This window comes from Ursus americanus, chromosome 14 (assembly GCF_024610735.1).
Source record: "Ursus americanus isolate L20-20 chromosome 14, mUrsAme1.1.p, whole genome shotgun sequence".
In the NCBI taxonomy this organism is placed as follows: Eukaryota; Metazoa; Chordata; class Mammalia; order Carnivora; family Ursidae; genus Ursus; species Ursus americanus.
In genome coordinates, this window is record NC_142140.1 from 44,402,784 (window position 1) to 44,455,514 (window position 52,731).

Consider the following 52,731-nt stretch of genomic DNA (forward strand, 5'->3'; position numbering starts at 1 on the left):
AGCTGAATGGGAATGGTGCAGGATTCTCAACCAGAGCCCCGTGGACTTTTAGGGCCAAATCAGTCTTTGTCATGGGGCTGCTCTGTGCCCTAGAGGACATGTAGCAGCATCCCTGCTGCCCCTACCGCCCCCCCGCCCCCGTGTTTACACCAGCCCCGGTCACCACAACCAGAAATGTCTCCAGACATCACTCAATGTTCCCGAGGAACAAAAACACCCCAGCGGAGATCCACTGGGTTAAAATAAGATTTAGAAACATCCCACGTAACTGGAACACATAAGAAATGACTCCGATGTTCTCTGAGAGGTTAGTAAACTTTTATCATCCACTTCCGTAAACACACGGTGAATAGTCAGGATTGAGCAAGAAGAGTAAATACGGTAGCTGCATGAAATGAGCCATGCACACACGTGAATCCAGCAATTTCACCTGCATCGACTCACCCAACTGAAATAAGAACTCCAGCAGGAAGGATGTGTCGTGTAACACGGCTCGCAGTCAGGCGGTGACGGTCGGGTCAGAACGGCCGCGTGAATGGTGGTCCATCACCATCGCTGAACATTGTATGTAACAACCCATAAAGAACTCATAGGCGTCTTCCCTGATTAGAATGTCAATATGTTGTTAAATTTAAAAAGAAGATTGCTGAAAAACCGGGTGCAATTTGATCCCATGCTTATGGAATAAAAATGTGTGGAGTAGGGCGGGGAGGGGGAGGTCGAATCCATTTATGGAACATGGTCTTTTTGAAAACGTGTATATATTTGCACCATGCACATGCGTGAGACTAGAAGGTTTTTTCACCAAAATGTTAATTGTTGTCGTCTCTGAGGATATAGGATTTAACTTTGCTTTTTCAGTTTGCTTAACTGTACTAATTCCTCCACAAGGATCACACACCATCTGTGTTATTTGGTAAAAGGCTTGGGTATGTACCTACACACTCCAAGGGCTTAAGAATCTTGAGAACCTTCCAGTATTTGACGAAGAGCTGGGTGCGGCTAAATGCCCCGCCTCCATCGCCGCTGGGGTGGGACCACTCTGAGGCGCATGCTCTCTGCCATCTCCTGAGGTTCCCCAGAGGCCCAGACTCTAGTGCTCGTTGGCGCCTTCTGCAGGGCTCCTTCTCTCCTCGTCTCACGTCCCCACCCCCATCAGGGCTTCCTGGGGTCACCTCTGGGACAACGCAAATCCTCATCTTGGAGTCTGTTTTCTGGAGACCCCAAAACCTGACAGCGTCTCTCCTCATTCTGTAGTCAGAAAGGAGCCTGCAGTTGACCCCCCGGGATACACTGTGGTCGGCCAGCTGGAAGTTTTATGGGGCAGGCCAGGAAATGGGCTCTCACTACACCCTCCCCCCCACACTCCCCCACCAGTGGGCTTCCCTCCAGCGCGCCTGGCCTGTGCTCATCCTCTCCCACATCTTGGCCGGCAGCGGGGGGTGGGAAGTGTGAGTGTGTGTTGGTGGTGAGCAGAACAGTGGACCAAGAAAAGAACACAGATTGATGTGAAAACCAACCAGGAACGTTTAATAAAAAAATAAGCAAGTTATCCAGGACCCAACCCAGTGAGCAGGTAACCCTAAGAGAGCAAACCACCGCCGGCTGGCTCTGACATTCATTCCAGGCTGAAGGTACAGCAAGCCCTCCAGGCCACGCCAGGGAGCCCGCCCAGGCCATGGGCAGTACCCCGGTGCAGCTGAGCCCACACGGGACCCCAAACACACAGGCCCACCAAAGGCTGGAACTTGGGAGCCCCACGGAGCAGGCAGAGGCCCTGCCGGAGATGCAGGCCAGAGGGGGTCGAGCAAAGAGGGTGACAGGTCAACAGGGGAGCAGGGGTGAGCACAGGAGACCCAGCCCCTGTCTTCATCCCTTGCCCCCGCCAGGGGGGCTGGGTCCAGGGGAGCCTGCATGTGGCCGTGTGGTCGCTGGGACCTGCAGCTGCCCCTGGTGAGAGGAGAGCCACCCTCCCTCCTGGGTGGTGGGGGGATTTTGTCTGCACACAGCTCGGGTGACCCCGGGGGGGGGGGCAGGCAGGGATCAAACTCTCAGCCAACCATTCTCCAGTGCCACTGGGAGTCCACGAGGTCTGGTATGCAGCAGGCGCTCAGTGAACGCCGCATGGAGAAACAGAAGACTCATCTTGTTCATCTGGGTGGCCCAACCCCTGGCACGTGGCCCCGCACACGGTGGGTGAGCCGCTGCTGACCCAGCACCAGCCACACTGTTCGGTATCACCGCTGCCGGGCCCGCAGCGCGCGCTCTCTAGGCATGTGGGCAAGAAGCCAATCGAAGAGTGAAAAGCACCTTGTTTATCTTCACCCCCAGCACCAAGCTCAGTTCCCAGCACACAGCAGGCACTCAGTAAATGCTCTGAGTTAACAAGGACTTGTCTCTGGGTCACAAGTACCAGGCACACGGGGGTGCTCGACAGCTGTTCGAGGAAACGAACCCAAGTGTCTCGTTTATCCCCATATTCCCAGAGCCCAGAATGGTTGGTGCCCAACATACAGTAGGCATTCAATAAATACTTCGATGAGTTAAAACCATGACTGTGTATCACTAGTGCTGATTCTTTGGGCGGGGGCGTGCGGGGGTCAACACGAGCTCGCTTGCCCCATCAGTCACGGGCTGAGGGAATAATTATGCCTCGCCCGCTGCCGCACACGGGAGCCTGGTGCCCGGTGAGCGCTTCGAGTGTTCCACACCTGAAGACATGAACGAGGTCTGGCTCCCACCGGCTCCCCTGGCGCCAGGCCCCGTTCCCGGCATACAGTAGGCACTCCACGAAAGCTGCCTGCGTGCACGTGATTGCTGAGCCAGAGCCGGCTGCACACCGCCTTGCAGGGAGAGCCCTCCGCATGGCCTGGCCTGCCGGGGGTCCGCGGGTGGGGGTGGGGGGAGCTTTGGGGGGGCCCCAGCCAGCGCGGGAGGGGGTAGGCTGGGCCGGCGAGGCGGCCTCCCGGTGTCGGCCGCCGGCGCTCAGAGCTCGTCGCGGGCCGCGCTGTCCAGCGGGGACTGCAGCACGTCCGAGTTCTTGGCCTCGCGGCTCAGCGCCTGCTGCTCCCGCATCTTCTGGGACTTGGCGCGGTCCCAGTCGGTCTTCACGTGCTCGTTGTTCCACACGACGGAGGTCTCCGTGTCGCTCACGTACCCGTCGTCCCCCGTGTAGTGCGTGGGGTACACGAGCAGCGGCTCCACCGAGAAGGCGCGCAGGTTGCGGGGCGAGAAGTGGGCCTTGTACTCGGACCTGGGAGGGGAGGGGGGCCGCCGTGGTTGGGAGTAAGGGACAGATGGAGGGAGCAGGGGGAGGGGTCAGACCGACACAGAAGTGGGCAGGGCGGGGGCGGGGGGGCGTGCGTGGAGAAAGGAGCAGGCAGAGGAAAGACCCGTCCCCGGGGGTCCGCCGGCCCCATGCCCACCGACCCGGACAGACCCGCGGCAAGCCCCTCTCACACTGGGTGCTTGTCGAACATGACGGGCAGGAACTCGTCGACAGGCAGCATCTTGGAGAGCGGCTGGGCGGCCAGCAGCTTGTGCGCGCCCTGCAGGGAGATCACGTAGGCCAGCGTCCAGTAGGAGTAATCGGCCTCCACCAGGTTCCTCACGCGCGGCACGGCCTTCTCCGGGTGCTCCACCTGCATCCGCTTGCGGCCCACGTAGCTGCGCGTACATAGTCACGGTCCTGTCACCCTCCTCCCACCCACCGGAGAATGCTAACTGAGCCAGTCTGAGACCCAGTGAGCCTCTGTCAGGCCCTGGGGTGGGAGCGGGCTGGGCAGGTTTGGGGGAGCAACCAGGAGCCTGGTGTGGCTGCCGGACCAGGGAGGACCACAGGGGTCTGGGACGTGCAAGGAGGAGACGGAGTTTTTTCCAAGGGTACTAGGGAGCCATGGGAGGCTCTGGAGCTGGGAAGGGCAGGACATCTTGGACACCCTCTGAGGCTGAAGCACAGGAAGGAGTGGGGCTAGGAGGGAAGCTGCTCTGATCTGAGAAGGCTGCGCAGCAGCTGGGTAAAGGCAGGAATGTGGTGAGTGGCTGGGGGTGAAGGGGGTACAGCTCCTGTTCCTGTTCCTAGCACCATCCAGAGTCTAGGGCCTAGCACCTGCATCAGGGCCCGGCGCGGAGGAGGAGTGGGAGGGAGGACGAACCAACTCACCTAGAGGAGATTCCAAAGGACCGTTCCAGAAATATGCCAGCCACATCCTACCTAGTGCTGGTCTAAGACCCAGGCTCCCTGACTCCCCACGATCAGCCATGCCCCCAGCTTCTGGGCACACCCCCAAGCCCTGACCACGCCCACCCCAGGCCACACCCCAAGATCCTCAGCCAAGAGAGCACAGGCTTCCACGGGAATCTTAGGCACACCCCATCTCCTATAGGGCTCATCAAGCCTCCAAGCCCTGACAAAGCCCCCTCCCCACAGGCCAGGTCCCTAGATTTCCAGGTCATCCTCACAGGCCTTAGGCCACAGGTCCTACCCCCCCCCCCCAGGCCTTAGGCCAAGCCCTGACTGCTCTCAGATCCAGGGACCACAGGCCCCTCACACAGGCTATAGCCGAGTCCCCTTCTGCCACACCCCCAAGAGTTGGCCCAGCCTATGACCCTGCAAGGGCCCTCAGACCTCCAGGCTCTAGGCCACACTTCTGAGCTCCAGACCGCAGCTCCAGCCCACGCCACACTGAGCCCCCGAGCCCCGGCCCCACCCCAGCACCTCCCACCCAGGGACCCAGACCACGCAGCCAGCCCTGCCCCCGCTCACATGAGGTCCCAGTCCAGATCCTCCCGCTCCACGTCCCGCATGAGGTTCAGCAGGCGTCTCTTGAAGAAGATCTCAAAGCGCAGGTCGTCCTCGAAGACAAGCGACTTCTGCAGGCCACGGTCCACAACCTGAGGGAGGACGCCCTGCCCACGTCAGACAGAGACCAAGGCCAGCCCTGACCCTGCAGTCAGCTCTGCTTCAAGGCCCTCGGGCAGCAGGAGAGAACCAAACACAAGCCTTCCTCACCATCGGCTGACTGACCTGTGACCATCGGCTCCTCGCACATTTGGCAACAGGCGCCCTGGCCTTGGCCTTGGCCTGGCTGCTCCTTCCCACCCCCGGGCCCGTGCCTGTGCTGGCGCAGAGCACCCCTCGGTGCAGCGGCAGCAGGCCCCCAGCCTCAGGCCTCGGCTCCAATGTCACCTAGGAGGCCCTCCCCGACCCCCAGCCAAAGCTGTCAGCTGAGGACAATTCATGGCCCTTCTGTGGCTGCATCACACTTAGTTCACTGTGGTTTGCCCCGTCAGTCTCCCCCTGCCCTGGGCTGTGAGCCCCCTGCAGGGCCCGCATCTGTCTCGGCGGCTGTCCCGTTCCCAGCACCGGCATCAGGCCAGGTGCACAGCGGGTGCACGGGTGCTCGCCAAACACGCTGGAGAGCCCTCAAGACTGAGGATAGTGACTGTCACCTGCAAGAACAGGGCGCCCCCCTTGCTCACAGAGCTCACCCCTCTCAGAGGCAAGGCTGGGCTTGAACCCATGTCCGGGCTGCCTGCATACGGCAGCCTCTGCCCCACGCCCTCCATGATGAATCTCACCCAGGGGAAGAGCGCCCGTCACCTCAAACGCCTGGACGTGCCCCCTGGCCCCACACCCTGGGGCTCTGAGTTTGAATCCCAGCTTCTGGGGGAGACTGAGGAGCCCCTGGCATGGAGTTAGCGCTGCTTACTGTCCCTGTGGCCGTCACTTCTCCTTATAAATGTCGAGCACAGAGTCCAGGCTCCAAAGACACGTGGCAGCAGTGGGGTGGGAAGATGCCTCACTTGGGGGTCCTGGGCCTGGGCCCCCACCTTCTATGGGAGCCGGGCTCATCCCTCCCTCCCTAGTCGGCTTCCCCATCCACACAAGGGAAGGACAGCAGCTGCCCCATCCACGGTGCAGGGGACATCCAGGTGAAGCGCTCTCTGAACAGCCCCTGTGTCCTGCAGGGGGCGCCAGCGAGTCCCTCCCTGACCGGCCAGAAGCCTGAGCGTGGCCCTGCCCTCCCCCGCCAGACCCACCTCCTTCCAGATGTTATAGTGGCTGAGGAAGCAGCCCAGCTCGCCCTTGGTGAGCGGCCGCCCGTGGTAGGGGTCCCGGTAGCCGGGCAGCATCTGGATGCCCAGCGCCTCCACCTGGCTGGTGTTCATGGCTCTGGAGAGGGGGGGAGAGGGGGTCAGAGGCCTGCCAGGGAGTGGTCTACACCCCGTTGCGAGCCGCTCCCCCCACCCCCACCCGGGGCGCCAGACGCACTTGCCGTCCACGGCCTCCACCAGCCGGCACGCGATCTCCTGCGCCTGCAGGGCCCGCAGCATGCGCTCGCGCCGGTCCTGCCGCCGCTTCAGGTTGATCATGAAGACCTGTGGCCCAGAGCTCCGGTCGGACCCTCCGGGCGGCCCCCGACCCCGACCCCGCCCCCACCCGCCAGGGGAGGCCTGGCTCACCTCGTCAAAGCCCATCTTGTCAGGCGTCTTGGGGGGCACTGAGATGAACCTGGAGGGCTCCGCCGGTGGGTGCTTCACTGTGGGGCAGACAGAAGCGGGTGGTCACCGCGGGAGGAGCTCTAGCCACCTCCCTGGCTTTCTGTCTGTCTGCCACAAGCCCCGCAGGACAGACACCAGGTCCGTCCACTCACGCTGAGTCCCCAACGCGCAACACTTGGTACGCAGCAGGCGCTCAGTAAGGACTCACAGAAGGAACAAAGAAATGAGGGCAAGCTGTGTGACCTTGACCTATCGGGGCCTTGGTTTTCCTCATCTATAAAATGGGGCTCCAATTTTATTTTATTTTTTTAAAGATTTATTTATTTTCGAGAGAGAGAGAGAGAAAACGCGTGCATGGGGTGGGGGGAGGCACTGAGGGAGAGAGAGAATCTCAAGCTGACTCCCTGCTGAGCATCGACCCTGACATGGGGCTCAGTCTCAGGACCCGGAGATCATGACCTGAACCCAAGCCAAGAGTCAGATGCTCAACTGACTGACCGAGCCACCCAGGTACCCCGAGGACTCCAATTTTAAGAACCTCTTCCTCCCAGAGGTTTCAGGAAAAGATGCCACGAATGACACACATTATGGGTTGAATTGTGTCCTCCCCAGCATGTTGGCATCTTAACCCCCAGTACCTCAGAAAGTGACCTTATTGGAAAATAAGGTCTTTACAGAGAAAACCAAGTTAAAATAGTGACTGGGGTCCTTATAAAATGGGCTATTTGGATCCAGCCGCATACACCGCGGTGAGACCGCAGAGACACACTGGGGGAAGGTGACCGTGTGACTACAGCAGCCTGTCTGCCAGCCAAGGGAGGGCGAGAATTTCAGAGTGGCCATGATCAACCCCCTTCCCGCTGCCGCAAACAGTGCTCAGACCGCGTCCCGGGCCTGTCTCAGCACAACCCTGGCGGCTTCCTTCAGAAGGATCAGATCCAGCTGGATCGGAGGCGGGGGAGGCAGGGGAGGCGGACCTAGAGGAGCCCAGCCTGCCGGTGAGGGCACCGTCTGCCCCGTTACGAATAAAGGCCCTGTGTGAGCCAGACACGGGCCCCATGTCTGGGACAGGCCTGGGCGTGGCCCAAAGCCAACCTGGGTCCCCCTAAGGTTTCCTCCCGCCCAGGGCTCTTCACAGCTCTGGCCTCCCCCCCAGGCCCAGGTTCCCACATATGGATGGAGAGAATGCAGTCTTCACTCAGCTCAGAAGGAAGGATGTACACACGGATCTGAAACCTCCAGACCCTCCTTCCCTTTGTTCTGTATGCTTTGCTCCGGCCCTCAAGACACGGGAAAATATTCACCCCTCTGGTGACTTCAGGTTCTAAAAGTTTCTAACTGAGCCTGGGTGGCTCAGTCGGCTGCGCATCTGACTCTAGATTTCGGCTAGGTCATGTTCTCACGAGAGCCCCCACGTCAGGCTCCGCTGGGTGTAGAGCCTGCCTAAGATTCTCTCCCTCCCTCGGCCTCTGCACCGCCCCGGCTCTCGGGCGCGCTTTCTCTCTCTCAAAAAATAAAAAATTATAAAAATAAAATTAAAAAAATAATAAAATCAAGTAGGAAAACTAAGGCAGTCTCGGAGGCATTTCTCAGGGGCCGGTCACCCGTTGGAGCTGGTGACAAGCCGAGACCCACTTGTGTGACTGCGGCCTGATGGGGCTGCCAGACCAGGCCTGGGCATCCGTGAGTGACAACCACTCAGGCACCGCGGGGGTCTTCCCCTGGCAACCATGCAGCTTCCAGGTATCGCCTGAAAATACCCAAAGTCCCCCAAACCAGAGAGGGCAGGGTGCCGTTCCATCTTCAGCCACTGGGGGGTGCCATAGAACTTTCTGGAGAGAGGTTTAAGAGGGGGAAAGGAGCCCCAAAGCAGGGCTCCTCCCTGTCTGTGCAGTGGGAGGACAGGCCATGCTGCCTCAGAGGCCCTCTGGGGGATGTGTGTGGCCAGCACAGGCGAGGCCCTCATGAAGGTAGACACTGTCACCGTGTGGTGGCTCTGGAGCTCCCCAGCGGGGGCAGGAGCCCCCTCCTCAAACCACCTTGATGGCAGCTCAGGCCTGGGTGCTTGTCCCATCTCAGGGGCCCATTACAGGGATGGCCAGCTTAACAGTTTATGGATTTATCTGTATATATATTAGAAAGACATGAGCTTGCAACGGTGGTAAAAATACCTAGTTTCCTTTTCTAAATAAATGTATTCGAGATAAATGTATGAAGATAGATATTAAATAATGGCGGGTCTGGGGTTTGGCAGGGGCACGGATGAGGACACAGCCCGAGATGGCGGTGTCCTAGGCACTGCCATGCACGTAAAGCTCCATCAGCAAAAACCCACTGTCCCTCTGTTCCCACACCCTTTATGGCTCCCAAGAGCCCTTGGGGGGAAAGACCTGTTCCTCCGCTTGGTGTCCAAGGCCCCCCGCACCGGCCCTGCCTGTCAGCTCTGCCCAGCTCGCCACCTTTATTTCCGCCCCGTCAACTTGGCTGTTCTCTGAGCCCACCTTCCCTCCAGCCTCCTGGCCTTTGCACGTGCTGCTCCCTCCAGCTGTGATCCTCTTCCTGCAACTCCTACCCGCCCAGCATCTTCATGCCACCTCCTCCCAGAAGCCCATCCTGACTGCTCTCAGGATGCCGTGCACGGCTGCTTGCAAGAGCGGGGACAACCAACCACCTTGCTCATGCTGGGTCTCCCGCTCCCAGCAAAGGGACCGGCACGCAGCAGACGCTCCATCGGTGTTCAGGGGATGGATGCAAGCTGGGAGAGAAAGGGAGGTGACTCGGCCCTCCCCGGGAGTCTGGGGACTCACCCATGACCTCCAGCTGCACGTGCATGAAGCTCTCGGCCTCATCCTGGAGGGTGCTGTGTGCCCGCAGCGGCACAGGCAGAAAGCCGTACATCTCCTTGTTGCAGACGTACATCTGGACCTCTGCGGCCGAGGAAACGAGAACCCAAAGTGAAAACGGTACGAGGCGGCAGCGGTCCCCCCTCCCCGAAACGGGGCCGCACCACTGACGGCGAGGTTGGAAGCCCAGGTTCCCGGCAGAGACTCCTCAGCTCTCCAGCTGGGACCGGGAGCCAGAATAGGGGTTCGCAGTGCCAGACAAGCCCGGGGAAAACTCCAGAGCTGTTAACGAGCGCGCCTCGCACAGCCACTGCCTCGATCCCCTGCAGAGTTCCGTGCCCCAGCCAACCGCAAAACAGCGGGAGGGCAGCACAAAGGCCAGGGAGGCAGGACAGGAGATGCAGCTGAACCAGAAAGGAGTACCGGCCCCTCCATCTGCCCTTTTCGGGGTGGTTTAAAGTTTTGTGCATATCTTTTTTTTTTTTTTTAAGTAAAAACCCCAATGAAAAACGATTTTCACTTGGACTGGTTAACTTGCTCTGTAAAGGGCCAGACAGCTCTGTCTCAACGACTCCGTTGCAGCTGGAACGCACAAGCACCCAGAAACGAGACTTACAGGAATGCGTGTGGCTGCGCGCCGATGAAACTTTATTTAGAGGCACTGAGACTCGAATTTTAGACAATCTTCAGATGTCACAAAATAGGATTCTTCATTTTTTTGTTCCATTCAGATGCCCAAATATAGATTTCTCGTATATATTTGGTCTTTGTCCACAGTTCCAGGCTCAGTTCCCAAAACCCTTGGAATTTCCTAGATGTTGAGAGCTTAAAGGTGTCTCTTACGTTAAGAAGTGACTGTTAGAAAGCACTTGAAGGGGAGCCTCCCTCCCCCAACACACACACTGCTTGCTAGGGGCATCAACCATGAAGAGAGGGTTGGAACTTTCCTTTACCCCTCCGACCTCCGACCTCCAGGGAGGGGACAGGAGCCAGACGTTGGATCTCCAAGAGCCAATGATTCTATCAATCGTGTCTATGTAACGAAGCCTCCATAAAAACCCGACAGGATGGAGGTTGGAGCACTTCCGGGTTGGCGACCCCGTGGAGGGGTGGGGAGAGTAACGTCCCTGGAGCTTGGAGGGGACAAGGAAGCTCTGTGCCCCTTCCCACACACCTCGCCCTGGGCATCTCTTCAACGGGCTGCTCCTGAGTTATAATCCTTTCACACTAAGCCGAGGCATCTGGTGAGTAAATGGGTTTCCTGAGTTCTGTGAGCTGTTCTAGCGAATCCATGGAACCCAAGGAGAGCATCCTGGGAGCCGAATTTATAGCCAGTTGGTCAGAAGCACAGTGATACATGGGTTTGTGGTCCACATCTGAAGTTGGGGTCGGGGGCAGTCTTGTCGGACTGCGCCCTCCTCAACCTGCGGGATCTGATACTATCTCTGGAAAGACAGTGTCAGAACTGAGTTGAATTGGAGGACACCCTGCTTGTCCTACAGAGACAATTGCGTGTTGGTGGGGGGAGGCCCCTCCCCCCACCGTTACACACACACACACACACACACGATAGAATTGGGTCCAGGAACCCAAAAGACATACTTGGCTTGTGGCTACAGGAAAACAGATGGTGGGCCAGATTTGGCCCATAGGCCATCGTTTACCGAACCATGGTTTAAAAAAAAAAATGACAGGGGCGCCTGGGTGGCACAGTGGGTAAGCATCTGCCTTCGGCTCAGGGCGTGATCCCAGCGTTGTGGGATCGAGCCCCACATCAGGCTCCTCCGCTATGAGCCTGCTTCTTCCTCTCCCACTCCCCTTGCTTGTGTTCCCTCTCTCGCTGGCTGTCTCTATCTCTGTCGAATAAATAAATAAAATCTTTAAAAAAAAAAAAAAATGACAGGTCGGCTATGGCTGACTGTGTTCTCTTTCTCTTTAAAATGTTTTTTTCTCTAACTGTACAATAATTATGCTCAACTACAGAAAACTGGGAGAACACAGGAGAATATCAAGATGAAAATAACTTTCATTAAGAGGTCTTAAAGATAATGTGGAGTGAAGTGACCCAGCGAAGCCGGGGCTGCAGAGAAAGGGAGTCCTGGGGACATCATCTGAACACCTGGATACAGCCACACCTGAAGCCATCCCTGCACCCTGAGTTCTGGTTCTGCGGGCTTCTGTGGGCTCGACACCGGTCCCAGAGAACCACACAGATCCCCCCGTGCTGGCAAACTCCCTGTGGGCTCACCTGCTTGCTTGCAGGAGAAGGCAAAAACAATGATGTCATCAAAGGACCAGGTGTAGTCAGGGTGAGGAGGGTAGAACGCCAAGTTCCTGGATGCCGACTTCCGCAGGTCGATCAGGAAGGTTGAGTGCACCATGGGAACGGCAAAGCAGCCCCGGCGGTCCCGCTTGCGAATGGGGATGTAGGCGGGAGTGCGCTTGTAGTAGCCCTGTGGGGAGGGGGCAGAGCTCTCTATGGCGGACCCTAGAGGTAAGGCTGGAGGCCTGGGACAAGGGGAGGCATGGAACACTTGGAGAGCAGGACCCAGATGCCAGCCTCTGGCTGGGGTGGGCTCTCCCTGAGTGCAGAGCTCTGGGCACAGTCAGGCCTCGTCTCCACCCCCGGAGCCTCAGGCGGTGGGGCAGGGGCAGATGAGGGAAGGGAAGCATCTGTGCGCCTGCAGACCGAGCTCAACGCTTCAGATCAGAAAGGCAGCACTTGAAGGGGGAAATGAGAAAGCAGAGAAAGGGACCTGGTATTTGTGATTCCTTGACTTACACAGGACTGAACATCGGAAATAGGACTTCAAGGAATATGGGGGGAAATCTTTTAAAAAAGAAGTTTTAACAATCTGAAGTTGGTCTCTCTTCGTCATACCTTTACAAACTGGAATTGTTAGTGTAACATTTAGATTTCTACGACATATTTTTTAAAATAAACTACGGAACTGCTCACTTTAAGATGCTGAGTTTCATGTTATGCGAATCGCACATCAATTAAAAAGACAGGAGGGGGTCCTGGCTCTGGCATGGCCCCTACTCCAGCACCTACCCTGTCACCCCTCCTGGTGTTGCCCACAATCCCAGCCTCAATCCTGCGGTGGGACTTGTGGCCCAGGCTGGCCAATCAGAACCTAGCATTTTCCTGGCTTCAGGAACTGGCTCAGGTGTAGGAGGAGACTGGACAAGGCCCAAAGTGGACTTTGGCCAGATGGTGCTGGGATCGTGCCCCAGGAGTCTGAAAATGAAGCCACCCAAAGGATGGAGGAAGAGAGGAATGTTGTTTGAACACCTGGATCAAGCTATGCCTGAAGTCCTACCTGGCATCGCGGCTTCCTAGCTGTGTGCAGGTAGGCAAGTCAAGCCCTCTCTTGCTGTGTTTCTGTTTCTGCCTCAGTGACTGGGAAGGGGTGGGGAGGAGAGGGCACAATCACAGACCCTCCATTAAGGAGCTACTTAAGGATTATCACGACGGTGTTGTAAAGTGCTCACCATGAGGTGGTAGGATGAGTTAGACTCCAGCCACAGTCCCCACTCACTTGCCCCCACCACCTGGGCCCCCGCCCTACCCCAGCAGCCCCCTGACCTGGGAAGTCATCCCGCACCAGAAGTTGGAGTACGCAGCCCTCGAATCCAGCATGGGAGCCACCACTGTCTTATTCTCAGCAATGAGGAGGCTTAGCGTGTTCGGGTTGAGGATCAGGTTGTCTGCGTCCACAAACTGCAAAACACCCAGTAGAGCATCAGCATGGGCCGCAGGCCCGACCTGGGCGGGGCCACAGCTCTGAATAGAGGGGCAGAGGCCAGACTTCTGCAGGGGGTGGGGGTGGGGGTGGGGGTGGGCGTCTGGGGATCCTGGAGTAGCAGATGTGGCCCTGGAAGCCAGCCGGTTCCTCCACCACCCGCCAGCTCTGCCCCTAGTGACAAGCCAAGTAACGCTCATACAATGAGATACACCACAGCAAGAAAAAGGACAGACCACACAGCAGAAAGCAACACAAATGGGGCCCAGACGCGGCACTGCGGAGGGGGGCGGACAGGGAACATGACAGCGAGCGCACCACGTGGCACCATTTAGGGGGAACTTTTCAAACAGGCAGCGCCTGTCCCTGAGAAGGACGCTCGGAGCTTTTCAAACAGGCAGCCGTGTCCCTGAGTAGGACGCTCAGAGCTGAGGCCAACTCCGCGGGGAGCGGCTGGGAGGAGCGCACTTTGGTCTCACGTGAGTTACGTGCTGATCAAGAGTGTGTACAAATCAGATCTTTGCATGAGCCCTTTGTCTCCTTTAATGCCTTACGTGTTGGGGTAAAAAGATGGTAACGTGCTTGTGCAGCATGGAATGAAATCCACCAACCCAGGAACAGGGTCACCATGGGGGGGGCGGGGTGCCTGCTGGTCCCCCCCCCAAAACCATGAGTCACCAACACTCCAGAGAGGCCTCACCAGGAGGCTTACTGCAGCGCGCTGTTTATCACACAAACCGGGGAGCGATCCAGGAGTCTAGAGCCTAGCAGCGGCGAACCAGTGAGAGAGAGACATGCCGGCCCCATCCCACCGCAGAGCGCGCCGAGACAGCTCGGAATCGCGCCACGGAAAAGGATCAGGTGAGCGTGTCCCTGTCCCCTGGGATGTGAAGAGGAACTCTTACGATTTACTTATTTATTTTTAAATGCATCTGATCGATCCACAGATACACTTTCTGTCCCCCACGCAGGATTTTAAAAACCTTTAAATCACTGGCCACACACAGCAGCGAGAACTGGAATCCCAGCCTTCTCTGGCAACTCCAAATGACATTCCCACAGGGCAAGCCCCAGCTGGAGACCGATGGTGGCTGCCCCTTGGGACAAGCTGCGGGGTTGTTCCCTGCCTGGCCCCTGCGAACATTTATATGGGTGACCTTTGAATATATACACAATAAAAACAGCCAGAACGGTCTGGCAGTGCCTCGAGGTGTTACACACAGAGCCCCTTATGACTCAGCGATTCCACTCCTAGGTACGCGTCGAGGAACTGGAAACAGATATCTGCACACCCATGTTCACAGCGGCATCGGCCACGAGAGCCAAACGGTGGCAATGACCCTCGTGTCCATCAGTGGAAGAACGGATGAACAAAATGTGGTCCATCCACACAACGGAACGTCACGCAGCCATGAAAAGGAACGAAGCCCTGCCGCCCACTAGGACACGGATGAACCCTGAGAACATTGTGCTGAGTGACAGAAGCCAGACACAAAAGGCCACGTAGCGTAGGACTCATTTGTATGAAATGTCCAGAACGGGCACATCTATAGACCCAGAAAGCAGACTGGTGGCTGCCAGGGCTTGGGGTGAGGGGGACAGGGAGAGGGAGTGACTGCCTGTGGGGGCAGGGTATCCTTTTGGGGTGATGGAAACGTTCTGGAATGAGAGAGAGGTTGAGGTTGCACAACATAATGGATGTACTAAATGCCACTGAGTTGTTCCCTTTGAAACAGTTAATCTTATGTTATGGGAATTGCACCTCAATTAGAAAACACGGAGATCAGCCAGAAAGCGAGTCTCTCTGGGAGGTAAGATTACAAGGTTTGCTTGTTTTTTCTTCCCTAAGTTTCTTATGTTTTCTTGTGTATTTTCTTACAAGTAACACCCGGAGCATTTGCAAAAAGAGAAAAAAAGTGGTCTTTTTTTTTTTTTTCTTTTTAAAGAAAAAAAAAAAAAAGAGGTCCTTTTCATAACAATTTTAAAACACCAGACAAATGATTTCACATCCCAATACGGATTCCCAAAGTCCCCAGTTATGAAAAGATACGGTACGTCAAAAGCTGCTTTGAGTTTTGACCCAACATGTAGAGTTCCACACGTTTGCAGAGGAGAAAAAATGAAAACGAGCCAGCCTCAAACCATGAAAGCAAAACCCGGGGAAGCAGACAAGGTGGCCCTGTGCTAGATGGTTCCAGGAGGTTCCTGTCCCACCTCTCCACCTCACTGGTACCGAGACTCCACCAACAAGCATGTTAGTCGAGGTCCCCCCTCTCTCTAAGCCTCCACTTTCCCATCTGTAAAAGTGTCTGATAACCATAAAGATCAACCTCCAGGGCCCCCAGGAAGAGCCTGTTCCATTCTTTCTCCTCTCTGCAGACTCAGGCCAAGGATATGGGGTCTTCTTGGCATCCTCACGTCCGGTCCCTGAGCAGGGCCTGTCGCCTCAATCTACTTGCCTTTCTCCACAGCCCTGCTCCCTACTGGCCTCCTGCCGTCCCCCCCGCCCTGCCCCAACAGGGCCTGCTCCGGACGGCAGCCACGGGGCTTCCGAAAATCATAAATCAGAACACAGCTCTCCCCCGCTCACATACCCTCCGCGGCTCCCCATTACCCTCAAAGTAAAAAACAAATCTCTGCCTTAGTCTGTGTAGTCTGGCCCCCACCCACCACTTCAGGACCACCTCCATCACCCCCACACTGGCCTCCTTGCCAGTCCCTGAAGGCCCCAAGCTTGCACCCTACTCTGTTCCCTCTGCCTCAGACACTGTCCCCCAGCTTCCCCCAAAGCTGGCTTCTTTGTTCCCTCAGGTCATGGCTAGGGTCCCCTCCTCAGAGAGGCCCCCAACCCTGTTCGCTCGTCACTACACCCTATGTCATCTGTTGTGGACTGAATGGTGGCCCTCAAAAAGACAGGTTGACATCCTGACCCTGGTACCCTGTGACTGTGATCTCATTTGGAAACAGGGTCTTTGCAGATGTAACTAGGATGTAGGTTAAGATGGGGTCGGACAGGGGGCACCTGGGTAGCTCAGTCGTTAATCTTCTGCCTTCGGCTCAGGGCGTGATCCCAGCGTTCTGGGATCGAGTCCCACATCAGGCTCCTCCGCTGGGAGCCTGCTTCTCCCTCTCCCACTCCCCCTGCTTCTGTTCCCGCTCTCGCTGGCTGTCTCTATCTCTGTCAAATAAATAAATAAAATCTTAAAAAAAAAAACAAAAAACATGGGGTCGGACAGGGCCGACCTGAAAGTCAATTACTGATGATGACCTGATAAGAGAAGGAGAGACAGAGAGACAAGCCCATGTGACCCCAGCGGCAGTCAACGAAGGGACACGGCCAAAGGCCACAAGCCACAGGCCCAGGAGCACGTGGAGCCCCAGGAGCTGGAAGAAGTGAGGAAGCCTGCGGAGGGGGCAGGGCCCCGCTGACACCTGGACTGCAGACTTCTGGCCTCCAGAGCTGGAAGACAATGAACCTCCACTGTTTGCACCCCCGCCCCCGCACAGCGTGTGGTCCTTTGTCACAGCAGCCCCAGGACACCGATCCACCAGCAGCTGCCTTTCCTACAAGCACAGCATTGGCTGCCTCTCGTACTTCCTCCCTCGGTTCTGGTTTCTGGTCACAGTCCCCTCCCTGGGACACTAGGAAGGCAGGGCTCAGCCCGCGCTTATCCTCACTGCGTCCTGGGCTCTGGCAGGCGGCGCGCAGGGGAGGGGCTCGTAGAGGTGTGTTGACTGAATAAATAAAGAAGGTAGAGACCACAGCTCGGGGCCTGGGGCCTAGATGGAAACCGACCACAGGCTCTGTCAGGCCGGCATCACCGCATTCAGCCTCCAAGGGGAGTCAGGCCCAGCGGCCAGTGCCATCCAGCCCCACCGGCACCCGGGGAGGGGATCACGCCCAGATCAAGGGGATGATGGGCCGAAGTAGCTCACTCAGGCCTGCTGGCAGGTACCTCCCCAGGCCGGCGTTCCAGCCTGAACCGTCCCTTCCTCCAGAGGCAAGGGCCGGCCCAGAAGAAGGAAGTGAAAGTCAGGCCTCAGCACCCCGCATCTCCAGCCCCCCAGCCCATCCTCCGGCTTCTCGGCAGTCACCCAGAGGATGTCACTGTGGGGTGTGTAGAGGTGGCAATAAAGTGCAGACAACCCAAGGGTCCAACCACGGGATAGTTGGGGACACCACCTGATGATTAAGAACCCCGGCGGCCCTGGATTGAACCCCAGCTCCTCTGCTAACCAGCTGCATCACCTCTGACAATTCATTCCCTCTCTCAGAGCCTGTTTCCCTCTGTAAACGGGCTTAAGGATGGTCTCCACATCGCACCAATCCCCCTTCCCTTAGAGGCCACCCGGCTTCCCCCATGATCTCGGAGTAGCTGGCTGAGACTCACCAGGATGTAATCGGCCCACATGTCCCGGGCAGATTTCAAGGCTGCCTGGCGCAACTTCATGACGTGCTCATAGCGCGAGTCAGACCAGTGTTTGGGGCCCTCCTCATCCGGGTAGGACCTGCGGACAGACAGCTGTAATGTGCGAAGGATGGGGCACAATGGCAACCCAGAGGGCAGTGGTCAGAGAGGGCTTCCTGGAGGAGGGGATGTGTAGGCTGGATCTGAAGGTGGGGAAGAAGCAAGAGGAGAAAACTGGAGGAGGGAGCTGTGTCCCCACTACAGGGCACAGCATGTACAAAGGTCCAGAGAAGAGAAAGCCCAGGGCAAGCTGCAGATTAGGAAGAAAGCTCTGGAGATGGGGCTAGGGGCCTCTATGCCCCGCAGGATCATTCCTGAGGGTAAGGGGAGCCGCTGGGATGGAACGTACAGCAGACGAAAATTTGGAGCCTGTCCTCCCAGACTCAGAATTTGGTCTGGACAGCAGGTAGGTAAAGAAATAAACCCTGGGGGCGCCTGGGTGGCTCAGTGGTTAAGCGTCTGCCTTTGGCTCAGGGCGTGATCCCAGCATTCTGGCATTGAGCCCTCCATCGGGCTCCTCCACTGGGAGGCTGCTTCTCCCTCTCCCACTCCCCCTGCTTGTGTTCCCTCTCTCGCTGGTTGTCTCTCTCTCTGTCAAATAAATAAATAAAATCTGAAAGAAAGAAAAAGAAAGAAAGAAAGAGAGAGAGAGAGGGAGGGAGGGAGGGAGGAAAGAAAAGAAAAAAGAAAAGAAAAGAAAAGAAAAGAAACCCTGAAAGGCTGAAAGAAACCAGCGGTCTGCACTGTTCGGGGGCTCATGGGGAAGCTAAGCAGCAGGGCTGGTGCTGGGGCACACAGTGAGACGGAACGAAGCAGTAGGCGTCCACCAGGAGGACAAGGGACTGAGGGAACTCTAGGTGGAGGGAACTGCAGGGGCAAAGGTCCAGCTGGAGGATTATGGCCCAGTGAAGCTGAGGGCTGGTCAGAGTAGCCAAGGCCAGACCGTAAGGCTGGAGAGTCAGGGACTGAGGGGCTGGGGTTCTGTCACAGGACAATGGGGAGTCACGCAAGGTGTGTGAATAGGGGCACAGGGCAGTTGACTCGGGGAGGGGGGGTATCAGGGCAGAACCTGGAGCTCACCTGGGCTCTTCTGCCGGCCGCCACTCCACGTAGTGGTACAAACTCTTTACAGCCACCAGCCATTCCCGCAGCACAGCCGACGTATTGTCTGAGTTGTGGTCTGTGGCCACCCTGCAAACAGAGGGCAGTCAGCATGAGGCTGGGGAGACTGAGGCAGCACCTGGCAGCAGTGAAGCAACATGGGCTCCACACCCCCAAGTGGCCTTCCAGCAGCTCATAGCCCTGGCGAGATGCTTCCCCCTCCATGCCTGCTTCCTCATCTGAAACAGAGATGAGGGCGGGACCTGCCTCACCAGGCTGCAGAGGGGATCAACGAAGCTAATTTGGGGAACAACACACTCAACTCTGTTAGTACTACTGAGCGCCTAGGATCTTATAACCACATTAAGTACTAAACATTGCGATTTAACTTAAAAATGTATATATCATCTACCCCCACCCCACCCTCCTCAATTCTTTCTTATGAACAACACCAACTTATAGTGGCCTGTGCTTATTCATTAATTCAACAAACATTGCTTAAGCACCAGCTGTGTGCTTGCATTATCCAGGCTGGGGAATCTGGGATGGAGGGGTGAGGGACAATTAGGAGTCCACATGAAGAGGAGAGCTATCCCCTCAAATAAGTTGTTATCAAGGCGCCAACAACAATAGCAGTGATGACTAGTAACAACAACATGATAATTGCCACAGTTCTGGCCACCCAGCACCAAGCCAGAGATGCCAGGCACAGGGCTTCACGTGTATTAACTGGTTAATTTTCAGAGACAAATACAACCAGAGTTATGTTAATGCCTCCATTTTCCAGATGAGAAAACCGAGGCAGGAGGCTGGAAGTCACCAGTCAGGCAACATGGCTCTGCCCCATTCCCCTTATGGGAAGGATCAGCTCCACCACCCTTGGCCACCTGGTCCCGTAACCCGCCCACCAACCCATGCCGGTTAGAGGGCAGGGGATCTGACTCAGGCTGGGGTCAGGATCCAACGCAACAGAAGCTGAAGACTTCCTGTTAGTGGAAGTGCAGTGTGGGCCGTGGGGGCTCCAGGCTGCCCCCCTTCTTTGGAGCTGTGAGTGCTCCGAAGGCGGTTTGAGGGTTAGTCCCAGGCAGAGCGGCCCTGCCCTGCGGTGGGCAGGAGTGGTCCCGGATGTGCCCCAACCGCGGGGCCAGAAGGCAGAGTGCGGTCGGTCAGTCCCCCAGCGGCGGGGCAGAGACGGGGAGGGAGGGACAGTAAGCAGAGGGCCCGCGCGTCTGGCCCTCCCCAGAGAGCGAAGCAAGCAGGGGACACGCGTGGGTCCTGCCCGCCTCGCCCCGTGCCAAGGCGGCAGGCCGGGCGCGGGGAACGCGGGCGCCGAGCTCACCACAGCGCCGTGCGCTCCCGCGGGTGCCGCAAACGCTCGAGCGCGCCCAGCGTGGCGGGCAGCGCGTGGGCCGCGTTGCGCGCCACCAGCGCGATGAGGACTCGGGGCGCCTGCAGCGGCGACTCGGGGCTCCAGCGCTCCTCGGGGAAGTAGGCGGCGGCGCCCGGCGGGCCCCCCGGGGGCGGCAGCGCCAGCAGCAGCAGGAGCAGCAGCACCGGGAGCGGCCGCCAGCGCCGCCTGCACGCGCGTGGGGCCGCCGCCATCGCGCCACGCGTCGCCTTTAAGCCGCTTTTCTGCCGGCGGATGGCGACCGCGCCTTGAGCGAGCCACCGGGCCCCGCCCTGCTGCGCGCCTTAAAGGGGAGGAGAGTGCCTGGAGTGAATCAGAGGTCTGGGCCCGCTTTCCGGACCCCTCCTCCCGAGGGCCTTAAAGGCACGAAGTGCTGCTTACGCGGCTCCCGCCAGGAGTCACGTCAGTCTGCTAGCCCGCCCCCACGCCCCGCCCCCCGCTCCCGCCTTAAAGGCACAGAGCGCTCCTAAGCGTTCCCGTTTCACGTGACTCAGTGCCCTAAAGGTGTCGGAGCTCAGAACACCCCCTCCTCCCGACACCTGCCCCCGCCCGGACCTTCGCGTGATACGCGATACCACTTCCATTCGTATAAGACCCAGTCTGTGCCACTAGGCGGACCTCGCTAGTTAGGACCTAGTTTCACAGGGATGTCCTCAAGGGCTGTTGGGTATTAAGCGCGCGGTCTCCGGCGTCCCCAGACCTGGCTTCAAATTCAGCCCCCACCGTGGGCTCGCAGTGTGAGTCTGTTTGTCCATCTGTAAAACAGGGTCTTACCGACCCCGCAGGGTTGGTGTCAGGTGGAGCCAGATGATACTGCCAAGTGCTGAGCACGCGGCCCGGAGGCAGGGTGGGAGTTTCCATAGAAATGCTGCCAGGGAATTGTTTCCCAACGCTCTAATGTACTTTCTAATTGATTGGTTTTGTGTCATTCTTAAAAATTAAGTTTTAGGGGCGCCTGGGTGGTGCAGTCGTTTAGCGTCTGCCTTGGGCTCTGGGCGTGATCCTAGCATTACAGGATCGAGCCCCGCATGAGGCTCTTCCGCTGGGAGCCTGCTTCTTCCTCTCCCACTCCCCCTGCTTGTGTTCCCTCTCCCGCTGGCTGTCTCTGTCAAATAAATAAATAAAATCTTTTTTAAAAAATTAAGTTTTAAGAAGGACGCTCAGGTATGCATTTGCTAATATGGCGGTCGGGAGGAGAAGATCCAATATCGTTAAGTAAAATTCAGGGCGCAGGTAGTGCGTCCTTGTGCTCAAGGGACGGTAGGGCCTGAACTTAAGGAAGTAAGACAGGGTGGTGGGCCTGACCCAAAAGCCCCAAATCTCCCAGCCCCGCTAGGGGAGTCATGTGATACTTGCCCTTCCTCCTCCCCATGTCCTTCTTCTTGTCTGTCCCCTTCTTCCGATTTCATTTCTCTCTTTTGCTTCTGTTCTCCAATTTTTTCTACAACAATCATTTCCTCAAGTTCAGTTTTTAGCTGAATATTTTGGAAACGCAGCCTAAAACGTACTGGTTACATGATTGACTAAGGAGTGGGGGGAGGGAAGGGAGTGGAGGAAAGGAATCTGGCCACACTTGGTCACTGCTGAATCCCAGTGGAAGCGTGCTTTTGGGCTATGTTTGAAACTTTCTGTAACAACATGGCAAAAACCATGTTACACTCTATGGGCCTAACAAGGACAGATCATTAATATTAAGTTAGGAAAACAGAGTGACAAGACATGTCCCATACCCTGATAAACTGAGAACAGACTGGAAGGTTTTAAGAACCAAAAGCAAATAGTGATTTTCTCAAAGACAGCAGGATGACAAGTTCTCATTCCAATTTTGCAGAATTAACATCACATTCTGGGTTAAAAATTTAAAAAACAAAAAACAAAAAAACCCCAGCTGTACAAGGCTGTGAAGCACAAATGTATCTCAGAAGTCTGAGTTGGAGGGTAAAGTCAGGAAAAGTGAAGAATATCTTTCTCCTCGGGGAGGCTGAAAGCTCCAGGGCAGAATGGGAGGAAACCGTCTCCATGGAGCGTGCATATCCTCCTCCTAAAGCTGAACCCAGAAGGACCCTGGGGAAATCCCTCCGGAATCTGCTCCGGAAGCAGCTGGGAGGCTTGTGATAGGGAGAAGCTGGCAACCCCCACGAGATGGATGACTTTTCTGGCAAGCACAGGGAAGTCAGCAAATGCTTCACTCTCAGCTGGGAAACTTGATACCAAGTTAAGATTTGGAGCAAATAAACAAACCCCAAAGGTCCATAGCAGGCTGGGAATAAAAGTACCTGTAATCTGTATAACAAAGCATTACTATCTTTAATATACAAAGAGTTTTTAGAGATCAATACGAAAAAGATAAAATCTCCTGAAGAGGAGGTAGGTAAAAGCCATGAACATGCAATTCACTTAAAAAAACAAAAACAAAAAAAGCACAAACATAAAAATGGCCAATAAACATATTTTTAGGTTCAGTGTAATCATTAATGAAATTCAAACTAAACAATGAAATGTGACTTTTTTTCTTTTATGAAATTTTCGAGTGTTTGGAAAGGATATGGAGAATATGCACAAATGCTGCTGATGGGAATGTAAAAAAAAAAAAAAAAAAAAGCCCAGCTTTTCTGGAGAGGAATGAGGTGGAAGTATGAGGGTTATAAAAGCCCTGAAATGGTGCATATGCTTTGACTCCGAAATTCTGCTAGTAGACATTTATCCAATGGGAATGAGGACAAGGTGGCCAAAGACTCAACGGCGGAATGTTCCAGGAGGAGGCAGTGGGCAGAGTCGCTGGACCTCGGCACTGGAGCCTGGCTGCCCAGGGCAAGTTCTTCTCTGAGCCTCAGCTTCCTCATCTGTAAAATAGAAAGTGTCATCAGGATGTCAAAAGACATGAAATGCCTGCCACATAATAAATGCTCAGTAAATGGAAGCCTAGCAAAAGAAACTGAGCAGAAAATTACAAGCACCCAGAAGATACAGGAGCCAAGGAGAGGAATAAAGTTTCACAGTAGAAGCAAAAAGCAATTCTTAAACACACAAAATGGTGCTTAATCTCATCTCAACAAGACATGCTCATAAAAATGACAACAAGATGCCATGATTCACTCAAAGATCTGAGAAATCCTGAGTCAGCTGGTAGCTTTTGCTGGTGGGGAAATGGGCCACCTGCACCCAGGTGAGGGGCACCAGGCAGCACCAGCCTAGTGGAGAGTGTTCTGGAGAGTGCTGCTGAAAAGCCAAACACAAGTGCTCGAAACCCTGAGATTCCAGAGTGGGGGATGTGCCCACGGAGACCTGCACTTGCCTGGAAAGTATGTACAAGGTCATTCCCTGTAGCACTGACAGTTTGAAAGACTTGAAGCAAAGTGGCCGTCACTGGTTAGACTCTGGTCAAATAGAATAAGGGGCCCATTTGCAATCCCTCATCCTCACTTGCGAATCCCCAAATATTCTGACACCCAGAAGTCTTTCTAAGACAGTTTAATCTCCATTTATCCCAGCACGTGTCTATATTCATCAGTTTATCTACAGCGATCGACTACGACGGGAGGCTACCCCAGATCAGCAATGTATTTGCGTGTTAGTTAGCTGTTGCCGTGTAACAAAGGACCCCAAAAGTTAGCAGCTAAAAACAACACACATTATCTTAGAGTTTCTGTGGCTGAAAAATGTGGGAGCTGCTTAGTTGGGTGAGTTCATAAGGCTCTCACAACAGCAGTACACAAAGGGATTGAGCTGTGAGCTGTTCCAGAATCCTTGCACCTGCCCAGGTTCTGAACATTCAGATTATAGCCGTGCTGCCCACCGGTCTGCTTCTAGTTGGCCCAGTTGTTTTCTGCCCCATTTCAGGGAAGTCCCCATGACACATTTCCATCTCACGGCTGGAGCTGAGGATCTCTGCCCCACCAGGGGCGTCAGCCTCAGCTCTACATCCATCTACTGCTCCAACAGAGAGCTCGCTGCAGGAGGAGCCAGGTTGCCCTGGCCCTGAGCCTAGCTCCCTATACCCATCTCCCAGAGCAGCCCTTGCTTGCTGGTGGACCCAAGGCTCCCAGCGCCACAATCTCCCCTCTCAGTGTTGGGAACTGGGAGTTGCTGGGAGACACTCCATGGAGTCCTGGCGAGAAGAACTGGGACACGAATTCCTATGCATGTCAGAGAGTACCTCTGTGGCCCAGACAAACACTGGCTTCTCATTGCCCTTTTACCAGGAGCTTGGCCAACCTGGCTGGGTCAGGAGAGAAGGTATATGCTGTCCCATCCAGGAATCCATACTTATAACCATCCCTTACACCCCATGCCAGGCCCTCCTACCCCCCAACAATTCATTGGCATGTCCCAAGGGCTTGTGAGGGCCTCACCTACTCCTGTCTGGTCCCATGGGGCCTCTGAGCAGCTGTCCAGCATGCAGGACACGTCACTGGCACCGAGGGCCTTTTTCAATTCTAAAGTGAGAGAGAAACCCTTGGACCCACCTGGAGATTCCATGCATTCTCTCAGAGAAGCCACAAGAAGGCAAAGTTTGGGAGGAAATGTCTCAACCAGGAACCCAAAACAAGTGGTTCAAATGAGCCTCTCCCCACTCCTGTGCCCATGGCAGACATTGCTAGCCGATCCCCACACCTTCACTGAGCCCCCTGCCAGCCGCACCTGCCAACACAGCACTCCAACCAGACATTGCAAGTCAATTAAAGACGGAACACCACTAAGGACATGTAAACCTCTAAGAACAGAAACTCTCTGAACTTACCTGTTTCTGGATTTTCTTTTTTTCCCCGAGTAAAGAATAGCTTTTTCTCCGTTTAAAATGCCCCTTCTCTAAGGGAACTTAGTTCTTATTGTGTGGATACCCAAAGACCAAGGACATCCTACACTTACTTCCTGGCTCCCAGAACCGTACTGTCTTTGGCCTTCTCCCAAGGAAGGGGAGAGCTGCCTGAGTCCACTCTTTGCCTCCAGGACCATGCCCTCAGCCTCCTCCTTGGCTTCCAGTCTGGTCACTGTTGCCGTCTGCTCACACACCCTCCATGGCTCCCCGAGTCCTGCTCAATAAAGCCTAACCTCCTCTGCCTGTTATCTCAGGCCCTGCACGCCTTCCCCAGCAGCCTCCAGCCTCCTCTCCTTCCATCCTCCTTCATGTCCTCTGCATCAGCCACGTGGATGCCACGACATTCCCTCAATCTCACACGGCTCATCCCAGCACACATCTCTGCAGTCTCAGGCATTGGGTCATGAGCAAACTGATGAAGCAAGAAGGAGAAGAGATGGTCCTGGAGCCACTCCCCAGCCCAGAAGATCCAAGAACTCTGGGGGCTTCAGTGTCAGCCCAGAAAAACAGGGAGTGGTTGCTGAATGAATAAATATAAATGTCTTCCCCAGTTTCTGAATTTTGCCTCCTTCCCCTCATCCTGAGAACTCCTACACACCCCTCACAGCCTTGTTTCAATGCCCCCTCCTTTAGGGAACTGCCATTACTGCCCCTCGAAGACTCACTCAGGCCCCATCTGTCCCAGTCCTACCCTCTGTCAAAGGGCTAGTGTTGGCAGGAAGTAAGAGGTGATGGGGAAGCTGGTAGAGCGTGGTACACACAGCCAGGGGTCACCAGGCTTCCTTGAGCCATAGGGGAATGGGGCTCACCTCCATCGATCTTCTGCAGCAGGACCCCCTGGACAATGTCTTTATAGATGCCCTCGATGGTCAGGGCCGGGCTACCCACGGCAAGGACATCTCCTTCGAACTCAAGCAGCTCCTGGAACAGAGGTGGCTGAGGGGCTGTGCTGGCGGGGAGGGCTGCAACTTTGATCCTGATTAGCTGGGGGTCCTTGAGACTCAATTTCCTCATCTCTAAAATGGACTCCTTGATGCATATTCCCTCAGGTTGTTGTGGGGATCGATGAGACAGGGCACATCACATCTCAATGGGAATAGGGCAGGTGTCTCTGCAAGCCCTCCCACCCACCTTCCTCGGCGAGAGGATCTTGTCAGCAACTGAGGCAGACCCCCCCTCGATGCCCCTGTGTGACCAGGCCCCTGTGACCTTCTCTCTCACCTCCTTCCCATGCCCTCACTCACCGAGTTCCAGCCATACGTGCCTCCTCACTATTCCTCCCACACACCAGACACCGTCTGACCTCAGGGTCTTTGCACGTGCTGTGGCTTCTGCCAGGACCGCGCTCCCCCAGGACATGGCTCATGCCCTCAGTTCACTGCTCCTCAAGTGTCATTCTCAGCGAGAGCCTCCCTGATCACCCAGCAAACCCCCCAACACCCACACATTCCCTCTTTGCCTCCTCCCTTCCCTGAAGCCCATGTCACCCCCTGATATATGACACCTGGGCCCCCACCCCAGCTCTCCAATGACAGACGCTGAGCACTCTTGTGGGAGAAGCAGAGCGCATTGCGGGAGCCCAGAAGAGCCATCCACCCCAACCACAGGGCTGAGGGAACAAGAGTCTCTTATCGTCACAGTGACTCCAAGGGACGGAGCACTCTGCCCACTTTATAGAAAGACACAGACACTCCGCTGTCCTCTAGGATGTGCACGCCCGTGCCCCATCACTCACCACCTTGCAGCCCTCCTCCAGCTGGCGCAGCGCGAAGGGTAAGAATATGCAGAGCAGCCACCCACGGACGAACTTCCTCTGCGCCGAGCTGCCGTCCGACTGGAATTTCTGCCGGAGGCACACAGCGCCGGTCCAGTGGCCACCGGAACACCCAGGCCCACTGCCATGCCCTCCCTCTGGACCTCACCTTCAGCACGCGCCCCCGGACTTTCTCCAGCCGCTGGGCAGCCTGGGTGCAGTCCAGGGCTGTGGTCAGACACTGGTCCGCCAGGTGTAGGAAGGTGGCCACGGCGTCGGCCATGAGCTGCAGGAAGAACATCTGATAAACCTCCTGGGAATCCACTCTCTGGCCTTCTAGACCCCGCGCCTACCTGGCTGACCCTTCTCAGCATCCAGACTGACCCGACCAGCCACTTTTCCCCAAGCTCCTTTTTGTCTCAAGAAACAGCATCCCCCTCCACTCAGGACCTGGGAGGCATGCAATCAGTGGGAACCTATGTGTAATCTAGCAGAAAATGCCCTCCCCTTTGGAGGGTGGGGCCAGGGTGCTCAGTCTGGGGAGCAGAGAGCTGGTCGGAGTTCAGCTTCCTTGGCTGAGTGCTCTTGTGCAGTGTACAAATTGAACAACTGTACCAGGCAGCGCTTGGTCTTCTCAATCCCTGTCTCCTTTACTCACCATATCAATTAGCGGGTCCCATTCCCTTGGCCTTCAGAAACACCCCACTTCTCTCTACTAACATCACCATCTGGTTCAGGCCTCCTTCTTGCCTCCTCTACTCCTGCCCCCAACAGCCCCTCTTCCCCACAGCGGGTAGGGCATCCTAAATCTTGAATCTGGTCACGCCCCTCCCCTGATCACATACCTGCTGGGGCTCCCCATTGCCCTCAGGACAGATCCTGGCCCCTTAGCCCCATATTCAAGTCCCCGACCCATCTGCCCATCCACCTTGCTGGCACATCACCCACCTTTCTGCCCTCGCTTGAAAGCTACAACCCAATGTCTCTAAATGGCTTCATTTCCCCCATATGCAGACTCCCTCACCTCCCAGTGCTGACCCACACTGTTCCCTCTACCCAGGACATACCCCACCGCCATCTTCCCCCTGCAGCCTCAGTTCAGAAGTCCTCTCCTCCTGGAGGTCCTCCTTACACTGGAGATGAATCGAGCACCTCCTCAGGGCTCCCATAGCAGCCCGTGTGTTCCCACCACAGCCCTGTCCGCCACATGTGCGCCCGGGGAGGGAGGCCAGGTCTGTCGCTCATCACGGTCTCCCCAGCACATACTTGGCACCTGTTCGGTAGACACTGCTGCCCTTGCCTCCATCAGCCTCTCACTCCCCCTCACCTGCTGTGCGAGATCCTGAGCCCCAAACACCAGGCTTTGCGTTCCAAAGAAGCCGAATGGCACCACCAGCTGCCCTAGGCGCCCCTGGCTTCGCTCAGCCTCACAGTAGCAGGTCTGCATCAGCTCTGGGTCCCACGGCATCTCCCCAAATGAGTAAACCTGGGCTCCAATGGCAGGCAGGTGAGAAAAACACCATCAGTCGATGGAAAAGCAGGGCCAAGGATCTTACAGCCAATTCATAGTAGGAGAAATGCAAATGGAAACACATTGCATTCAGTCATTACCCCAAAAATGCATAATAAAAGTAACAGGTATGGTGTGATGGACATAAAATGGTAGAACCTGAAAAAATGGATAACATGCAGCGCTGGCATGACTGAGAGGAAATAGGCACACTCAGCCCTTGTCACACCTACACCCACCACCCGATGCCCTGTCTGTGCTGGGGAGCTCTGCGGCTGCAGAAATGGAGTAATCCAATATGGTCTTTGCCCTCAAGGAGCTCACAGAGAAGTTGAGGGGGATAAACTATAGACAAACAACTCCAGGGGTGTGTAAACCCTTCTGTGAGGAAGGACGCACAGTAGCTGTGGATGCAGAGAGGGAGCAGGGAAAGTTCCTGGAGGATGATTATGAAATGGAAGCTTAATGAGTTGAAGTTTTCTTGGCACTTAGTAGCCCTTCATTTAATATCAGAAGAACCGCATGGAGCAGAATACACTGGCTTAGGGGCTGGGGTGGGCTCTGCATGGAGCAGAATTCACTGGCTTAGGGGATGGGGTGGGCTCTGACAACAAAGAAATGGGAAGAGGAGGAATTTGAGGGTAGGTGACTCCAGACTCATGTTGCTAAAATGCTACCCTTGTCATTTTACTCCTCCCCCCAACCGTGTTTTAAACTGTGCCCCCAACGACCATAGCATGGTGGTCTACAATAAGTAAAAAGCAGCCTAGAACAAGGTTCAGAAAAGGTTTTCAAAAGAGCTTTTCAAACAAAGACGAAAGAGTTCACGCAAGTCTTCGGTAAAGTTAACACACTGCCCGTGCATCGGATGAATACCCCGCCCTCGCCCCCCGCTACTGGAGCTCACCTCCTTGCGCAGCTGCGTGCCAGAGGAGCTCCCACGCAGATGGCGGGACAGGCGGTCCATGCCCTGAGCTAGGAGGCTCTGCACTGCCAAGAGCACGGCTTCCGTGGTGCTCAGCAGCTTTTGCGTGACCAGGGACAGCTGTGCGTCCACCTTCCCGCGCAGGCACGACTCCAGAGGGCGCTGGACCTCGACTGGGAGTGGAAGGCGGTAGCCTGGGTCTCCTCCACGAGGTGCTCCGCAAAGCAGGTGGAGGCGGCCCTGGGCTCAGCGTGAGGAGGAGCACCCTCCTCTGTCCTTTTACACCGGAGAAAACTGAGGCTTTGAGTATGGCAGCAATCAGCTCAAAGTCGCACGCCCCAGAGGCAGCGTCCGGATTCCAACTCGGTTCTCTTGGTTACTGAGCGGAGTGGGAGCCTCCGCCATCAGACCGGGATATTCCGGGTTAAGTCTGCCCCAGCCTGTGCCTCCACCAGTCTCCCGACTGGGTGTCCCTCGCTCTATCCCTAACCCAACGCCTTTCCACGCCCCGACCCCCCTCTTAACCCCGCCTTTGTCTCGCAACTTGGAGCCTCGGCCACGCCCAGACTCCCACTGATACCCAGTCCCATGTGCCCGCCCTTTCTTCCCCCCTTACCCCACCCCCGCCCTGCCCTGCTGGGTCTAGGGTCCGGATTCTCGGCCCCACCCCTTACACCCACCCTTACAACCACCAGTTTCCCCTTCCACCCCTCAGGCTCCCGGCCCCGCCCCCTGCCTGCCCAGGCCCCGCCCCCAGGCCTCACCCTGCAGCCTCCCCACCAAGCGCCCTCGCTGCCGCAGTATCTGGTCCACGTCGGGCCGGATGGTTTTCTCCAGAACCGCGAGCAGCTCGTCCTTTTCCGGCTGGAAGGCGCGGAGCCCGGCGGAGGCCCCGGCCAGGACGGCGGCGTGCACTGCGTCTAGGAGCTGCCCGGCCCGGCCGAGGGGACCCCACACGGGCCAGAGGAGCGAGACGGGGCCGTGATGGGGCGGGGGTGCGAGAACAGAGAGACGGAGACGCAGAGAGACACGGAGAGTTTAGGGGACAGTCGCGAGGAGGGGGAAGGTGGGCCCCCGGGTCCGGCCCCCATTCTCCTCTGCGACCCCCCCGCGTGTCCCGGCCCCACCTCCGCGACCCCGCGCCTACCTCGGTCCAGGCCCAGGCACGGTTGCGGCTGGCCCCCCGCAGGCCGGGCAGGGTCTGGGCTCGCAGCGCCGGCAGCAGCTCCCGCATCAGCACCCCGGTCAGCACCTGCGGGAGAGGGGGCCGTGGGCGCCGCGGCGGGCCTAGAGGGGTCCCGGGGACGGCCTGGGTCGGCACTGACCTCGGCGTCCGAGCCCAGGGTCACGTCGTCGTCGCCAAAGTGGCCTTGGTGCTGCCGATAGAGTCTTACGGCGTCCAGGAAGGCACGGGCGGCGGGGGCCTGACTTCGCTGCAGGACTGAGGGGGCGGCTCCTCAGTGCCAGCCCACTCCTCCCCCGCTCTCACCTCCGCCTGGCTGCCCAGCGCCCAGCGAGGAAGCCCTCCACCTCCTCACCAGGTCCCAGGAGGCCCAAGGCTCACCCATCTCAGGACCCTTGCACAAGCAGTGCCCCCTCTACAGGGAACACGGTGCCCCAGGACCATCACCCGCCCCTAAGGCACTTACATAATACGGTTTAGGAAAAAGCATCCGCTGTGGACAGTCACAGCCCAGGCTGCACTGCAGTCCCCTGCTCCCCCTGTACTTTGGTACAGTTGTTCACTCAACAACCGGCTCAACATATGTGTGGGTCCTGTTCCCCTGCTTCACCTGGTTGGCCTCTTATACTTGTCAGACCCCAGCCTCGTCATCCCCCTTCCGAGTAGCCCTCCCTGATCTCCCCAGCTAAGCTCCCACGGGCCTGTGTCCCCATTGCAGCCCTGGTCACTTGTAAATGCCTGTTGTCACTTCTGTCTCCCCCCACAATCCATTTCATAAATAAAGAAATGAGAAACTTAGACACAACCCCATGGCCAGCAGGGGCCGAGCTACCGTACCTCAGACTCCAAGACCCACCGCTGCCTCGCGTTTCCCAGGACCCACCTGTGCCACAAAGCCGGATGCCACCCTGTAGGGCTAGCCTCCAGGCACGCTGCACTTCTCCCGTGGCTGCAGAGAAACAGAGGTGCCGGCGGAAGGGGTGCTGCAGGAACAGGGGGAAGTGCACCGGCATTTCCAGGAGGGGGTCAGACTCTCCCTGGGTACGCTCTCCTGAAAGCAGGCAGAGGGGACTGTGTCTTCATTCACTCACTCACTCCACAATCATTCATTCACTAGAAGAAAACACCCATGAAATGCTTGGAGGGGTCCCCGGCGTGGGCAGTGGCTCAATAAGGATGAGCCGTGTTATCATAATTGTGCTCTCCTTATTCTAGATCAGTCCCAGGGGAAGGTGGGCCCACGGCAGACAGACATCAGCAATCCATCCCAGCATTGTTCCCCAGCCTCAGCATCCTCCTTAACCCAGAGGCCTGGGCAGCCACCGTGAATCGAGCTGAGTTGTCATGTCTTTTGAGCCCTGCTTGCCCCCGGGGGCTCAGCCAGGTCCAGATTCAAACCCCGCCAAATCATTTGTTAGCTCTGTGTGTAGGGTGCAGTTTTTCTATGTATACCTGGGGTTTCCTGCCTATAAAATGGGCTTAAAAGTGATACCAATGACCAGTTGGGAGGACTGTTGGGGGGGGTGGAATGAGTGAATTTCTTTTTGGTTGATTTTTTTTGGGGTGTCGTAAATCATCAGGGTTTGGTTCTGATTTCCAGAGTGATACGAGAGACCACAGTAAGATGCAGTAATCTGGGGCGCCTGGGTGGCTCACTCATTAAGTGTCCACCTTCGGCTCAGGGTGTGATCCTGGTGTTTTGGGATCGAGCCCCACATCAGGCTCCTCCACTGGGAGCCTGCTTCTTCCTCTCCCACTCCCCCTGCTGTGTTCCCTCTCTTGCTGCCTGTCTCTCTGTCAAATAAATAAATAAATAAATAAATAAATAAATAAATAAATAATCTTAAAAAAAAAAAAAAAAGATGCAGTAATCTGGAAGGTAGAAATCCCTGGTCACCCCAGGCCTTCAACAGCAGCCCACCCTCCAGTGCCCATTTCCCCACATGTTCGCTGACACCAGGTTTTCTTGTTTTGCCCTTGCTACTTTGATTCTCGTCCAATGTTCGAAGTCTTCTCTCTCTGATGAGAGTGGATATTTCTCTTACTAGAGCTGGGGTGCTCACCCACAGGAAATACTGCTCCCAGGGGATACCTGACAATGTCTGGAGATATTTTTGATGGTCACACCTTGCATGTGTGGGGAGGGTGCTACTGACATCAAGTATGTGGAGGCCAGGGATTCTGTTGAACATCCTGCAATGCACAGGGTGCACCCCCCCCCCCAGCAAAGAATGATTTGGCCCCAACTGTCAACAATTCTAAGGTAAAGAAACCTGCTCTTGAGGTCCCAGGAAACTTACCTGAGGAAACTGGGCAGAGAGTGTCCAATAGGCGGAGATATTCACGCTGGGATGTCAGGACAGTATACCCTGTCAAGGCCATGGAACCCAGGGGATGGCCCCCATTTTCATATTCCTACGAAAGGCATCCAGAGAACCAGCTTGGGACAGGTCTAAACTGTGCTTTTCACATCCCAACTGTGGGATTGGGGGAAGGTTTAGGGTTAGCTAGGGAAGTCCTCCACCCCCTCTCCCTTCCTCCCTGTAGTCAAGCACCCAGCACCCACTGTGTCCTAGGCTAGTCCTAAATATTATATGAGGATTATCTCATTGAATCTTCACAGTTCCATGTGGCCTGGACCACTATCATGCCATTTCACAGAGGTGGAAACTGAGTCCCAGGGGCACAAATGACCCACCCAAATTCCCCAGCCAGGTGTGATGCACAAAGACCTCTCATAGTTTCGGCCTCAGCTCTGCTGATGACCATGAGTAAATCCCTATTCCTGGCCTGGACCTCAGTTTACCTACCCAGCCCAGCAAGAGATGGTCACCCATTCCAGGCCACTCTCATAGAGACCCTCAATTCATACTAGGTAACTGAAGAAAGGAAAGAGGACCACGTTGGGAGCTGGACCCCAAACCCATGCTGAGGGGAGTGGGATGGTGAGGCCAGAACGGAAGGGACAAGAGCCACTTGCTTACCTCCCTGTGGCTGAACCACTCTAGGCGGCCATCCCCACGAAGGACACAGAAGATCGGCTGCCACCGAGGCGGGTGACCCCCAAGCTGAGTCAGAGGCCCTCGGTGCTCACGGACTCGGGGAAGCTTCTACAGAAGGAGGGACCAGTGGGTGTCAGGGGCACAGGCCGGTGTCCCCATGTCCAGACCACCTAGAAAGCACCCTCCCCATCCCAGGCCCCACCATGTACAGGGAGCTCAGGTGCTGCCACTACGGCACTGTTCCCCTTTCTCACATGCTAACAGCCCTTGCATGGGACACTTCCAAATACAGACTGGCTTCATCTCCCCACAGCCCCGGGAGGCAGACTCTTGGCCATCCCATGTCACTTGGAAGCAGGCCATTCGCCACTTGAGCCTCAGAGGAGACCGCAGCCCTGGCCAAGGTCTTGATTGCAGCCTGTGAGAGACCCCGAAAGAAAGAACTCAGAAGGCTGTGTCTAGATTCCTGACCCACAGCAACCGTAAGATAATGCACGTGTGTTGTTTCCGGCCACTGACGGTGGGATGTGTCGTTTCGCCGCGGTCGCTAGTTAATACAAGAGGGATTGCTGGGTCACGGAGCCAGTGTCGTTTGCCTTCGAGCAAAACAGCCAGTCCTCTGTCCACAGACCCCTGCCTTGGGCGGGGTGGGACATCACTTTGTTTCATTATCTTTGTTGCTCTTCTCACTACCTGACCACCTGAACTGTGCGCATGTGTTTCATCACTGGGTCCCAGAGCAAAGCCCAGTGCTCAGACGGTGCTCGATAAATATTCGATGAATAAATTAACTGTATTTGTGATGTTTTCTTTCTTTCCTGGGGAGGTAGAAACTCAGGTGTTTGTTGAATGATTCTCCAAACTTTCTGTGAGGTCTGAGATTTTTCATAATAAAATTGTTAAAACATTGTTATGGGGGGGGGCGCCTGGTGGCTCTGTCGGTTAAGTGTCTGTCTTTAGCTCGGGTCATGATCCCAGGGTCCTGGGATCGAGCCCTGCGTCTGGCTCCCTGCTCAATGGGGAGTCTGCTTCTTTCCGCTTGTTCTCTCTCTCCCTCTCTCTCGCTATCTCTGTCTCTGTCTCTCTCTCAAATAAACAAATAAAAAATTAAAAATAATAAAATCCTTAAAAACATTGTTATAGAAATGACAATAAGTATATTATAAAACGTGCAAACTGAAGCAAGGGGAAATCCCCCTCCTCGAACCCCAATGTCAACTGTGCTCGGGCCCAGGTGGCCAGAACCTACAGGTGGCAAATGATGCAGGTGGGGATGACACCTGGGGTCCCGTGATGCCCCTAGTGGGACAGGGAGAGCCCCAGGTGAGAGAAAGCTCTGTGTTCACGTGGCTGGGGAGCCTCCAGCCCAGGGCAGGCACAGCTGGGAAAAGAGGCATCTGAGAAAGGTGGGAAAATCCAGAGCCCTGATTGGGGCAGGGGACCCAGTGTCCGTAACCAGCATGGACTCCAAGTTCAAATCATGCCTTGCTTCTTCCTGGCAGGCTGACCTCAGGCAGGTCACCTCACCTCTCTGTGCCTCAGTTTCCTCACTGGTTGAAGACCCGTTTCCCAGGCTGGCGAGGACTGGGGGAGTGGTACAGGGCACGTGGAGCCATTTGTTGGCTCAGGAGACAATCTGGAGCTGGGCCAGGCAGCTCCACGCTCTTAAGTTTCATCGACAAACCCTTCTTGAGCTCCTACTATGTGCAGGCACCATGTGGGCACAAGGGATATTGGGGGAGGTGGACAAGGCCTGGCCCCCACCCTTGCAGGGCAGACAAGTGAGGGAGGCAGATGTGTGACCCAAGGCTTCCCTGGAAAAGCAGCGGGATGGGGATCCCAGAGGAAGCACCCAACCCAGGAAGGGGCTATGGTAATCAAGGAAGGCTTCTTGGAGGAAGCGTGGCCGGAGCATGAAGAACCACAGGAAGAGAGCACCAGGCAGAGGGCACCACATGTGCAAAGGTTTGAGGGTCCAACGGTCATGCTTTGTGCCCAATAGACAAGGCAAGATTGTTCCACCTTCAGACTTTTTGCATGGGCTGTGCCCTCTGCCTAGAATTCCTTTCCCATTCTGGCTTCCAGATCTGGTTCCTTCCCATCCTTTACATCTCAGCTCAGAGGGTTCCTCCCTGCACCACAACCTTCCACTCCCAACACTGCCTTTCATCTTGTCTTCATAGCACCTATCAGAAGTCATCCTGCATCATGACCTGTTATGTTTGCTCATATGAGCTCATTGTTTGCTCATTTCTCCCCCCATCAGACTGTGAGCCTGGGGGGGGGTGCAGAGCCGGATCTACCCCCACCACTGCTGTGCCCCCCCATATCTAGCCTAGGCCATGGTCTGCAGTAGGTGCCCAGTGAATGTTTGTTTAAAGAATGAATTTTTAAGTCTCCCAGATCTTGGCGCCCCCTAGGGTAAAGACGGAAGAAGGGCCCCAACTGAGCCAAAGTCCACCCCCCCCAGCCTCCCTCACTCAGCACCCCCTCCTTTTGCGGCACCCACTTTACTGCGCATCAGCTGGCATCCGGCTGGCTCCCGGGGCCCCAGCTCCTGGGAGATCTGTTGCAGGACAGAGGCGGCCAGCTGCCCGCGGTAGCAGGGCAGGAAGTTCCTCAGCAGGGTGTCCACCTGGCCTGCAGGGGCAAGGGGACAGTCAGGTGGTGGAATCAGGCCCCGCAGACCTGCCTGGGGGAAGGCAGGACAGGCAGAGAGGCCACTTGTGAGCTCCCGCCATCACCCCAAAGCCGCCCAACAAGATGTGCTCCAAATTCCACTCACCGTCCAGACTGTTTCTATCCACGTGGGGGCAGGGGGTGGGGGAATTAAGTGACTCAGGCTTAATTTATAGCTGATGCACAATAAACTTTCATTGCACAAAGCATACAGTCTGATGAAATCTGACACCTTTGCACACCCGAGAAACCATCACCCCGATCAAGATAATGAACAGATCTATCCCACCCAAGTTTCCTCTGGTCCCTTCCCTGGGGAGAGTTTCAGAATCTTTTAAAAGCCTCACCCTAGCACGAGAGAACTTTCTGCATCCTGATAGGAAGTGATCACACAAATGTTAAAGTCCTTCACGCTGTTCCCCTGTGTGCACTTGGCTGTATGTAAGACATAAATCCATCCTGCTGCCTGGAATGTGGACCCAATGGCTGGAGCTTCAGCAGTTATTATGTGCCATGAGATGGTCTTAGGCACAGAAGCCACACATGGTAGAACCATGATGCGGAAGGAGTTCATGTGTCTTTTACCAGGCTGCCTGCCACTGTACCTCTTTATAGGCGTGAGAAATAAATCTTTATCTTGTTTAAGTCACTATAGAAAAAAAAACCCAACTTGGCATAGAGTAATTTACTGAATCCTTACAATGGTTCCATGAGGTAGACATTGTTGCTATCCCTGTTTTACAGATAAGAGAATGAGACCTAGAGAGATGAAGCCATTCACCCAAGGTCACACAGTGAGTGAGGGCAGGGCTATGGTGTAAACTTGGACGGTCTGAGTGTTTGCAAGACACGCCACAGGCCTGTGTAGGTGTTTCCCCTACCTGGGAGACTCTTCCCACATCTCCTACCCGCTAACTTCATCACAATCCTCCAATCCTTGGTGGGCAGTTATCCACCCCTTCTTCTTCCCCCAACTTGAGGAACCTATGGGCTTTCCACTGTGCTTATCAGTCAACTGCCATTCTTGTAATGATAACTTGATCTTCTTTCCTGGTCTAGATCATGAACCCAGGAGGGTGGAACCATTCTCAACCCCACTGTGTCCTCAGTAATCAGCACCCAGTAGGTCCTCAACCATGTGAGGGCACCAGCCCCTCCTAGTCTTGAATCAGAAACTGAGCCTGTTTCCCCCTGCTGGTCCCTGCCCACCTAGGAAAATCATCCCAGGAGATCTGGCTGGGCCACGTCTCACCTGGTCCCTAGCCCTCACCCTGAACCCATGCCCCGAATGGGGTTACCAGATTTACCAAATAAAAACACAGGACACCAATTAAATTTGAATTCCAGATAAATTAGTTATCATTTTTCAGCATAAGTATACTCCCATGCAAAATTTGGGACATACTTATACAAAACAAGAATATTCATCACTTATCTGGAATTCACATCAGTAGGGCACCCTACTACTGTCATGTGTCTGACACCCTTAGCCCTGAATCCCCCCTCCCCCTCCCACCCTGCCCCATGCCGGCTCACCCTTCAGGTGCTGCTGCTGCTGCTTGTCCAGGGGGCTCGAGGGCCGCCCACCCATCCTGCTGCCGTCTCTAGGGGCTCCCTTGAGAGCAAAGCAGACACTCCCTCCCCTCCCACAGCCCCCAGGTTTCTGGGATCAGGGACACCCCAGGAGCAGGGCCGCCGGTGAGGAGCTTGAATGCTGCTGAGACCAGAGCCTGGGAAGCCAGAGCATGGCCCCTGTGTGAATGTGTGTGTCGGGGGTGGGAGGGAATGCCCGCCCCACCCCTGCCCTGTCCTGCCCCGCCCTGCACCTGCGTCCTCCTGGTTCCCCTGGGGCCAAGGCCTTCAGAACTGCTGGTTTCTGCAGGGGCTGCCAGGGCAGCCCCAGGGGTGGGTTGGGGGTATGGAAGCCTAGAATCCTAGCTTTGGAGGAGGGATGCAGGGCTGACACCAGGCAGGACTGGCAGCAGTTGGTGTGTGGGCCAGGGAAGGCGGATGGACAGGGACGGGGCGTCTAAATCCTGGTGTCCACTTCCACTGTGCCTGGCCCCTGATGGGTGACACTGGGTTCTGAGAGGATCCAGCACTGACCCAGCAGCCCCCAGCAACCCCAGACCGGGGAGGCAGAGCTGGACAGACACCCCCAGTTTCCGGGGTCAGTGCTGGAGCAGGGGGAGAGGGTGGGGGGCTGTTGGTGTGCCATAGACTGATGCGATGTGTCCCTTGTGTTCCTATTTTGTCAGCCTGTCCTCCATCAACGCACACATCACTGGACTGGGTCAGGTTAGTTGGACCTCCCTACCCCTTCACCTGTTTTTCCAGTGCCTGGCAGAGAGCAGCCCTGTTTGGCAAAGGAAGGGAGAGGGAAGGAGCAGGGATCTGTGCTCCAGGCTGAAAATATGATCAAATGGGAGTCTCACAGGCTTTCAGATGAGGGGAGTGTTGAGTTCCAGTGGCCAGAATGTGGATGTGATGGCTGGAGCATGTGCAGTCCACCTTGGACCATGAGGTGAAACCCACACAATGACAATGGCACAACTATGATGTAGGACCCGGGGAGGGGGGTCCCCGAAGAGTTGGTGACATTGGTCCATTAACCCTGGGTGGCCTCCCTCCAGAAAAAGAGTTAACCCTCTATTTTGTTTAAGCCGCCAGGAACATCTGACCAATCCCCTCTCAACAAACATCACTCCTTGCCAGCCTGAGTGTCATCCTTGAACTATGTGCCAGGGATGCAGAAGGGGGCAAAATAGACCAGGGTCCAGCCCCCATGGGCCATCAGTTGGCACACCAACAAGTGTCAGGTAATGAAAAAGGTAGAAAACTAGAAAACTAGAACAGGAAGAGATAGAAAGTACCAGGAGTGGAGCGAGATCAGGGAGGTGATGTTGCACCAGGACCTAAAGCAAGTGAGGGCCCACACCATGCAAAAGGCTGGAGAAAAAAGAATACTGGGTCATGGGCACAGCACACACAAAGGCCCTGAGGTGGGAATGTGTTTGACAGGTTCCAGTAGAGCATGAGGTGGGAAGGTGAATGAGGGGCAGACACGAGTAGCTCTGGAGCAGGGAGAGCTGCAGCTACAGGGAGAGGGGTGGAGAGGTGACACGCCTGAGGCACCCCACGTGGGGTCCCCAAGCCTGTTTCATATGTCCCTCTGCTTCTTGGCACCCCCATTCTGGCTTCTGCCTGAAACACTGGGGTCACAGCCACCTGCTGTTGCCCAAGCTGGGCTGCTTTCTCCACTTTTCTTCATGTTTCCGCCCTGGCCCTGTCCCACTTCCTCACTCGCACATCTGAGTGACCAACCCAGACAAGATGTTGAAGGAAACTTCACTTTCTGTGGTTTTGGCTTTGGGGTTTCAACCCCCACGGCCTGATCAGGTTCCTCTGCGGGATGCCCCCAGCCCCCAAGCTTGGCAATGCTCAAGCTCAGCTGAGGGCCCCCATGAAGCTCACAGGTGGGCCATGTGCAGTCACGCTCTGGAAAAATGCTACAGCCCCAGCCCATCACAGACTGAGGCATCTCAGCACATTCAAGGCTCTGAGAAGGCCTGCAGCAGAGCAGGACACAGAGGCTGCCACTGGCCCTATGTGTGCAGGGAGAGCTCAGCCAAGTGTGCAGTGGGGCTGAATAGTGTGCCCCTAAAGGATATGTCCCCAGGCTACTATAAAAAACAAAACAAAACAAATGTTGGTGAGGATGTGAAGAAATTGGACCCCTTGTGCGCTGTTGGCAGGGATATAAAATGGCGCGGTGGCTGTGGAAAACAGTATGGAGCTCCTCAAAATGTAAACACAGAATCACCATATGAATCAGCCACTCCATTTCTAGGAGTATACCCGAAAGAACTGAAAGCAGGGTCCTGAGTTATCGGTAACAGCTCTGTCACAATAAGCAAAGTGTGGGAGCCCCCGCGTGTCCGCTGACAGATGAATGGGAAAGTATGTGGCATTTGCACACACTGGAATATTCTTCAGCCATAAAGGGGAAGGAGGTTCTGACCCAGGTTCCAACATGGAGGAACCTCGAGGACATGATGCTGAGTGAAAGCCACCAGCCACAAAAGGACAATTACTGTGTCATTCCACGTATGGGAGGTGCCCCGAGTGGTCAGATTCATAGAGACAGAAAGTTGAATTGTGGGTGCCGGGGGCTGGGGGAGGGGAGAATGGGGAGCTGTTTAATGGGTGCAGAGTTTCAGATTTCTAAGAGTCCTGGGGACGGATGGTGGTGACAGCTGCCCAACAGAGGGAATGTACTTAATTGGTAAGTACGTTCTGGACACTTAAAATGGTTAAGATGGTAAATTTTGTTACTTTTTTTCACACACACACACAGAGGATATGTCCCCTGGAACTCTGATTGTGACCTTATCTGCAGCTGTAATTCTTAAGGATTGAGAAGAGTTCACCCCGGATTTAGGGCTGTCCGATGTCCACCGGTAGGTGTCCTTACTAGAACAGGAGCGGACACAGAGGGACACAGGGGAGAAGGACACATGACAAGAGCAGCAGAGACTGGAGCGATGTGTCTACAAGCCAAGGACAGCGGAGCCACCAAAAACCGGAAGAAAAGCATGGGACAGATTCTCCCTCAGAACCTCAGATCCAACCCTGTGGACACCTTGATTTCAGACTTCTGAGCTCCCGAACTGGGCGACCATAAATTTTGTGGTCCTTTGCTCTGGCAGCCCCGGGAAGCTCATCCAGGGTGCCCCATCCCTGCCCTCCCCCCGCTGGGCCAAGGGCTTGGGGCCACACGCTCAGCCTGGGGATCCCTGCTCCCGCTGCCCACCAAGGACCATGAGACAGTGGAGACTTCAAGCAAATGCTCCCTTTAATATCTGGGCTCCCAGACCATGGCCGGTGGGCTGAGCACTCCCCAGGGCAGGGCTGGCGGCCCGACCCTGGGGCCTTCCCGCCGCACCATGCAGCTTTTTGAAAATAAAGCCTGGAGTGGTGGTGACAGTGGGCCCCAGCCCAGGAAGGTCCCGGCCCACGAGGGCCGTTTGTGGTCCCCGCCGCGGTGTCCCTCGGAGCCAGCTACAAAGTGGAATGCTTCTCAAAGGGCACAGTCAGGAGTCCAGCCGCTGCCTCATCCAGGAACCAGCAAAGTTTCCCGGTGTGGGGCTGGACCAGGGCGGCGGGGAGGGGGTTCTCCTCCTTGTCCTCCAAAATGCGCTGCATAGAAAGGGCAGGAGCGTGAGGCCCCCCCGCACCCCCATCACCCCTCAGAGCTCCGGAGTCCCCCTCCATGGACAAGACTCTCCTACTTTCGAGATGGGATGTCGCCCTTCCAGCTGTCTTAGCTGCAAACAATCAGCAGACCCCTTCCTTTTCTATCACCCGTGACTGCCGAATGCCGGGTTCAGCACGCCTACCCTGCTCAGACCGGCATCACTCTGGCACTCTGCACATCACACCCCGTCTCTGTCACGACTGCTCAGCTCTGTTGTTACACAGCAACAAATGGGCACAGCCTAGTCCTGTGAAGCTTTATTTACGGACGCTGCAATCCGAATTTCGTTGAATTTTCACGTGTCAGAGAATATTCTGCTTTTGCTTTTCTTCCCATCCACTGTAAAATCCTTCTTAGCTGGTGGGATTTGGTCCCGTGGGCAGTGGCGTGCTGATCCCCGGATGTAACCTCGCGATTAGTGGGAAGCCTAAATACTGCTTTCAGATAGCTGGGCCGGCCCCATGCACTCTGGGAGGTCACCTCTATTCCCACCCCCATTTTACAGTTGGGGAAGCTGAGGCTTGGGTGGCCTCACATGAGTGTACTCTGAGCTAAAATGGCCTAGACTGACTCTCAGGAGGTCTGTAGGGAGGGGCCCTCCCAAACCACCTTGCAGATGGGAAAGTTGAGGCTTGGGGGCATGTGAAGTGGCTGCCCAAGGCCATGCTGGGCATCGCTGGCAGGGAAGCTGGTCTACTGGATTCTTTACGGTCTGCACCCTTAACCCCAACACCAAGCCACCCCGTGAAGACATCTGGGCTCAACAGTTTGGGAGGACGAATTATTAATTGTTAATTTTTTTAAAATATTGCCAGTTCTTTCCATAGTTGGTCTTTTTGAAGATGGAAATTAAAATGTATTTTTTATTATTTAGTTTACTTTTAATATCTTAGTCTATATTTTCCTAAAATATTATGTATAACTGCCTCTTTTTTTTCTTATTCCTCCTTTTATATTTATTCCTACTATATAATTTTCCTCCCTGATTAGTTTTGCCAGGGGTCTATCTTTGGGATCTATTACCAATAAGCTTTTAAGAAAATTAACCAATTTATTAATTTCTTTTTCAAGACTATTTTTTTTTCTTTAATTTGAGAGAGAGAGAGAGAGCACGTATGACCAGGGGGTTGGGGGAAAAGCAGAGGGAGAGGGAGAGAGAATCCAAAGCAGACTCCTTACTGAGCGCAGAGCCGATGTGGGCTCAATCTCACAACCGTGAGATCACTACCCCAGCCAAAACCAAGAGTCAGACGCTTAACACAGAATCACCCAGGTGCCCCTTAATCAATTCATTAATTTCTGATTTTATGTCATGTATTCCTTCCACTGACTTTTTCTAGATTTATGTTATTGTTCTTTTTCTTAAGTCTAAAGTGCTCAGTTTGTTTATTTTAACAATTTTTTTATTTAATAATTTTTTAAAGATTTTATTTTTATGCAACCTTTACATCTCATGTGGGGCTTTGAACTTACATCTCCAAGATCAAGAGTCACATGCTCTACCAATTGAGCCAGCCAGGCACTCCTACTTAATAATTTTTAAAACTGCCTTTTCAAAGCTATAAATTTACCCCTGAGTGCAGCTTTGGCCTCATCTCATCAATTTGATTTCATAATTGTTTATTTCTAACTAGCCTGTAATTATAGCTCCCATTTCCCCTCAACCCAAGAATTACTCAAGTACCTTGGGACCCAGTGCTTCCAGAACAATAATGTCTGGGGCCATATTCCATCCCTGGGCCCACATGCCTTTGACCTACTTGGGAATGGGGCCCTCAGCCATTACCTTCAGGACAGCTGCCTTGCCTTCTCCAGTTGCCACGAAGATGACAGTTCGGGCTGCGTTCAGCACAGGAAGTGTGAGGGTCACGCGCTGTGGTGGTGGCTTTGGGGAGTCGCTGATGGGGGCTACAATCTTCTCCCGCTCCTGGGGGAGGGAGGCACGGGATGGAGACAGGACAAGGTCACTTCAACTTCTCGAGCTCTCACACACACGTGGCGTGGTCCATCCATCATTCCATCCCCTCCTACTGATCCTGTGGTACTTGATCTAAACCCTTGTTTTAAGACAGGTGAACTGAGGCTCAAAAGGGTTAAGCCCAGCCAACTGGCAGAGGCTGACTCAAACCCCACTGTGGGTGCCTCCTGGCCCCCCCAAAGTGGCCCTCCCTCTGGAAGCCCCAGGCAACAGAGGCCCATGGGGGTGCACTCACCTGCAGGAGGGGGTGGTCTGGGAAGAGCGAGCAGGTGTGGCCATCAGGACCCACCCCGAGAATTAGCAGGTCAAAAACTGGAACGGAGTCCCCTTGGAAGGCCTGGGTGGGGGAAAAGACAGTCCTGCGAGGTTGTGGGGGGTACTCGAAGGGCACAAAGAGACAGTGGTCAGAAAAAGAATCCCAAGTGGTTGTAACACAGGGAGCCATGGTCAGCCTCACCTGCATGAAAGGGACTCTATGAGGTTCCACGTTTCACTCATCTGACCGGCCAAGAGTCTGGGGACACAACTGTCCCCAAGATGTGAGAACCCAGGCCCGCTCCCAGAGGGTCAGAAGCTGGGCCACCCTAAGGGACCCAAAGGTGGGGCTGTGGCCTCTCAGAAGGGTGATCCTCAACGGCATCTGTCCAGGGTGGGGCCGCATTTGCCAACCACCCCCGGGGGGGACCTGCCACCCTTGGCGGGAGTTTTTGCTGGTGACAATCACCAGCAGGGCTGCTCCCTCACTGCCGTGTGGATGAGGCCTCCCTGGGGCTACACTGGGAGGACTCACCTGTCTCAGCTTCTTGGCATAGTCCTCGGCCGCCTCCTCCACGGGCAGCTGGGGGTTAATGGTGATCACCTGGCTGTCAGGAATGGGCAGCCTGGACAGCAAGTGGGTCTGTAGAAGACGGAGGGACAAAGTCACCCAACAGCAACACATGGCTCCCAGAGGGACGAGATCTGCACGGGTGACCGCCTGGATTCTCCGGGTGAGGATGCCTCCAGGACAGGACCGTCGTTACCCCCACCTCCTGTGTGAGTTGGATTCCCAGTGGCATTCCGCCAGGAGTCTTTCAAGTCCAGCCTGATTGGGGGCCTCCTGGCCCTAGCCTGCACCTGTGTGGCCAAACCACAGCCCTGTTTCAAAGACCCCAGGGTCCCCTGCACCTCAGGATAAAACCCAGCCCCTCTCTGCCCTCCATGAGGCCCTGCGGACCTTGCCACCCCAACCCACACATAAGCCACTGCCCTTGCCTGGGAAACTCCTATGCGTCCTTCAGAGCACCTCCTCCGAGCAGCCACCCCCACCTGTGCCTCCCCGACACTGCTGCTTGGAGGCACCATGTGATGGTGGTAAGCGCTGATTTCTCTTCCGGCTGCCACTACAGGGTGTCCCTGCCCAGCATATAGCACATATCCCGGCCTCTGAAAGGTGGATTTAATTTCTGTGGAAACACCTGGAGTCAGGCCTCTCCCTCATCAACCTAGATGAGCCTATCATCTGCTCCAGGGGGGACACTGGTGACCCCCATCATGGTGCCTCCCTTCACACAGGATCTTGGCATCCTGTGCCATGGAGACAATGCCAAGCTGAGCCACAGGGGGAAAGCAGGAAGCTGCAAAAAATATTGTATTAGAAGGGGCACGGGACAGGGACATGGAGTAAACACACCAGACCACATAGGGCTCCCTGCCCTGAACACTGGCCCGAGGAGTAAGAGCTCTGTATTGAGGGTAATGGGAAGCCAAGGAGGGTCTGTGAGCCAAGGAGGGACAGGGTCAGATCTGTTGTTGGAAAGACCTCTCCGCTTTGTCCAAGGTCCCCGTCGATACACACCCTCAGGGATTACACTGAGCAAAGACAGTGGGGACTCTCGGTGCCCTGTTTCTGTCAGGTGATCCTCTCCTTAGCTGCCCTTCCCCTCCAGGCTCAGAGCCATTCCCTCCTCTTCCTCCTCCTCCTCCGGCTAGGCCCCTGCCAGGGAGCCACGGGCTGGAGTGTCAGTCAGACAGGTTTCTGGAAGTAGAATGGCTGGTTGATCGGACAGTTTCTCTCTTAACATTCTGCAGGCACTGAGGAACCATCCCCAGGAAGAAGGCAGCCCCGGCGAATCCTCCCAGCCCAGATGAAGCCCCAGCCTCAGCGGCAGAAGACCCATAGAGCACACAGGGCAGCTGGAGAACATCCCCACCGGATCCATCCTTAAGGACAGAAGCAATCCTGTGTGCCTGTACTGGGTGGACTCGTGGCCCCCAAGATTCACGGCCACCCAGAACCTCCGAATGAGACCCTATTTGGAAGAGGGTCTTTGCAGATGCCATTAAGATGACTTCATAGTAGGCTAGTGTGGGCCCTCAATCCAATGACTGGTGTCCTTATAAGGAGAGGACACAGAGAGACTCAGAGAAGGCCATGAGGAGACAGATGCAGAGATTGGAGGCCAAGGAACACCAAGAGCCCCCAGAGGCTGGAAGAGGCCAAGGATCCCCCCCTTGAGCCTCCAGAGGGAGTGTGGACTTGCCAACACCTGGATTTTAGGCTTTGGCCTCCAGAACTAAGAAAATAAATTCATGCTGTTTTAAGCCACCTATCCGTGGTCCTTTGTTAGGGCGGGGGGGGGGGGGCGGCGGAGGGACTCACGTGACTCCCCTCCCAGGGGAACGGGCAGGAGCAGCAATCTTTGCCCCACATTTGTTCCCATGGCATCACGTTTGCCTCTGCCATACCCTCTGCCCCAGCCTGCCCCAGGCCAGGTCCTCACTCCTCCAGGCCTCAGCGCAAACATCCCGGCCACTTTCTATCTCACACTGTTATCTTTTGTCCACACTGCATTATGTGAAAGCTCTGAGTGGATTTCCCTTATTTATTGCCCTGTGTGCTGGTGCCTGATGCCCCACTTTGAGCCCCATGAGGAACTGCCCAGCACCCCACTGTCCCCAGGGCTATACAGGAGTACACAACGAACATCCCTGCAACATTTTTTTTTTTTTTTACTGTTTTGTTAAAATTTTGTTACTTGAGCAAGTACAGTCTGCCTCATTAAAAAAAGTAAAAGGACTGGCCGTGCGTCCCAGCCAGCTAATCGTCCCCGCCGCACCTAGTGCCAAGGTTTCAACAGACCTCACCAAAATGCCGTCTCAAATGGAACATGCCATGGAAACCATGATGTTCACGTTTCACAAGTTTGCTGGGGATAAAGGCTACTTAACAAAGGAGGACCTGAGAGTGCTCATGGAAAAGGAGTTCCCTGGATTTTTGGAAAATCAAAAAGGCCCTCTGGCCGTGGACAAAATAATGAAGGACCTAGACCAGTGCCGAGACGGCAGAGTGGGCTTTCAGAGCTTCTTCTCGCTAATCGCCGGGCTCACCATCGCGTGCAATGACTATTTTGTAATACACATGAAGCAGAAGGGAAAGAAGTAGGCAACACTGAGCAACACTCCCGCCCAATGAGAGTTCTCCCGAAGGGTCTCTTAAGGAATCTGTCCCACAGCTTCCCCCTGTATAAAGGATTCCATGAGCAGATCGGGACCCTCCAAAAATGAACAAATAAAATCCAGCCCCCATTTGAGAAGAAGAGAAAGAGAAGTCAGATAAGCTTTTGATTTTTTATATTGCTTGCATCCTCTTGCCCCAATAAACAAATTCCTTTTTTAGTTCCTCAAAATAAAATAAGTAAAAGTTCTTCAAATTCATGCAAAGTTAAAAGAAAGAAACGCGAGCCCACTTTTTAATGAAGCTCTTGAGGAAGACACACAGGGAGGCCCCTGCCCCTGAGATGTGTCCCAGGTGCTGTCTGCCCAAACCCGCCCCCGGCTCAAACCCCGGCTCCCCTGCCCGTCATCAGAAGACCCTGGCACACAAGCTCTCCTCTTCTGGCCCAGTTTCTCCATCTATGAATTGGAGGAACTAACAGCCCTGATCTCATAGGTTATTATGAAATTTCATGAGATGATGTGGATAAAATGCCTGGTAATCAGGAGACCTTCCTTCTTACGACAAAACAAACCAACAACAAAAAAAGCCAGGAAATATCAGCTCAAGCTTCTACGCAAAGAGAAGGCAACACACCCAGGACTTGAGTAACCTGAAGCTTCTGGCCAAGCCCGCCCCTTCCACACCTCCCTGGGCGTGTTCCCCACCCCCACCCCGCCCCGGTCTAGGGCAGGAGGAGTTGGCTCAGATGCAGCCTGGAGGACTGGAGGACCCCAGGGTAGACCACGCCTCCTCCAAGCCTCAGTTTCCCTGATTCTATAGGACCTGAGGCCACAAGCAAGATAACCAGCCTGGGAGGTGATCAGCGCAGAAAGCTGCGTGTAGATCATCCCGAAGGCGTCCAGGTTGGAGATGAGAAAACTATAAGACCCAGGCTCCACACCAGATACCTCCCGCCTGGCCCTTCCCTCACTCTGTCCTTGCAAGCTACCAGGCTGGGACGCCTGAACTTCTCTAGGTCCCTGGAATGGACCATTCCGTTTTCACCTCCACGCCCTCGCCCAGGCCGTTCCCTCTACCTGGCCACCGGATAAAGCATAACGAGACTTCAAGGCCCCTACCGGCCCACTCGGGTGGCAGTGGAGGTGGGGGTTCAGGGCACCCGGCACACCAGTCTCAGATAGTGGCAGAGGGCAGAGTGTGACCCTATACGACCCCCGTGGCGGGGTGCGGGGAGGTGGGCGCGGCCTTCTTGAAATGACCCCCGGCGGCCCCCGTAGTCGGGTGCGGGCGGTGGGCGCGGCCCTTTCGGCGTGACCCCCGGCGGCCCCCGTAGCTCTCACCCGGTAGAGACCGTACGTGCTCTCGGCGTGCTCGAAGGGCACGAGGCGCTCGTCGCAGAAGCCCACGGTCCAGCGCGCGAGGCTGGCGGGGCCGGCGGGGGCGGCGGCGGCGGGCAGCTCACGGGCCAGCATGGAGACGAGGCTGCCGCCCGACAGGCCGAGCGCGAAGCGGGCGCGAGCCCCCGCCAGGCAGCACGCCGCCCGCTGCGCCACTAGTTGCGCTAGCGACGCGCCCAGTTCCTGCGGGCTCGAGAAGACGGAGATGAGGTCCGAGGCCGGCGCGGCCATGGCGACGGCGGCGGCGGGGAGGCGGAAGCGCTCCGGGCAGCCACCAGTGCGCCTGCGCGAAGGCAGGCCCTGCCACACGGCTGTCAGTACCTTCAGGCGGCCGCCTGTGGCACATGCGCAGACCCACGAGTGAAGTCGCGGCGGGTCGATCCGGCTGTCGATCCGAAGGGATCCGTTGATTATTTGCATGATGTTCCTGAGCTCTTCCCTGGGCTGGAGCAGGCGAAACCGGTGCGGTTGCTGTCAGCCTTGTGGTGTCAGGGCGGGGCCGAAGAGAGGACCCTAGAGCTGGGGTCCCCAAGAGGAGTTTGAGGGGTGGGATGGAGGGAGGAGGTGGGAGATGTCCTGGAGGAAGGCACATTTTGGTGGACTTTGAAGTTCCTGAACCTTATAACATTTATCTTGTTGCTCTTTGTTGTCTCCCTCTTTAATTAAAGTATAGGCTACGTGAGGACAGCGTTTGTTTTGTTCCCTGATGCCTCAAAAGCCCCCTGAACCATGCCTGGAGCAGAATTGGGCCTGAAAACATACCTGTTGAATTGCTTCTGCAAATGCTCCCTGAGGATCTCTGTGTTTCTCTGAGGATCCAGCGAGACCTCCACCCTGGCTCTTGCCTGGAGAAACTCCTAGAATGGGGCAAATGGGTCTTGGCTGATGAGAAAGGGTATTCCAGGAAATAGCATGGGCAGAGAAATCTGGAAAGGAGAGATGCCCTGGTGGGCCTGGGGACCTGGGCCGCTTATGGGGGTGGGGAGGATAATTCAGTAGCCTATAGTAAGTGCAAGGAGACATGCATAGGTAGTACACCTTTAAAATCAGTAGCAAATTAAGGAAACAGTCCCTTTACAGTAGCATCAAAAAGAATAAGAGAGTAATGAATTTAATAAAAGAATTGCAAAACACACACTGAAAACTACAAAACGTTGCTGAAAAAAAGTTAAAGATGATCTAAATAAATGGGAAGACATCCTATGTTTCTGGATTGGAAGATTTACTATTGTTAAGATGGCAGTACTCCCCAAATTGGTCTAGAGATTCAACGCAATTTCTATCAAAATTCAGACTTCCTTTTTTGTAGAAATTGGCAAGCTGATCGTAAAATTCAATATGGAATTGCAGGAGGCCCCAAGTAGCCAAAATAATTTTGAAAAAGAACAAAGTTGGACGACTCACATTTCCTGATTTCAAACTTACCATAAAGCTGCAGCAATCCAGTGTGGTATTGGCATAAGGAGAGACGTATCAATGGATTAGAACAGACTGCAGATATAAACCTGTACATCTGTGGCCAATGAATCTTTTTTTTTAAAGATTTATTTATTTATTAGAGTGCTGCATATGAGCAGAGGGAGGGGCAGAAGGGGAGGAAGAATCTCAAGCGGACGCCATTCTGAGTGCAGAGCCCAACGTGGGGCTCAAATTTCACAACCCCGAGATCATGACCTGAGCACCAAGTGCTCCAGTGTGGTCAATGAATCTTTAACAAGGGTGCCAGGATCATTGAATGGAAAAAGAATGGTCTTTTCAACAAATGGAACGAGAGTCACATGCAAAAGAATGAAGTTAGAACCTGTAGTGGTAGAACAGTGGATCCCCCCCCTCCCCACCGCCCATCACCAAACGTGTCTACACCATAATCCCCAGAGCCTGTGAATATGTTGGGTTACTTGGCAAGAGGAAGTAAAAGTTGCAGATGGAATTAGTTTGCAAATCAGTTGTCCTTAAAATAGATGACCTGGATGGGCCCCATGTAATCACCAGGGTCCTTATAAATGGAAAAAGGAAGCAGAGGAGGGAGAACCAGAGGAATCACAGCATGAGAAAGTCTCACTCACCCACTGTTGTTGGCTTAGAAAATGGATGAAGGGGCAATGAGCCAAAGAATGTGGGTGGCATCTAAAAGCTGGAAAAGGCCAAGGAAATGGGTTCTCTCAACCTCTAAAAGGAATGCAGCTGTGCCAATGCTTTGATTATAGTCAAGTGAGATCCATTTCTGACTTCCGACCTTCAGAAATGTAAGATAATAAATTGCTGTTCTTTTAAGCCAGTAAGTCTGTGGTAATTTGTTACATCAGCACTAGAAAACTAATACAGATCCCCAACTCACACCATATACAAAAATTAAAATGGATTGGGATGCCTGATTGGCTCGAGCATGTGACTCTTTGATCTCGGGGTTGTGAGTTCAAGCCCTGTGTTGGATGTGGAGATTACTTAAAAGCTTAAAACAAAAATTAAAATGGATCAAAGACCTCTGTGTAAGAGTTGAAACTAAAAACTCTTAGAAGAAGAAAACAAAGGCATAAATCTTCCTAACCTTGCCTTAGACAATGACACCAAAGCACAAGCAACAAAAACCAAATAGATGAACTGGACCTCATCAAAATGAAAAACGTGTTTCAAACGACACCGGCAAGAAAGTGAAAGAACCCACAGAATGGGAGAAATTTGCAAATCATATATCTGAGAAGGGTCTAGTGTACTGAATGTATTAAGAACTCTCACAACTCAATTTTTAAAAAGTCCAATTTAAAAACGGGCAAAGGTTCCAAATAGACATTTCACCAAAGAAGATACAAAATGGCCAATGACCACATGCAAAGATGTCCTGTCCATTAGCCGCCAGGGAAATGCAAATCAAACTGTGAGATACCACTTCACAGACCCACTAGGGTGACTATGACACAACAGATAGGGGCGCCTGGGTGGCTCAGTTAAGCATTTGACTCTTGGTTTTGACTCAGGTCATGACCTCATGGGTCATGAGATCGAGCCCCAAGTGGGCTCTGCGCTCAGCAGGGAGTCTGCTTGAGATTCTCTCCCCCTTGCCCTCCCCCCATTCGCCCCCTCTCTCTAAAAATAAATATTTTTCTTAAGACATAAATATGCACGTGCACACACGCATACACACCCTCTCCTATTTTGAAGTGATCTAATTGCTTCCGTAATATGGCCCCACCCCTTTAATCCTGAAAAATTACAAAAAGAAGCTCAGGTTCAAGGCAAAGTTGGAGGAAAGAACTGCTTTTATCTGCTAGACACCTAAGTAATACAGAGCATAGGCCAAATCTCAGTACTACTCATTGGATTGGCGGCTATGACTCCATTTACTGGAAATAATCTTGGCTGCCTGCATTCAGTAGCTGCAGAGTAAAAAGGAGGGGCTCAATCCAGCCTGGGGAGGGAGAAATAACTGCATTCATTCATTTCCAAGATGTTGAACATATTTGTCTTTCAAGCTTCTTGGCGATTTTGGTCCTCTGTGGCTAAGAGCTCTTAGAGCGGAGGGCAGAAGGTTGGGATATCAGATTGGAAAAGGAAGGCAAGAAAGAAAAGCATCAATGCCGCCATCACAAGCAGGCATACCTATTGCAGAAGGTATGGTCATGTGGACGCTGTGTCGGTAAGAAGCCGGTGGGGAGCATGGGGCCCCCGAAACACCACAGCGGGGGGAAGTGAAAGAAGGTGCTGTAGACAAAGATGTGGTCAGGTTAAACGGCGGTGAACAGCCTGGAGCGAGAGCGTCAGCAGGAGGATGTTTCCATCCCTCAGTAAATGGGACAGGAAGAGGGAGAAGTGACGGGGACATCGGGAAGGGTGGTTGCTGGAGGAGAGGGTGGCAGACAAGAGCCATGGCCTTCCGTAGAAGAACATGACCACGATCAGACCAAGGTCTACCAGGGAATAAATACCGTGACCTCTTTCCTCTGATCTGTTGGCGTCACCCAAGGGTTGAATCCATTGTACCCAGATGGCAAGGGAGCCCACAGCGACAGCTTCCAAGGAAGCAGAGCTGGGTGAGAAGGGTGGAGGGTGGTTCTGGAGGGACAAATGGGAGAGGATCCAGCACAGGTATGGAGGGAGAGAAGCATTATTATACAGGCTGACCCACAAAGGGCTGCTCAGGCGAGTTTTATCATTTAGCACGCTTTGGCAACGTCTGCTGGGTGATCAGAGGCTTTTGCTCTGATGTCCTGGTTCCCACAATGCTGATACTTTACACCTATAAGGAGCTGTCCTGCTCATATGTCCTCACTCACCATCACAATACACCTGAGCCTTCACTCAGATGCTCCCATTTCACACCTGGAGAAACCAAGGCTCGGGGAGCATAATGGTTTTTTCATTCATTCATTCATTCATTCATTCATTCATTCATTCATTCATTCATTCATTCATAGAACCATTTCCCAAGCTCCTCCTATGCCCAATGCTGTCCTTCATCTGAATTAACCCCTGAGTGCACTCCCTGCCCTCTCCTAGCTCACACCCTCCTGGAGAAGTCAGACAATTAACAGGTAAGCCACGTAAACACAAGAGAAAACAGCACGATAATGGAGATACTATAGGGTGATGGGAGAGAAGGTGACGGGCCTCTAGAGATTGGGAGGCAAACGAGACGACATTTACATGGAAGCGTGAATGGCAGGAAAGACGTGGTTGTGTATTTGTATTTGTATTTATATCTGTAGGAAGAGCGTCTCCAG

The 52,731-nt window shown here is 54.8% G+C and overlaps 3 protein-coding genes and 1 pseudogene across 4 annotated transcripts; 1 reads left to right on the forward strand and 3 right to left on the reverse strand.

Annotated features, from left to right (window-relative positions):
- Nucleotides 1-1,503: 1,503 nt before the first annotated feature.
- COLGALT1 (collagen beta(1-O)galactosyltransferase 1) lies at nucleotides 1,504-20,343 on the reverse strand. Its single transcript, XM_045778611.2, has 12 exons — nucleotides 20,003-20,343; nucleotides 18,643-18,753; nucleotides 17,485-17,602; nucleotides 12,937-13,071; nucleotides 11,596-11,800; nucleotides 9,312-9,431; nucleotides 6,466-6,542; nucleotides 6,275-6,381; nucleotides 6,043-6,175; nucleotides 4,766-4,893; nucleotides 3,460-3,666; nucleotides 1,504-3,253 (listed from the first exon to the last, which is right to left on the reverse strand). Exons 1-12 carry the CDS (start codon nucleotides 20,263-20,265, stop codon nucleotides 2,986-2,988), a joined length of 1,872 nt encoding a protein of 623 aa, XP_045634567.2. The 5' UTR covers nucleotides 20,266-20,343; the 3' UTR covers nucleotides 1,504-2,985.
- A 1,996-nt stretch (nucleotides 20,344-22,339) lies between these two features.
- On the reverse strand, nucleotides 22,340-40,718 carry NIBAN3 (niban apoptosis regulator 3). Of its 2 annotated transcripts, XM_045778615.2 has the most exons (15): nucleotides 37,479-40,718; nucleotides 35,773-35,903; nucleotides 33,246-33,371; nucleotides 32,562-32,676; nucleotides 31,145-31,312; nucleotides 30,404-30,519; nucleotides 30,226-30,330; nucleotides 29,843-30,005; nucleotides 29,061-29,251; nucleotides 27,971-28,129; nucleotides 26,813-26,929; nucleotides 26,626-26,733; nucleotides 25,700-25,811; nucleotides 24,424-24,507; nucleotides 22,340-22,914 (listed from the first exon to the last, which is right to left on the reverse strand). In XM_045778615.2, the coding sequence occupies exons 1-15, from the start codon at nucleotides 37,531-37,533 to the stop codon at nucleotides 22,808-22,810; spliced, it is 1,857 nt and encodes a 618-aa protein (XP_045634571.2). In that variant the 5' UTR covers nucleotides 37,534-40,718; the 3' UTR covers nucleotides 22,340-22,807. The 2 variants fall into 2 exon arrangements, with proteins under 2 accessions (XP_045634571.2, XP_087723293.1); XM_087867167.1 differs by lacking the exon at nucleotides 24,424-24,507.
- A 61-nt stretch (nucleotides 40,719-40,779) lies between these two features.
- PGLS (6-phosphogluconolactonase) lies at nucleotides 40,780-48,282 on the reverse strand. The gene is made up of 5 exons (XM_045778616.2): nucleotides 47,957-48,282; nucleotides 43,968-44,075; nucleotides 43,413-43,514; nucleotides 42,986-43,126; nucleotides 40,780-41,141 (listed from the first exon to the last, which is right to left on the reverse strand). Exons 1-5 carry the CDS (start codon nucleotides 48,242-48,244, stop codon nucleotides 41,004-41,006), a joined length of 777 nt encoding a protein of 258 aa, XP_045634572.1. The 5' UTR covers nucleotides 48,245-48,282; the 3' UTR covers nucleotides 40,780-41,003.
- On the forward strand, nucleotides 46,241-46,797 carry LOC123779922 (protein S100-A10 pseudogene; annotated as a pseudogene).
- Nucleotides 48,283-52,731: the final 4,449 nt, after the last annotated feature.

Coding starts and splice junctions, on each gene's coding strand:
- PGLS (XM_045778616.2), bottom strand. CDS start 48,244: ATGGCCGCGCCGGCCTCGGACCTCATCTCCGTCTTCTCGAGCCCGCAG. Junction 43,515..43,967: donor ATGCCAAGAAGCTGAGACAG/GTGAGTCCTCCC, acceptor TCCCCCACCCAG/GCCTTCCAAGGGGACTCCGT. Junction 41,142..42,985: donor GCAAGGCAGCTGTCCTGAAG/GTAATGGCTGAG, acceptor CTTTCTATGCAG/CGCATTTTGGAGGACAAGGA.
- NIBAN3 (XM_045778615.2), bottom strand. CDS start 37,533: ATGGGTGGGCGGCCCTCGAGCCCCCTGGACAAGCAGCAGCAGCAGCAC. Junction 30,520..31,144: donor CATCCGGCTTTGTGGCACAG/GTGGGTCCTGGG, acceptor CCGCCCCCTCAG/TCCTGCAGCGAAGTCAGGCC. Junction 24,508..25,699: donor GCTGCAGAAGATCGATGGAG/GTGAGCCCCATT, acceptor CTCTCACTTTAG/AATTGAAAAAGGCCCTCGGT.
- COLGALT1 (XM_045778611.2), bottom strand. CDS start 20,265: ATGGCGGCGGCCCCACGCGCGTGCAGGCGGCGCTGGCGGCCGCTCCCG. Junction 6,543..9,311: donor CGTGCAGCTGGAGGTCATGG/GTGAGTCCCCAG, acceptor TCTGCCCCACAG/TGAAGCACCCACCGGCGGAG. Junction 3,254..3,459: donor ATGTTCGACAAGCACCCAGT/GTGAGAGGGGCT, acceptor CTCCCCTCCCAG/GTCCGAGTACAAGGCCCACT.